The sequence below is a fragment of the Amblyomma americanum genome, chromosome 11 (assembly GCF_052857255.1).
Source record: "Amblyomma americanum isolate KBUSLIRL-KWMA chromosome 11, ASM5285725v1, whole genome shotgun sequence".
Lineage (NCBI taxonomy): Eukaryota > Metazoa > Arthropoda > Arachnida > Ixodida > Ixodidae > Amblyomma > Amblyomma americanum.
Genome location: NC_135507.1, coordinates 99,708,085 through 99,780,173, shown reverse-complemented (window position 1 = coordinate 99,780,173; position 72,089 = coordinate 99,708,085). Strand labels below are relative to the sequence as shown.

Genomic DNA, 72,089 nt, shown 5'->3' with positions numbered 1-72,089 from the left:
CCATACCTGCCGTGTCCGATGCCCCAAGAAAGCCGTCCTCGTCGTCATTATCACCCCCTGGTGCCGGATTCACGGTGGCTCGAGACAAACAGTCAGCATCATGATGTTTACGGCCGGATTTGTAGATGATGGTGACGTCGTATTCCTGTAGCCGCAGGCTCCACCGAGCAAGGCGGCCTGCGGGGTCCTTGAGATTGGCGAGCCAGCACAGGGAATGGTGGTCGGTAACGACGCGAAAAAAGTGACCGTACAGGTAGGGCCGTAATTTGGTGATCGCCAAGATGACAGCGAGACACTCTTTTTCAGTTGTCGAGTAATTGCCCTCCGCCTTCGAAAGAGCTCGGCTGGCATAGGCAATAACCCACTCGGCGCCGTCCTGGATTTACACACGCACTGCCCCTAGTCCTTTGTTGCTGGCGTCCGTGTAAAATTCAGCGTCGGCATCTTGATCGAAATGGCCTAGTATAGGAGGTACTGAAAGGGCGTGCTTTAATTGGCGGAATGCTGATTGCTGCTCCTCGGTCCACTCAAAGGCGACGCTATCCTTTGTAAGACAGTAAAGTGGCGCTGCGATCTTGGCGAAGTTGCGAACGAAACGTCTGAAGTACGCGCAGAGGCCGAGAAAGCTGCGGCCAGTTTTCTTGTCGGATGGTGGAGGTAAAGATTCTACGGCAGCCGCTTTCTCTGGATATGGTTTCACACCCATTTGGCTGACGACATGGCCTATAGAACTTCAACTCACTGTATGCGAAGCGGCCCTTCGAAGGCTTGAGCGTGTGTCCGGCGGTTAGGAGAGCTTGAAGAACCGCTTCAAGGCGCACAAGATGGTCCGCGAACGTGCTGGAGAAGATTACAACGTCATCCAGATACACGAGACCGGTCTGCCACTTCAGTCCGGCGAGCACAGTATCCATGACTCGTTGAAATGTCGCGGGCGCTGTAAACAGGCCAAACGGCATGACCTTAAACTCGTAGAGCCGATCCGGTGTTATAAATGCGGTCTTCTCGCGGTCGCACTCATCCACTTCAATCTGCCAGTATCCGCTCTTCAAGTCGATGGACGAAAAATAGCGGGCATGACGGAGACGGTCGAGAGTGTCGTCGATGCGAGGTAGTGGATACACGTCCTTCTTGGTCATCTTAATGAGTCGCCTGTAGTCGTCGCAAAATCGAAGGGTCCCGTCTTTTTTCTTGACCAGTACTAGAGGGGCGGCCCACGGATTGTTGGATGGCTGGATGACCTCGTCGTTAATCATTTCGCGCACTTGCTCGTGTATGGTTCCCCTCTCATTCAAGGAAACGCGGTATGGCGGTTGGTGAATCGGGGGCGTCGCGGTATCGACAATAATTCTATGCTTGGCGACGGGCGTCCGGCGAACTCGGGATGTCGTCGCGAAACAGTTGTGTTATCGATGCAAAAGCGAGAGCAGTTCGCGTCTGTGGGAAGGCTCAAGCTTGGGATCGATGTCCAGGGGCAACGCTGTAATGTCACATGACCCGGCCTGGGCCTCCTCCTCAGGCAGCGCAGCAGCTTCGCGAACGTCGCTAAGTTCGTCCAGTTGGGCTATAACTACCCCTTTCGTCAGGTGCTGCGGCTCATCCCTGAAGTTGGTCACTAAAATGTTGGCACGCCCACGTTGAACATTGGCTATCCCTCGCGCTACCCCAATGCCCCGCGAAAGTAGCATCTGGACACTTCCTTCCAGAACGCCTTCGCCACATGCGGTGGTATCGGCTCGGGCCAGCAGGAAAACGGTCGACAACGGCGGCAAGTGAACATGGTCGGCATCAACTTTCATGGCAGCGCGGGGGGGAGGGGTGCTCGAGGAGGTATGGGTGACGAAAAACGTGCGCGGAGGGTCAACTTGTTCCGCCCTACGTCGATTACAGCGCCATACGGAGAAAGTCCATGCCAAGAATAACGTCTTTGGAGCAATTCTCCAGGATCATGAATGTGGCTGGGCACGTCTCACCTTGAATCTCAACGCGGGCAGTGCACTTGCCAACAGGGCTTACGAGGTGACCTCCCGCGGTACGTATGGGCGGGCCGTCCCACTGGGTGGTAACCTTGCTAAGACGCCGAGAAAAGTTGCCGCTGAGGACCGAGTAATCTGTACCCGTGTCGACAAGCGCCGTTACTTCACGACCGTCGATTAAAACGTTTAAACTGCTAGAGGCCACAGAACAGTCTTCGCTTCCAAGGGTGCCATTAGTAGAGCGGGGACATTCCAACGTAGGCGGAGGTTCTTTACTGCGTGCAACACCGGCAACGCCACCTCCAGGCGTCGCCGTACTTAGTTTTCCCGACGTGGCGAAAGGCTCTCACGGCGAGATCCGCGAGAAGGGGGTGATGATCGGCGAAGGGGGGCCCCCGGGAGGTACGAGATGAAGCTGACACTGGCGATTGAGAGCGTCGAAGGTAGTCCTGTATATCGCGGGGATGTTCACCGTGGCGGGGGCGCGGATCAGCCCAGTTGAAACCTCGAAGGCCGAGTTCGCGGTACGGGCAGTAGCGGTATAAGTGGTCAGGTTCACCGCAGTGGAAACATAGCGGTCTCCGGTCTGCAGTCCTCCAGATGTCGGTTTTCCTGCGGCCCAGTGGTTCCAGGTCCAGGCGTGCATCAGACGGGGGCACGAACTCGTGGCGTCGAGAGCCGGAATCGGCAGCGGCCTGGTACTGACGATGTACATACGGGAGGTGGACGACGGACGGCGGCGGCGTAGTTCAGAGATTGTTGGTCGGCTGCAGCTACAATGGGTACGTCTTCGGACGCCAGCGCGTGCCGCAGTTCGTCCCGAACAGCCGTCGCGATGGAGACAGATGCAGGCTAGTCAGGAGCTGGGAACAGCCTTTTCAGCTCCTCTCGGACGACGTCGCGGATAACTTTGCGAACATCGGCCAGGCCACCACCGCTCAGGCCGGACGAAGCAAGACTTGAGACAACAGGAAGGGCGCTTAGTCGCCGAAAGTGACTGGTTCTTGTCGCCAATGCGTGCTCGATGTCGGTAGCTTCAGCGACGAATTCGGCTACTGTGGTAGGAGGATTGCGGACGAGGCCTCCAAAGATGTCATTCCGGATACCCCTCATCAAGACCCGCACCTTCTTCTCTTCAGTAGCCCGAGGGTCAGCGCGGGCACTCAGACGCAGTACGCCTTTGACGAAACTTCTCACGCTCTCGGTGGGAGCCTGGATACGAGCGTGGAGCAGATCTTCAGCATGCTGTTGCCGATGCTGGTTTGCAAATGTGCGTACCAGTTCGCTCTTGCATATCTCCCATGATGTTAGCGACGCCTCGTGGTTCTCGAACCAGTATTTCGCTGTGGCATCTAAGGAGAAATACAGGTTCTGCAGATATTGGTGGGGTGTCCACCCATTGTGTCGAGCTACCCGTCCATAGTGCTGGACCCAGTCTTCAACATCATCAAGTCCATCGCCACGGAACGGAGTGACAGATCTTGGGGTGACAGGCACGTAGATGATCCTCGGCGCAATCGCGGGGTCGGTTTGTTGTAACTGGGACGGCATGGTGGCGTCGGTTGTCCTAGATGTCCTCGATCCCGCGGGCAAGAGTCCCAATTCCGGCGCTTGGCCTTGCTGCCGTCGGCTAGCGCGAGTCTCTGTTTCTCCCGAGGGCTCCAGAAAAACCCGACGGCCGGGACTTAGTACCGGGCTCGAATTGCGAGGCGGGGTGTGTGGCATGAGATGCGCACCCAGCAGCTCGACCAAATGTCGCGGCTTGCTTGACGTAGAGGCCGGCGGCGAGCACAGCTGGCGATAGCCGGAGCACAAGAACACACGAACCAGAACACTGGTCCGCCAGCAGCAGCGTCGTCTTCGGCACGCATCAATCGCACTTCAACTTTCTCTTCGCTACAATATATATATATATATATATATATATATATACACGTCGTGAATTAAATCCTGTTATGTTTCTTCAATTTTTGGTGATTTTATATTACATTTACCAAATCAGCTGCCAGAAATCACTTTTAGTATATATATATATATATATATATATATATATATATATATATATATATATATATATATATATATATATATATATATATATATATATATATATATATATCGAAGTATACGCTTCATTTAAGGAAACATTTTTATTTGACTCGACGTTTCGATCGGAGGACCGATCTTCAAGAGTGACCATACAGTGCATGGGCGCGTGTTCTTATAGCATGGGACTTGACACACAGAAGGCTTAAAAAGAAAAGAAATAAAGAAAAGTAAAGAAAAGAAAAAGAGAGAGGGGGCGGCCGGGAGAACGGAACACAACTGACACCGATGGCATATTAGGGAAGCAAAGGTGGCGCGTCGCGTACCTGTGAACTCACTGCACACGCACACACACACACACGCACACACGAAGCGAAAGAGGGAGGCCGAGCTGGCTGCGCACGCGGCTACTGCGAGAAGAAAAAAGAAAAAAGAAAAAGAGAGAGAGAAGCAAAAGCAGAGAAAAGGGGGAAAGCAAAGAAGAAACGTGGTGAGGCTTAACAAAAGAAGGGATGGGTTTCGGTATGCCTCTGTCCGCGTATGTGCGGCCCCGAGCGGCTCCGAAAGATGGCCCGGATGACGCGGAACAGGTTGAGACAGCCCAAAGTGGCTCCACATGGTGACACGCGAGCCGCTAAAACCAGATGAGCTTCCCATAGGAGGACCAGATGGAAAGGCTTGTTGACAGGAATGCAAAAAAACAAGAGATATAGCACAGAGAAATTTCAAAAAATAAGAAATATATAAAAATATATAATGACAAAAAAAGAAGAAAGAGAAGGGGACATATGGCCCTCGTGGGACCAAAGAATGAGTTGAACGGCAGATGGAAACAAGCCGAAACTGACATGCAACAGGGGTATGACCTCAGACGACTCGGTCAGTGGTGGTACTTTGTCTATTAGGGTTGAAATTTTCTTTGGTTTCTCCCATCGAAAGAGACGATAGAGTGCCATGGTTTTCGTTGATGCCCTTTTGCATTGTGTTAAATTTGAAAATAAAGTATGATTCGCGTTGTTCGCGCTCCCGGGTGTTTTTAAAGTTACTCTGCAATATCGTTACTTTAAGTTTGTCAAACTCGTGGCCTTTTTCGCGGAGGTGTCTCGATAGTGGGAGGCCAGGGAGAGAATGAGTATGTGAGCGGTGGTTATTAAATCTTAATCGGAAGGAATTGTCTGTTTGGCCAATGTACTGCATCTGACATTCGCCACACTCGAGCATGTAAACAACATTACTAGAATCGCAGTTTAAGTCCTCTCAGATAACATGTTTGAAATCTGAATGGGTACTTTTAGTCAGTGCTGTGGTTTGCATGCGTTTGCAAACTTGGCATCTGCTCTTTCCGCAAGGTGTGCAACCAACCGGCCTCGGTTTATTAACCGTTGAGTGCACAAGGTGATTTTGTAAATTTTTTGGCCTTCTGTATGTTACCCGGGGGACCAATGGAAAAAATTTTGAGAGCCGCTCACTTGGTTCTATGATATTGAAGTGTTTTTGAAGGATTTTGTTAATGTTCGGTAGGTTGTCTGTGAATGTCAGTGCTAGATTAGAACGATGCGGTGTTGGCTGGGATTCCGCAGGGATGTGATTACGGTTAGTAACTTCCGCCCTTTGAATGGTATCGTCAATGATTGAAGGCGGGTAGCGCTGTTTCTTTAGAATTTCGCCCATGTGTTAAGCATTTTTTTGAAAATATTCTGCTCGAGAGCAAATGCGTTTGAATCGGATAGCCTGTGAGTACGGAATTGAAGTTTTGCAATGGCGTGGGTGGCAACTGTTGAAATTAAGATACTGTTGTCTGTCTGTGGGTTTTTTATAAACGCTAGTGATTAATGCACCCCTCTCAACACGAACAAGCACATCAAGGAAGTTAATGCTATTTGTTGAGTACGTGTGTGTGAAAGAGATATTTGGATGTATGTTGCTGAATGAGGTGATAAACTGAATTAGTTTTTCCTCTGCCTCTGCCCAAATTATGAATATGTCATCAAGAAAACGTTTGTAAAAAGCTGGTTTGGTTGGATATGAGGAAAGGAAGTCTGATTAAATTTTGTTCATAAATATGTTGGCGTAATTTGGTGCCATTTTTGTGCCCATAGCCGTACCACTCGTTTGAAGATAATATGAGTTATTGAATTCGAAAGTGATAAGTTTAAGAACCAAATTTGCAAGCGTTTCGATGGCACTTGGGCTGGGAGAGTCTAGGATTCTGTGTTCTTTATAGGCTCCGACCATGGCCTGTATTCCGTCGTCATGGGGGATATTAGTGTAAAGTGACACCACGTCCATGGTAACTAGGAAAGCGCCATGAGGGAAGGTGACATAGGATAATTCTCTCAGGAAGTGGCTAGTATCTCGTATGTAAGATGGATGTTTCAGAGGTATATGTTTGATGAGGGAGCGATGTAATCGGAGATCGGTTCTGTCAGTGTGCCGACACCAGAAACAATAGGTCACCCCGGATGGTTCTCTTTGTGTATTTTCGGAAGCATATTGTGACGACCCCCCATAATGCGCATGTCCACACGGGACGGAGAGGCAAAGAGACACCGTATGGCTCAGTTTAAACACACAGATATATTCAATAATTATACATGATTATTGATTATACATCAGAGGCTGGGGCGTCCGAGCTTACGTGCCGACGACTTCATGGGGACGATGGAGGGGCTCCGGGGTTGAGCTCGAACGGTTGCTGGCAGAAGCTGCACGCCGTCGGGCTTCGGCGCTAAAGGCCCCCTTGGCGAACGATGTCGTCCTGAGCGTTCTCTTCCGTACTCCTTGTCGATTTTTATATCCTCTTATCCCCACATTCCCTAGGTTGAGGACGCCCACGCCGGAGTGGGAGGGGCCTAGGGCTTTCACTTGGGCGCACAAACACACCACCGCACTTATGGTCTCGCCCCCGTCACGTGTTGAGTCCGAGGGAAAGACGGTTGTCGTCGAGGTAGCGTCGGCTGTGGTAGATGGTCTCTGGCCCGCTGACGGTTCCCGCGGGTCACCGACCTCCGTTCTCCATCAAATGACACTCGCCACTCAAGGCCGGAACGCGAGGTCATTAAAAGGACGGGAAAGAGGTCCCTTCTCCTGGGATGTGCTCGGGAGGGCTGATTGATGATGCCCGCCGTCTTGCCACGGGGCCAGGCCCGCAGAAACGAGGCGCTTTGTCCCTGGCACGGCCACGGCAATTGGGGAAGATAACGCCCGTCTCCCCGCGGCGGCGGCGGCGTTCGACACGTGCCGACACTATGGAAAGAGGGTCCGGTTGTGCTTAAACCCCTTCGTTTTGGTCGTTCCCTCTCAACGAGTATGGCTAGGTAATTGATGATGCCCGCCGTCTTGTCACGGGGCCAGGCCCGCCGAAACGAGGCCCTTCGTAGCACACACAAGGAACGTCACACTCGCTCACCCTCCAGAAGAATGTTCTCCGAACATTTGAGTCCATGCAGCTCCCCTTCGCTTTCTGAATCGCCTCGCACAGTGCGTCCGACAAAACACTTTTCGCTGCACTCAACACCACTGCACAACACCATATGCCTCAGCTGTCATAACTGGCGTCTCCAGGGGCAGCACTGATCTTCTTTTACAGATAAACATGAAACTCAGCACCCAAGCCTCTCCTTTCTAGTCCAAACTGGACAAAATAAATTTACCACAGTTACAAAGGAGCTCCCACTTCTAGCACGATCACGGCACAGACAAAAATATAGATAACGAAAGGAAGTACGGCAGGTTCTGCATGCGCTCCGCATGCTCTCCTGTGAAGGTGTTACTTAATGACAGAAAGGTTTAACTACCAACTCCGATATCTTAACACATAAGCACATAGCAATGTTATTAACTGCGGCATTACACAATTCTAACCAGTTCACAACTCCGCTCTGTTTACGCCATTAGTCCGACTTAGCTTTCCGAATTCGCAGCGGATATCGGCCTTCATGAGTCATACAAGTCTGTGACCCTTTGCTTTGAGACTCGCGAGGGCTCGTGGCAGGAGCCTCTCCTGGCGTTATCTGCGCGGCAAACTCGCGCGCTTCTTCTTCTTCTAGCAATGCATGAAGTAAATCCGGTGGCATTTCGGCCGTCACCTCTGGCGCCTGCCGAACAAATGCAGGAGAGGGCGTTTCTTGCGAACTATCTGGGCGCTCCGCTTCACTTCTGTCCCCATAAAAATCCGCGCTTTCCCTTTCCTCATTTCGTGAATACTGAACCGGTGCCGACTTGAGGCGATTTGCGTGTATCCTTATCAAGCGCCGGTTACGTCTCGGACTCTGAAGTTTACCGGAGAAAGCTTCTCGACAACCTCGCACGGTCCTCTCCACTTCGTCTGGAACTTACGAGCTAGCCCAATCTGCCTTTGGCAGTTTTCAATGTACACGCTGTCCCCCACATCAAACGGCGCGTCTCTAGCACTGCGATCGTGCACCTCCTTCCTGCGCTTCGCCGCTTTCTTTAAGGCCTCCTTTGCGATGTCCCTGGCCACTTGCAAGCGCGATTCTAGCTCAACCTTATAGTCGTCCAGTGAAGCGTATGGGACACGACGGGGGCCCTCTGGCACTTCACTAGGCTGGTCCGGGTCTCGGCCGTAGAGAAGAAAGAATGGCGATTCGCCAGTGCTCTCGTGTGCTGCGGAATTGTAGGCAAACATTGCATACGGGAGCCACAAGTCCCAGTCCCGCTGGTCGCGCGAAACAAAATGCGACAGGAACCCGGCCACGGTTTGGTTCAGTCGCTCCACTGCGCCGTTGCAAGCCGGATGGTACGGTGTTGTCTGCTTCTTAGCGATCTTAAGCAGCTCGAAAACTCTCCTCATTAGCTGCGACACGAAGTTCGTTCCCCGATCTGTCAAGAGTTGCCTCGGGGGTCCATGTCGGAGCACGATCTGTTCGACAAATGCTCTTGCAACCGTGTCTGCCTTCTGATCTGGGAGTGCTACCGCTTCCGCGTATTTTGAAAGGTGATCGACAAATACTAAAACCTCATCAACCCGCACTCGTACCCGACCCCTCAATGCCCGGCATGCCCGGCCAGAGGCACGGCCGAACACCTTTTGTGGCGCTGCCCTGCTTTTGACGTGGTGCGGGAGCGAGCACTTCAGTCCCTGGGCGGGCACAGACCTGGCACCTTGCAGGAATGGGTCGATCCACCATCACACATCGGATCATCGGACGCACTCCGGCTCTGGCGGGCTTTTCTCCTATACTTCAAGGAAGAAGAAGGGCCTGGTCGTTTCTTCGCAGAGCCGACCACAGGACCACCCCACTTGGAAGAAGTGGAGACCGGCCCTCCTCCCCCTCCCCCACCTCCACCCCCATGAAGCCCCTCATTTCTGCCGCAAGGCTAGGCCTAGTTTATGCAGAAATAAAAACGTATCAAAAATGTACCTGTCTCCGGAAGTGGTCGTGGGCAATGGGCCCATTATGTCCATACCTGTCCGCTCGAAGGGAGCCGAAACCTCGGGGAACGGCTGAATTGGAGCTGGTCTTCGTCCCTTGGGTGTTTTTCTTTCGAGACAGGAATGACACTTCGCACAGTAGTCTCTAACATCCTGTCGCATGCCACTCCAAAAGTACAAACGCTCCACACGCCTGCGTGTCTTCGCTACGCCAAAATGACCGGCGCATGGCGCATCGTGAAACGCGCGAAGAACCCTTTCTGTCGACGACCGAGGTATGACGACTCTCTCTCAAGCGGTTTTCTCTGGTCTCCCTTTCCTGGTTGGCCTCGTGCGCCGACACAGGGTGCCGTCTTTGCCAATGAAATAACCTAGCTGTTCGAGGTGAGACGGTGCGCCCTCTAAGCTTTCGATTATTCGCTTCAGGTCAGCATCTTCTATCATCTATGGCTCATCTATGGCTGCCACGGCAGCTGTGCGGCTGAGTGCATCAGCATTCAGATGTGTCTTTCCTGACTTATGCTCCACTTCAAAGTAGTATTCCTGCAGGTGTAGATTCCATCTAGCGAGTCGCGAGCTAGGGTCCCTGACACTCATCACCCATTTCAGAGGATGGCAGTCTGTGACTCGCTTGAATTTGCGGCCGTAAAGGTAGCATCTGAAGTGCTTTACTGCCCAGACAACGGCGAGGCACTTCCTTTCCGTAGCTCCGTACTTTTGCTCTGTGGGGCTCAGCTGTCGGCTAGCAAAAGCAACGGGATGTTCTTTGCCCTCGATAACCTGAGATAGCACGGCACCAACTGCGAACTTTGACGCATCTGTGGCCATAACGAAGGGCAAATTAAAATCCGGGTGGCGCAACAGCGGTGCACTCATTAGCTTCCTTTTCAGGGCCCCAAAGGCATCCTCCGCGTTTTCGTCCCAGCGAAAGGCGACATTTTTGGCTGTTAAGGCGGTGAGCGGCTTAGCGAGCTTGGCGAACTCCTCCACGTGCCTTCGGTAGTAACCGATCAGGCCGAGAAACTGCCGGACCTGGCGGACGCTAGTCGAGGAGGGAATATCCGAGACACACCTTAGTTTCTCAGGGTCCGGTCGCACGCCGTCAGCTGAAACAACGTGCCCGAGGTATTTCACCTCGTTTTTGAGGAATTGGCACTTAGAGGGCTTCAGCTTGAGACCCGCTCCTCTTAGTCGCACCAAAACCTGCTCAATATCGCGCAAATGGTTCTCAAAACTGTCACTGTATATGATAATGTCATCCATATACACGAAGCACAGCCTCCCCAGAAGACCTGCCAGGATAACATCAGCGGTTCTCTGCCAGACAGCAGGGCTGTTGGCCAGACCCATCGGCATTCTTTTCCATTCATAGTGCCCTGAGGGCGTGTTGAATGCCGTTTTCTCGGCATCTGCAGGATCCATTGCTATCTGCCAGAATCCCGCCGCCATGTCCGCTACCGTGAAGTACCTGGCAGAGCCCAGCTGAGAAAGCGTCTCCTGTATATTGGGGATGGGGTATGGATCGAGGCGAGTTACGGCATTTAGTTTGCGGTAGTCCACTACCAATCGATACGAGCCATCTGGCTTTTCCACCAATAGTGCTGGTGCTCCCCAGGGTGACTTTGAGTGTTCGACAATGCCGCGATCAATCAGGTCCTGCACCTGCCGCTCCATCTCCTCACGTTGGGAGTAAGGAATCCTGTACGCACGCTGGTAAACGGGTGATGAAATGCCGGTTTCTATCCTGTGCTTTATAACCCCACAGCAGCCCAAATCCAGGTTGGACGCGGCGAATACCTCCGAGTAGTCGTTCAGCAAACCAGCCAGAGCCTCCCTTTCCCTGGATTTTACGTGAGAAAGATCGAACGACGCCTTTGGAGCAGCCGAAGGACTAGCATGCTCTACAGTTGCGAGTACCGTATCGGTGGGCTCACGTTTCTCTATCGCAGAGGTGAAGAAAGCCAATGTTTTGTTCTTGGGAAGGCTCAGTGGCTGCTGGCTACAGTTAACCACCCGTAGGGGCACTCTGTGGGCGTCATTAACTGTCACGAGGCACGCGGCTGCCTTCAGGCCATCGCTGAGAGAGTCGACCGGCTCAAGCACTCCCACGGCGCCGCTCTCTACATCTGAAGGCACACACGCGTACAAAATGTGCTCCGACCAAGGAAGGACGACCGCCTCATCGACCAGCCTGACGGCAACCCGCGAATATACCTTCTCCAATGATCCCACTGTTTGACGGATGTCAATATCGGTAATGCGAATCTCAGCCCCTCTCCTGTTCAAAAACGGAACATTTGAGCCGCCCGCATTAACCTCTTCCTCAGAGAATGAGACTACTACCTTCCCTTTTCTCAAAAAATTCTGCCCTAATATACCTGACACTCCGTTTGGCAGAGATACCGTGTCCGGGCATGCGTAGCAGGGGTGCTCCAATGCAATTCCGCCGAGAGAGAAGTGTAACCGGTAGAGTCCACTTATGCCAAGAGGATCGATCCCCCGTTATGCCTACAAATTTGGTTGCCATACCATCAGACGCTTCCAACACCTCGCGGTCCCCCTTCCTTCGAAGCGTGTTAAAACTGCCCTCCTTAAGCAATATCACCTTTGACCCCGTATCTATCAACAATTCCATGCAGCAACCATTTAGCTTGCAACGCACAACAGGGCATGCCTCGTCGGCCACGCAAACCACCACCACCTCATCATCCACTGCTCCCTCCCCACGCTCCTCAGGATGGGGAGGACTATCTAGTTTTTTGTCTCGGTATCTGGAGCCCCGCTGTAGGCTTGCTTAGGGCGTGTCTCGCCTGCTGCTCTTTGTGGCTCCCCACGGCGCACGCTTTGGCAGAACCTGGCGATGTGTCCGCGACCCTGGCAAGCGAAGCATACGATTTCTTCAAAATCTCGCATACCGCGCCTGTAGATTTGTGGCGGTCTCCGGTTTCCAGCGAATGGGCGCTGTTGAACGCGCGCTTCAACCTGGCGTTCCACCTGCTGAGATAGAAGCTGTTCTAAGCGATCTAACCGCTCTGTCAAGAGAGCAACCTAAGGGTTGAGCACCGCTCTCTCTATGACGCGTACTCTCGCTGCGGCTGTCGTTAACGCCTCATTTCGTTCCTCATCCAATGCGGCCGCCACGGCTTGGTCGAAATTGCTCGGCTTGCGCGAGAGCACGAACCGGCGCACGGGGTCTTGCAGACCAGCCGCGAACAAAGCGGTCATTTCCTCTTTAAGTAGATCCTCCGCGTATTTCTTCTTTAGCTGGTCTCCTTCCTCCTCCCTGCTTAACGTACCGCGTGCTAGGCGCTGAAGCCGCGACGCAAACGTTCGCACGTCCTCTCCTACCATCTGTCCGGCGTCACGGAACCTCTGTACCCGGACGTGACGTGGTTCAGTGTCGAAATGCTCAAATGCGAGCTTCTTAAATTCCGCAAATGATTTTGTGGATTTTACTTTTTCGTCTCGCCATGCAAAATCATGAGCAGCTCCTACCATCTTACACCTCGCCATTCCCAGCATTTGAGCATCGGACCATCCCCCCATTTTCCCAATCTCTTCTAGCATGGAAAAGAAATCTCAGATTGGAACCCCTGTCTTATCTCCCGTAAACGTCGGAATGACGCTTCCTAATGCCAGCATGCTTGCTCCGAGCGACGGCTGTGGAGTGGGAGCTCCCTCAGACACAGACACTTTTTTTTTGCTCAAGCCCTCCGGTGCCTCAAGCCTCTCAAATGGGGGTAAAAGTCCCACAATCAGTCCCGTGATTCCCTTTTGACTACAATTTTGAAGTCATGAATGTCGCAGCATTCAGAGGACATTTGCTTTTGAGACCCCACTTCTCACACCAGTGTGACGACCCCTCATAATGCGCAAGTCCACACGGGACGGAGAGGCAAAGAGACACCGTATGGCTCAGTTTAAACAAACAGATATATTCAATAATTATACATGATTATTGATTATACATCAGAGGCTGGGGCGTCCGAGCTTACGTGCCGACGACTTCATGGGGACGATGGAGGGGCTCCGGAGTTGAGCTCGAACGGTTGCTGGCAGAAGGTGCACGCCGTCGGGCTTCGGCGCTGAAGGCCCCCTTTGCGAACGATGTCGTCCTGAGCGTTCTCTTCCGTACTCCTTGTCGATTTTTATATCCTCTTATCCCCATATTCCCTAGGGTGAGGACGCCCACGCCGGAGTGGGAGTGGCCTAGGGCTTTCACTTGGGCGCACAAACACACCACCGCACTTATGGTCTCGCACCCTCACGTGTTGAGTCCGAGAGAAAGACGGTTGTCGTCGAGGTAGCGTCGGCTGTGGTAGACGGTCTCTGGCCCGCTGACGGTTCCCGCGGGTCACCGACCTCCGTTCTCCATCAAATGACACTCGCCACTCAAGGCCGGAACGCGAGGTCATTAAAAGGCCGGGAAAGTGGTCCCTTGACCTGGGATGTGCTCGGGAGGGTTGATTGATGACGCCCGCCGTCTTGCCACGGGGCCAGGCCCGCCGAAACGAGGCCCTTTGTCCCTGGCACGGCCACGGCAATTGGGGAAGATAACGCCCGTCTCCCCGCGGAGGCGGCGGCGGCGTTCGACACGTGCCGACACTATGGAAAGGGGGTCCGGTTGTGCTTAAACCCCTTCGTTTTGGTCGTTCACTTTCAACGAGTATGGCTCGGTAATTGATGATGCCCGCCGTCTTGTCACGGGGCCAGGCCCGCCGAAACGAGGCCCTTCGTAGCACACACAAGGAACGTCACAATATAAAAGCGCCCCGTGGAGGCATTTTTTTGGCGTCAGCGCCTTACTTATTCGCCATGGTAATTCACCTTTATCGGTTAGTTTATTCAGAGTTTTTGCTATGATCCTATGGTGTTCAGAGGTGGGGTCTGATGACAGTTTCTTATAGAATTTTGAGTCGTTGAGTTGGCTGTTGGCTTCCTGAATATAATCATCTTTGTCCAAAATAACTATACCTCAACCATTGTCGGCGGGCTTAATGACGATGTCGGTTCGTTTCCCGAGTGAGTCCAAAGCGTTACGTTGTTTTTTTGTGAGGTTGGGTGGGCTAGATTTTCGTGTCCGGAAGGCCTGCAATATGTCCTTCTGTACCGCTTTAATATATAGGTCTAGATATTTCTCTCTGCCAATTTTGGGTGTCCACTGTTCCAGAGATTTCGGGCACCAAGCATTATTTTGGCTTGGTTTGTCGAAAAAGTATTCCCGTAGTCTTATTGTTCGGGAAAAGTCATCCAGATCCTTGAGTAATTGGTATTCATTATACTGCCCATTATTCGGGCAGAATTTTAGGCCGCGTGATAAAAGGGACTTTTCATCGGGAGTGAGTTGTGAGCTTGATAGGTTGATTATATTTTCCGGAAGGTGTGGCTCTCCAGGTGTTCGGTCTGATGTGGTTGTAGGTTCGTTTATCGTTTCGTTGTTATTGTCGGGTGGGGATATGTGCGTTGCCACTTACAATACCATAGTGGGCTCCATACCTGCCTCAACAACAATGCCATCACGAGAGATTTTTTAAGTTTCTTCGTCCAAATTTGCTTAATTTTGCTCAACTGAAAGACCTCAAGCTCATCTGTCTCGGATGCTGAGAGTATCATGCTGTGACGCGCCCGCCTCTCCTCGAGTATTATTGATGCTAACATCTGTCTAAAGTGCTCAATTGTTATTTTCAGGAGGTTTAAAGAAGCCTTAAGTAGTTCTTTGCTCCATGCTACTCGATGGGATTCTGAAAGATTACTCATGGATGGCGATAGGGATACGAGAAGTCCCTTCGGTACAGTTTCTGATTTAAGATATATTTGAAGAGATTTTATGTGGAGCTCGTGCCTGATTAGCTTGTCAGAAATTTTTCTTAATATTAAAAAATTCCTAGAGCGTGTGACATTAGCAGAAGGAGAAATGGGGGTCGCGTGAGCCTGGTCGGCCTGTCAGTTTTCTTTTAACATCAGCCGTTGGGCTGAGCCACAGCGTTGTCTGAGGTCATACCTTTGTTTCGGCGTGGCGACCTCGTGACCGAAGTTCTGCAGGGTGACAGAAGCTTGTTGGGAGCCCGGAGTTGGTTCTGTTGCTGTTGATATGGGAATCCTCCGTGATTCTGGGCTTGTCGGAGTGGCAACCGGTGACGTATCGCCCACCACAGCGGGTGTCGGGTGGTTTGGTGCTGAGTATGGGTTCCTGGAGGTAGTGTCTGGTGCCGGAACTCTTGATGGTTCGGTGGCGCTTGCAGACATGGTGCAGTGCGGTGATCTTTGTGATGGCGTGGGTAGAAGTGCTTGGTAAGTGGTCGTATTTTCGCTCGTGCGTCCGGCATCACTTGAAATTCTTGACGTGTTTTTCGGGTGACACTTCTGACGGCGGTTCTGCAACCCAGCTGTCCGTTTATTTTTAATTATCTGTTCAGCTTCCGCAATGGTCGGGAAATCCGCTGTTGTGGGTGCCCCGGCTTCTTCATTGGTTTTGCTTGTGACCTCAAAATAGCTGGCAGCTATTCGGGTGCTGTGCTCCATGGTGGGTCGGTGAATATTCTCTGATGGTAGGTGATCTTGCCATGGGGCCAAGTATTGCCGGCGAGCACTGAGGATAACGATGAAGACATTCCAGGCGAGCAACGAAACTCCCCCAAAACTTTGGTGCACGCCATCAGCAGCTAGGACCCTGGTAGCGGAGAATGCGTCCAGCGAGTGAAAGATGTAGAACACATTTCGGTGCTGAGCACACAATTCAATAAGTCTATTGTTGAACCCGGTGGCGCGCTGATTGAATTTGTCCACCATTCGCCAATTTCTGGAACCATGTCTGCGATTAGGGACCCGCGGCAGGACTAATGTGGCGTATATCACCTCGATATCGGGCCGTGCTGTGCGGATGCTGAGAGAATTATCCGTGCTGAGAGAATTATCCGATGTCACCTTCCCTCATGGCGCATTTCTAGTTACCATGGACGTGGTGTCACTTTACACTAATATCCCCCATGACGACGGAATACAGGCCATGGTCGGAGCCTATAAAGAACACAGAATCCTAGACTCTCCCAGTCCAAGTGCCATCGAAACGCTTGCAAATTTGGCCCTTAAACTTAACACTTTCGAATTCAATAACTCATATTATCTTCAAACGAGTGGTACGGCTATGGGCACAAAAATGGCACCAAATTACGCCAACATATTTATGAACAAAACTGAATCAGACTTCCTTTCCTCATATCCGACCAAACCGGCTTTTTACAAACGTTTTCTTGATGACATATTTATAATTTGGGCAGAGGCAGGGGAAAAACTAATTCAGTTTATCACCTCATTCAGCAACATACATCCAAATATCTCTTTCACACACACGTACTCAACTAATAGCATTAACTTCCTTGATGTGCTTGATCGTGTTGACAGGGGTGCATTAACCACTAGCGTTTATAAAAAACCCACAGACAGACAACAGTATCTTCATTTCAACAGTTGCCACCCCCGTCATTGCAAAACTTCAATTCCGTACTCACAGGCTATCCGATTCAAACTCATTTGCTCTCGAGCAGAAGATTTTCAAAAAAAAATGCTAAACACATGGGCGAAATTCTAAAGAAACAGCGCTACCCGCCTTCAATCATCGACGATGCCATTAAAAGGGCGGAAGTTACTAACCGTAATCACATCCCTGCGGAATCCCCGACAACACCGCATCGCTCTAATCTAGTACTGACATTCACAGACAACCTACCGAATATTAACAAAATCCTTCAAAAACACTTCAATATCATAGAACAAAGTGAGCGGCTCTCAAAAATTTTTCCATTGGTCCCCCAGGTAACATACAGAAGGCCAAAAAATTTACAAAATCACCTTGTGCACTCAACGGTTAATAAACCGAGGCTGGTGGGTTGCACACCATGCGGAAAGAGCAGATGCCAAGTTTGCAAACACATGCAAACCACAGCACTGACTAAAAATACCCATTCAGATTTCAAACATGTTATCCGAGAGGACTTAAACTGCTATTCCAGTAATGTTGTTTACATGCTCGAGTGTGACGAATGTCAGATGCAGTACATTGGCCAAACAGACAATTCCTTCCAATTAAAATTTAATAACCACCGCTCACATACTCATTCTCTCCCTGGCCTCCCACTATCGAGACACCTCCGCGAAAAAGGCCACGAGTTTGACAAACTTAAAGTAACGATATTGCAGAGTAACTTTGAAAAAACCCGGGAGCGCGAACAACGCGAATCATACTTTATTTTCAAATTTAACAAAGTGCAAAAGGGCATCAACGAAAACCATGGCACCCTATCGTCTCTTTCGATGGCAGAAACCAAAGAAAATTTCAACCCTAATAGACAAAGTACCACCACTGACCGAGTCGTCTGAGGTCATACCCCTGTTGCATGTCAGTTTCGGCTCGTTTCCATCTGCCGTTCAACTCATTCTTTGGTCCCGCGAGGGCCATATGTCCCCTTCTCTTTCTTCTTTTTTTGTCATTATATATTTTTATATATTTCTTATTTTTTGAAATTTCTCTGTGCTATATCTTTTGTTTTTTTGCATTCCTGTCAACAAGCCTTTCCATCTGGTCCTCCTATGGGAAGCTCATCTGGTTTTAGCGGCTCGCGTGTCACCATGTGCAGCCACTTTGGGCGGTCTCAACTTGTTCCGCCTCGTCCGGGCCATCTTTCGGAGCCGCTCGGGGCCGCACATACGCGGACAGAGGCATACCGAAACCCACAATTGGCGGACGCATCCCTTCTTTTGTTAAGCGCCACCACGTTCCTCCTTTGCTTTCCCCTTTTTCTCTGCTTTTGCTTCTCTCTCTGTTTTTCTTTTTTTTCTTTTTTCTTGTCGCAGTAGCCGCGTGCGCACCCAGCTCGGCCTCCCTCTTTCGCTTCGTGTGTGTGTGCGTGCGTGTGCAGTGAGTTCACGGGTACGCGACGCGCCACCTTTGCTTCCCTAATATGCCATCGGTGTCAGTTGTGTTCCGTTCTCCCGGCCGCCCCTCCCCCCTTTTTTCTTTTCTTTACTTTTCTTTATTTCTTTTCTTTTTAAGCCTTCTGTGTGTCAAGTCCCATGCTATAAGAACACGCGCCCATGCACTGTATGGTCACTCTTGAAAAAGATCGGTCCTCCGATCGAAACGTCGAGTCAAATAAAAATGTTTCCTTAAATGAAGCGTATACTTCGATGTATATTATTTTAAGCAGCCAAGTACCTCATGCTTTCACAGCTATATATATATATATATATATATATATATATATATATATATATATATATATATATATATATATATATGTTACGAACGTAGGTTGCGTTGGCTCCGCAGAATAAATTTTTAATCGAAGTGGGCACTTCTACAAAGACGCTTTTATTTACCAACGTTTCGACAGCGGTGCGGTCTTCTTCAGGACTGTAGTGGTCTCGCGTCAGATGGACGTTTTAAGTTTGTGAGCTCGAGAGGAAGGAGAAAGGAGTGTAACACGCAAATAGCAACAACAGATCAAAAAGTTGAAAAAAAATAAAAAATAAAGATGGGGTTGCGGGGAGCAGACAGGGACAATATTTGGGGAGGAAGCAAAAAATAGAAATAAAAGAAAAAAAGGAGGAAACTAGTATAGTAAGGAAGGGTGGGGTACAAAAGGAGATGGCGAAACGAGAGAAAGAGAGAGGAAGACGGTTCGGGGGACATGGGCAGCACGGCAACCACAGGCGTACGAAAGGAAAACGTGCAAACAAAACACACAAACAAAATGCACAAACACAAAGGGCGCCGCTGCAGATGCGTGGCCAAAGAGGAGCCGCTGCGCAAATGACACTGGCAGTGACGAACAGTCCAAACCAGGTGCCTTTTTGGGGTCTCACTAATTCACGGTGAGCCGAGGGCTAGAACGTTAAGGAAGGAGTGGGCCCACTCATATATATATATATATATATATATATATATATATATATATATATATATATATATATATATATATATATATTCTAGAAGGCAGTCTAGTGTGCGATGTCAGTACACAGAACCCACTACAAAGCCTGTTATACGTAGTGGCGCAGGCAGGAGCATATTGGTTTACGTTTTTTTTATGGCAGCTTCACCATACTTTTTGTCCTCCACTACAGCGTCCCTAATAACCTGAGTCACTTTGGGACGTTAAACTCCCATATATATATCGGGTGTCCCAGATAACTTGAGCGAAGGGTTGAAAAATAAATTATCAGAGACAGGCGAGTGAAACCAGTTGCATATTGACGACAGCCATCTTGCGCACCACATGCAATTTTTGTTTCGTAATTAATAGTTTAAGTTTAGTTATCTAGAATAGTAACTATGAATGTAGACAACAAAATACATTGGAAGTGATGTCAAGCACCTTCAGAAACTCCCATTCCATCAACTACGATAAGGAAACCCTAACGTGTGTCCTTTTTCCCAGCTCCAAAGCCCGCAAAACAAAATAAACCATGTGACTAACGCACTTGCGCGCCGAAATCCTGCTGTCTCAAGCGTGGATTGAGCAAACGAAATTACCTGCAGTCTAAACTCGACGGCCTCGCGCCAGCGGCAGGCCGATATGTTGGCGGTGGTTTCTCGCCTGCGTCAGCCAGTGGCGCACATGACGGTGCGAGTTGCCACCGCCAACATACCGGCCTGCCGCTTGTGCGAGGCCGTCGAGTCAAGGCTGCAGATAATTTCGTTTGCTCAAACCACGCTTGAGAGCAGCACAATCGTGGCGCGCAAGTGCGTCTCACGTGGTTTATTTTGTATTTCGCGGGCTTTCTTTGGAGCTGGGAAAAAGACACGAGGGTGTCCTTATCGCAAATGATGGAATGAGGGTCTCTGATGGTGCTCGACAACTCTTCACATGCAATTTGTCTAAAACCAATAACTATTTAAATATATAATTGAACTTAATCGAAATATTTAAGAAACAAAAATTGCCTGTGGTGTGCAAGATGGCTGCCACCAATATGCACCTGGTTTTACTCCCCTGTCTCTTATTTAACTCTTGGCTCAAGTTAGCTGGGACACCCGGTGTGTGTGCGCGCGCGCGTGTGTGAGGGTAAATAAAAAAAGTTTAAAATTATCACTCTTCGCACAGTGCAGCCATCCCAAATAGTGATGAACCAGCCTGCCCAATCTGCATCTATGTTTCAGCAAATTGAAACATTCATTGCCAAGACGAAGACGGCGAATGTGCAGACGATGCGCACGAATTATCTGAAGTGCTCTGGATCCATAAAGAAGGAAATGCTTGTATTCACATCCCAACAATAAGCAAAGCAACGCATTGTTTCGTTTTCTTTTAGTTCTTTGACCCATCGTTCTTTGCAACTTGTGCCCTCCATCTAACAATGAATGAATTCATGATTTGTACATATTTGTTTCTAGTTCATCTCTGCATTCTAGTGTCATATCCTTCAGCCATGAATAGAAAAACACTATAGAGCGACCAGTTATTTGGTGTATGTCCATGCTATTTCCGCATTGCGCATGCGCTGCCATCATGTGTAAAGGCAGTTGCTTTGCGCATTGCTCGCACTTCTATGAGCCCTCACCCCTATGGGTGTGGAGATGTTGCTCCAGGTGGACCTTTTGAGCAAACTTGCACCTGCAGTAGTCACACTTGTACGGATGCTCACCTGTGTAGGTACGAAGGTGGTGCACCAGGGTGCTCTTGAGAGCGGTCACACTTGTATGGACGCTTATTCGTGTGGGTACGAAGGTGTTCCATGTGGACATTTTGAGCAAATTTGCTCCCGGAGTAGTCCAGGTTGACTTTTTGAGTAAATTTGCACTTGCAGTATTCACACTTGTACGGACACTCACCCGCGTGGTTACAAAGGTGGTGCACCAGGGTGCTCTCAAGATCAAAGCTGCACCCACAGTGGTCACACTTGTATGGACGCCCACCACTATGGGTACGAAAATGTTGCTCCAGGTGGACCTTTTGACCAAATTTGTTCCCACAGTACTCACACTTGTATGGATGCTCACCCGCGTGGGCACGAAGCTGATGCACCAGGGTGCTCGAGTGCAAACCTCCTCTCACAGTGGTCACACGTGTATGGACGCTCACCCCAATGGGCACGAAAATGTTGCTCCAGGATGACCTTTTGAAAAAATTTGATCCCACAGTAGTCACGCTTGTATGGACGCCCACCCGTGTGGGTACGGACGTGTTGCTCCATGTGGACATTTTGAGCAAATTTGCTCCCGCAGTAGTCAAACTTGTATGGACGCTCACCCATGTGGCTACGAAGATGGTGCACCAGGGTTCTTTTGAGAGCAAAGCAGCTCTCACAGTGGTCACACTTGTATGGCTTCTCACCCCTATGGGTATGAAAATGTTGCTCCAGGTGTGCCTTTTGAGCAAATTTGCTCCCACAGTTGTCACACTTGTAAGGACGCTCACCCCTGTGGGTAAGAAAATGTTGCTCCAGGTGGACCTTTTGTGCAAATTTGCTCCCCGAGTAGTCACACTTGCATGGACACACTCCAGTGTGGGTACGAAGGTGGTGCACCAGGGTGCTCTTGAGCAAAGCTACAGACAGCTGACAGCTTCATCTTTCAGTGGGAACTACATCCTTACACATTGTATGGATGAAAAAATTTTATTAACTGATTACAAATCCTGGAAACCATTACAGCACACAATTACAGCTGATAAAACGCCCCCAAGCAGCAATTAAATGATTTGTGGCCTAATCAACTTCATGGAAAAAGCAGATGTACTAGTACAGAAGCACAAATTTGAGAGCGAATGGAATAGTCTAGATGGGCAGTTAATTTGAAAACAAAGAGAGACGCCAACCAGTAGACTGCATTTTGCTGTGAATGAGGACCCCGTTCTGGGAGCCGAAACTTCAAGCAAGAGCTTTTTCTGGTTGGCAGCTCTGTTTTCAAAAGTATTAATGCTCACAACACAGCTAAATCTAATACTGGAGTATATATTTCTTCAACCTCACTGGTTATTAAAAAATGCAACTACACAAGCTATTTATAAATTCACGTAATTTTTATGTCAATGGCGCCCTGAGAAATGCAGTCAGCAGGTTCACTTGACTGTCCATAAGCAGAGTGTATTATACAGAGGCTTGCTATAAAAATGCTGAAATACCCTGAAATCGCCGCAGTCAAACGGAATGAGGACTACTGTCGAGACAGTGAGCTCATTGCTTGCCTTCAAATCTATAAAGTATGTTTGTTAAGACAGACAATGCAATTTGTAATAAAAATATGCCGCATGCAACGACAGAGAATTATTCGACAACACATAATGCACAGGAATCTAGTGCAGTAAATGCTTCATTTTTAAAAACTTGAACCGAGAGAAAACTCTAAGCACCTGCATACAAAAGCAAACAATGATTATCATCAGGTGGCTAAGCTTTGCTTCTCAGCTCTTGAGTCCCAATAATACAGCCGCAACACAAGCATAGAAAGAATAATGAAACAGCATGCTCCTCTGGTGTCATTACACTCGCAGAACTCAGAATAGCTCTCATGTAAGTCAATTTATTTGCTAAGGCAAAACACTGCAACCACAATTCACACATGATTACATGCACTGAAACTAATAAAATGACATGATCACATCTGCACATTCCACCATTTCAGTCTCATTCATGACATTACCAGCTTGGTATGTTCAGGTTTCTTATGGAGGAGTGAAAGACACCGAAGGATTGCTCTGTGCAGTAGTACTTTGAAGGCATGTAAATTTGCATTTTTTTCCCAAGGCAAATTAAAAAGTGTGGCAAGTTAGCAAGCAGTGTGTTTAACATGTAGTGTTGGGAAAAGCTACCAAAACTTTGACGAACTGTGGTTTTTAAAGTGTGCTGTTCTCATGGCATTTTGAAACTGTTTTTCTTTAAATATTCTGCAGAACTGACACTGATAAGGCCTTTCACTCTTATGGGCTTGCAAGTGCTTAGCAAGGGTTGTACTGTGTCTAAAGGCCATAGGGCAGAAATAGCACTGGAATGGTTTCTCAAACATGTGGGTGCGAAGGTGTTTCACCACTGTCCTTTTGAGCAAAGCTGCCGTCGCCGTGGTCACATTTCTATGGATGCTCACCCGCGTAGGTATGAAGGTGTTGATCCAGGTGGGACTTTCGAGAAAAGCTGCTGTCACAGTGGTCACACTTGTATGGTCGCTCACCCATGTGGATGCGAAGGTGTCGGTTCAGCTGGCCCTTTCGAGAAAAGCTGCTATCACAGTGGTCACACTTGTATGGTCGTCCACCCGTGTGGGCACGAAGGTGTTGATTCAGCTGGCCCTTTTGAGAAAAGCTGCCGTCACAGTGGTCACACTTGTACGGACGCCCACCAGTGTGGGTGCGAAGGTGGTACACCAGGGTGACCTTTTGACCAAAGCTGCAGTTACAGTGGTCACACTTGTATGGTCGCTCACCCGTGTGGGTACGAAGGTGTTGATTCAGGTGGGACTTTCGAGAAAAGCTGCTGTCACAGTAGTCACACTTGTATGGTTGCTCACCCGTGTGGATGCGAAGTTGTCGGTTCAGCTGACCTTTTTGAGAAAAGCTGCAGTCACAGTGGTCACACTTGTATGGTCGCTCACTCGTGTGGGTGCGAAGATGGTGCACCAGGGCGACCCTTTGAGCAAAGCTGCTGTCACAGTGGTCACACTTGTATGGTCGCTCACCCGTGTGGGCACAAAGGTGTCGGTTCAGCTGGACCTTTTCAGAAAAGCTGCTGTCACAGTGGTCACAGTAGTATGGACGCTCACCCGTGTGGGCACGAAAGTGGTGCAGCAGGGTGACCTTTTGAGCAAAGCTGCTCCCGCAATGGTTACACTTATAGGGATGGTGATCCGTTTCAGTGAGAAGGTGCTGCTCTAGGTGGTTTTTATTCGTGAAACTCTGATTGCAATGGGGGGACTGGTGCAGCTGCTGGCTCATGTTATCCCCAGACAGCACCCCGAGCTTGAGATCAGCTGTGAACAGGCCTGCACCAAGGCGGGGTGTTTTCAGAAAAATACGAGACCATGCGTGTTATAACTAATTTGGTGGTGGCAATATTACACATTTAACGTAAAAAGTTTATTTCAAGTTCGATGGGTTGAGCATCAAAACAAAGAGATGAGTTCTTAAACGAAATTTCCTAGTATTTATAAATTTCAATGGAGCTGGATGGAGAATGTTTTAACTTTCAAACAATTACTCAGAGCAGTGAGCATACTCTAGCCAGCTTAAGAGTCAGAGCAACTTAGACAAATGCTCTTATAATGCCTGGCTTCATGGAGATCTTCCATGCCTTGCCAAGGGTTTTTCATGAATAACGTAATGTCTGTAAGCTTTCATTAGTGACTCAGTACACTGGCGAAATGAGTGTATTCCATCTGTCTAATAAAGCAAAGCAAAAAATTACTCAGGCGAAACTCTAATAAATCTAGCACAATAAGGCCTGGTGGTCTGACGAAAAAAATGCAGAATGAAAATGATCACACTGAAAACCACAAGGAAAAAGCCAATTCTGTCAGCAGTCACCAGTACATAGCACTTAGGATAAGCATGAATCATTAATAGCAAATCACAATGAACCAGACTAGATAGATATTACCCAACAGCAAATAGGATCAGAACTAGAATTTCCTGTGGACATCAGATAAACCAGAAGTGAGTAAAATCGCCCCACATCATCTGACAGCACACCAAAAGGTATTACTAATGCTGTGCAGAAATGTAGAGAAAAAAATAAGCCATGAAACAATGAGACATGGAAGCTCCAAAGGGTGACAGATCCACAATAGAAACTGAAAAGCAAAACTGGCAAACTACAGCACAAAAAGCAAGACAGAGTATGATGCACAAAAGGCACAGCCACACAAACACATGCACTTTTTCTGCTGCAGTTTATTTTTTGCTTTGCACGCTTTAGCTTGTGTCTGCAACTTGTGTTGCGGTCTGCTGGATCACAATGTTTCCTTAGAAATCATGCATAATTCCACTTATAGAACGTTTCACGATATCCATTGTTCACGTTGGAATGATGGTTGGTTTATAAGATTTAAATCCGACAGCAACTCAGGCTACCAGGGATGTCATAGGGGAAGGCTCCAGGTAATTTTGACCTCCTGGGTTTCAACATGTACTGACATCACACATTACATGGCCCCTTAGCATTTTTCCTCCATCAAAATGCGACCACAGCAGCTAGGATTGCACCTCTGTCTTTCGAGTCAGCAGCCGAGCACCATATAACCACTGAGACACCATGGCTGGTTGCTGCAACGATGAAGTAGTGTTCCAGGCTTTAACAAGGCAGGGTCTGATCGTCCCATTTTGTTCAACGACACCAGTTTGAGATCACTGGCTATGCTATTTTACATTATGAACATCAAGCAGTTCAGCCTTCAATATGCTGGAAGCATTGGTTTCAGAAGATGGTCCTTTGGGCAGCTTGTGTACTCATTGGTTGCCAATATTCGTTTCGATGCCTGCAAAATGAAACGGAGCAAAAAAGTTGATAAGAATAAGAACTGCAAGGCTGCAAACCACAATATTCTGTTAAAGAAGTATAAACACATAGTTTTGAGGGCACATTTTCTTCTCTACAATTATGTAGAAGAGACTACTATGTATAAATCACATATTTGCCTAAGGCCAATAACTAATTTATAGTCAAGTTGTTCCGTCATGCTTCTTCAGTTTCAACAGCTGAACGATGACTGACGTCAACGTGTGCATGTCACGTGAGGCATGACAGAACTGCAATATAATCATTGTTGATGCATTTGTTGTCATTCCATCACTCGAGGCAGCCTGGGTTTAGCGTTATAGTGAAGTGAAATGAGGAAGCAGCAGTTTTATCGCAGTTCTTTTGCGCCACACATGGCTCATAAGCAATAAAAAAGCAATAACAAGACCAATCTTCGAATAAAGTAATGACTCAAGCTATTTTAACTATTATCCACTATCTCCAACAAGCATCCCCTCAAAGCTGCTTGAGCGTAGAAAATGAAGCTTTATGGCACACTTTGAGGCAATTAATTTCTATCCTCAACAGCAGTTTTAGACAGCTACTCAACAGCATGGGCTACAAAACACAGAAGACATGATCAAATGAAGGCAACTGCATAATTATTTATTACAGTTTTCCGGCCTTAAAGCAAAACATCAATTGTTTAAAGGCCACAGAAAAGGGTGTTCGAGCTTGGCTTTAAAATGTTTGCACTATGTAGAGTACAGGTCACCGAGCATTCATGCTGCGTACGGGATGTCAAAAGCGAGGGGGAAATTTACAATACTTGGCTTTAAAATGTTTGCACTATGCAGAGTACAGGCCACCGACCGTTCATGCCGCGTACGGGACGTCAAAAGCAAGGGGGAAATTCACAATAATTTTTTAAATTCCCGCTTTCGCACCTCGCCGTGTTGGCCTTTTGCACGAGAACCTGGCAGATGACGTCACGTCTTGCAAATGACGTCAGCAGCCCGAGGTAATCATTGGTTCACAGCGCCAAATTCTTTCAGAAGTCACGTGCCACCGCGGCCACTCCGCACGCTCCACATCTGGTGGAGGTAGGGGAAGTGTCGAGTGAGTGGGGCCAGCGGAGGAGCGCCACAGATTTGGCGTGCAAGGAGAGGGTAGGGCGTGAAGATGCGGAAGTTCAAATTTTGTCTGCATATAACTCAGCTTAAACAAAACACATTAAAATAATTCTTGAAGGGGGATAATTATGAACCATCATCTTTTAACATCCCAGACATATGGCACCTTTATCGAGACCACCTTTCTGGGTCCCTTTAATTCAGATGCAAACTTCTTCGAAAGGCCTGTGCAATTTATGTGCACTGTAGTAGGGTACAACTTAGAAATGTTATCTTTAGGGTGCCGCATTACTCCACTGAACAATCCCACCATTAACAAAATTAGCTATCTGAAATTCTACTGTGTTGAACAATTAAGGGCATCAAGACTTTTGACCTCATTGTAAAGTCATGTGACCAGCTTTCTTAAGTAAACATTTTAACAGACTGCTTCTTCACATAAAAATTGTCCAGCGGTCATGAATGCGACCAGTTGCACTGCGGCCATAGTGCTATCCAAACATACCAGTCAAAATTCATCTCTTTCAAATGACCCATCCACTGTTACACAGGGTGCCACACTGTTTCTTTAGTGAGATTAGCCTTCTGAAGTAACAATAAACGCTTTGACAGATTGCTTTCTCTTAACAGAAAATATCTGAGCAGCAGTTAAGAATGTGGGCAGATTCATCTCAGACTTAGTCGTATACGACCATACTAATCAAAATTCATCTCTTTTAAACATCCAGATTGTTACACTGGGTGCCGTGCTGTCTTCTTTAGGGCGTGATTAGCCTTCTTAAGAAGAAACATTTCAATGACACACTACTCTCTTGTTCATGACTGAAGAAAAAAAAAGGAACGCCATCAACATGATCAAGGCTTCCGTACGGAAGCCGAAACGTCTTCGTTTTAAACAACAACCTTTTGGTTGGCGTTCATTTTTTTTTTCTTCAGTCATGAATCTTCTACCCGACCAGACGAGTTTTCGTCAGACTTTAGATTTCACTACTCTCTTGTCACTGAAAAATTCTGTACAGCAGTCATGAATGTAGGCAGAGTTTCTTGTCATTGAGAAATTCTGTGCAGCACTCATGAATGTAGGCAGTTTCATTGCCGACTTATTCATATTTATTTATTTATACATACTGCAGCCACAAAGGGGATATTGCAAGAGTGGGGATATAAGATACATGGTAAGCAGTTGTGTATATATGTTGACTCATGCATGTGTATATACATACAAGAACATACAAGATGCAACATAAAACGAAGAAAGCATAGGTGTTAATGGCATTCAATGGCAGCCAAAAATATCGAAGTGCAAGAAAATTTCACATGGCAGGCAGTTCCAGCTTTCGACGGTATGTGGGAAGAAGCTGTATTTACATGTATCAGTGCATGCGTAAAGTGGAAAAATATTTAAACTATGATGGCACCTAGTTGATAATGAAGTAGAAAAATTAACGGCTTCTCACTGCTATGAGGTGCAGAGAGTTAATGAACATGTATATATGCCTGAGGCACTCAGAGTACCTGCGCCTTGAAAGGGGGGTTGGAGATAGTGTGCCAAGATTATAGAGGGGTCAAAATGTTTTATCGTGGCAATGTTAGATAAAATGAATTGCATTCTTTTGGACAGATTCAATTTTCTTGCAGTGCAATTGTTGATATAAGTTCGAAACAACAGAGCTGTATATGATAGGCAGTCTGATTAGTTTTGTAAGCTAAAAGTTTTTGTATGGCATGGTACTGTGTGTAATGCACGCCGTAGATACCAGACTCTCTGAAGTGCTTAACTGCAAGCTAGATTGATGTGTTTGGACCAAGACATGTTAGAAGCAAAAAAATGTCTAAGGTATATATCCAGCCATATCAATCCCAATTAACCTCTTTCCAGTGTCCTGTCGTTTGCTACACAGGGTGCCGTGCTACCCTCTTTAATGCTAATACAGCAGATCGACTTGCCACTCGCTTATAGGAACCTTGCGACTGCCAGGTGCCTCCACAGTCCACGCTGTGTTCAGCGCCACCAGCAGCGAGTTTTCCAGTTTTGCATCCCAAGGAGAACGGTGCTGTTGAGATTCCGATAGCGTAGCCGGGCCGGAGAAGGGACGAGGAAGAACGGAAACTGCATTATAAAAAAGACAAGGAAAACTCTACAGTACTATTTACATAATATACAAGTAAGAGCGAATGAGAATGCCGACAATGTAAAATCAAGTGAGCAGATGTAGACGGTTCAGAAGCAGCAACATACTGCAAATCTCTAGGAGCTCTCATGAGCTACCTTAGCTACAATGTCCAAGGGAGGCTTTGGTTGTGCTTCCGTGTTAGCAGACACTAGCAACTAACAAATACTGCAGGCAACCTCACTTGCAAAGCCACATAACAAAGCTAGCAAATTTAAAGCTCGAAGTAATCTCGTAGTGCCAACGCAAGAAACTACGCCACACAGGGCCATTACTTACCTGTACTTCGGCTCGTCAACGGGCACACCCACAATTCGCAGCTAAACCCATGTACAAGTGCATGCTGCAAAGCAAGGCTCCAGCACAGTTCTTGGAAGAGGTAGTCTGTTCGTGAGCCGCACCCTGTGCGGTCCCAGACAGGCTTCAGCATCCACGACAAGGCAAATACCGAAGGTCTTAAGTGCGCGTTGACACCTGCGAGCTCCAGACGCCATGTGACAATTATTTGTTCTGCACCCCGGCCGCACGTCCCCAACACCTGGGCAGCATGAAAGAAATGCTTGTATGTATTCATATATATTCTGGTATTTTGACCGGCGGGCAGTGCATGCTACTCTGTGGCTCGCTGAGTTTCACTTGCCGTGCAAGAACTCCTGCAATGTCGCCACAACAGGGCAGGTGGCTTTCACTTTTTCTGAACCCGTCTAGTCAGTTTGGCCTTAGTGCAGTGCTTATTGCATCTGGAGAGACGCGGTAAGTCTCAGACGATTACACTGTTGACCGGACTTCGGCCTTACAATGTTTTGGGCCCGTACTTTGTCCTTTCTCTCGAAACTACCACATGGCTTCGCTATCCTTGCCCACAGCCTCCTGGACACTGCGCTGGCTGTTCTGTCCTGCGTGCCTCCCTTTCTCCCAGTGCCCTCACCCTTCACATCTGCTCTTTGACACAGCACCGAGCCACATTTCCCACTTGAATTCTAACTATTGGCTCATGCTTTCGATGAGTCACTAAACATCGTACCCCAAAATTGTCTCGACTACATGTTACTTTCTGCTGAACCTAACAACTTGCTCTCCTGAGGCTTGCTATCCAACCCCATGATGCAACTCCCTGTCCCGCAACTTGATCTGAACCATGCTCTTTTATCAACGTTGCGTTCTGGACCGAGGTTTCAGCAGTGCATTCAAGTGACTCGCTGCCACTCTTTTACAGCAAAGCATTGTTTCCTAAACTTGGCTACTATTGTTCGCCAGCCACATCGAAGGTGGGTCTCTTTTGTATCCTTTACTGCACTGACCTGCGAACTCACTACTCTCTTCTTGAAAGAAAGCATCAGCCTCACTTGTCAAAGCAGCCTCTGCTTCAGGGCTAGAGACGGGCACTTTGCCTTTGTTCGCGTTATCAGTGCTCGCTAACGAAGCAGGTCGCTCGGCTTTGTTTTTGATGGGGTAGCTGCTACTCTTTTTCTCAGCTTCTAAATCGACGAGTGCTGCCTCTGCAGCTGCCGAACTGGTGTTCCTTACTAGTCCTAAACCTGCCCTTTCGTTACACTCCTAAGCAACGGCTGTCCCTAGTTGACCAAGTGGGGTTCCTAGGCTGGTCGTATGACACTCAGATGGGAGCGCTGCCCGCTTCCATCACTTCATACTTTAAAGTGTGCTTCTCCACGAATGGCAAAATACCCGTAAAGAGCTCTTATCGCCGTCTCATAGTTGTTGACCTCTTCATCAGTCAGGTGCACTAATACACCGCTGACATCACCTGGGAGGATGGTCAGCAACATCTTAAACCAGCAGCCCTGGTCTACCTCCTCCTCAGTGCAAAGTTGCTTGAAATTAGCAAGGAAAGTTGTAAAACTCTCCTCTTCGAAAACTTCTCAAATGAGCTTTCGCTTTTTCCAATTTCAGCAACTGAACTTTAGGTATGAGCTCCTGCAGCTGTTCGTGCAGTTTTTCTAGCTCAGCGCATCTCTTGCAACAATTGGCTTGCCATTCTTTCTCGTTCCTCGCGGTTTTTGCCTTTCTTGCTCTTTCTCCTCGCGGAGCCTTCACTCCAGACTCATTTCCAAAGTGTTGTCTGCCTCCTCGACTGTCACCTCCTCCACCCGCATAATGCCAAAAATCGCTTCTCTTGTTTTAGTGGGGTATACTGCAATGCCCAGTCCTTACAAAATTTCGAGGAGGTCCTCTACCTTGAACATCTATCATGTTTGACACCTTGTGCCACTGATGCCTGCTGAACACAAGCCTTAGCTTGAAACGAGCAAAACACAAAATTGCCGAAATCTCATTTCCCAGGCTGTAATCAGAAATAATCAGGATACGTTCTGTTCAAATGTAGTCTGTCAGCCACTATCTTTTGCTGCCGGCAAGGATTGCACATATCAGCTGGTTGAACGCTCATCTACAGCAAATAGATGTACTGTACAAATTTAGCTGCATATCGTACCTGTATGTAATACAGCTTTACCTGTATCTGCATGTAAAACAGGCTAGCACTCGAATGAAAGGTGCTACAATCCTGCCTTGCAGGTCGGCAGCACATTTGCTTGCATGATGATCCGCCTGGAAAATTTTCTTTACTTCTTTAACTAGCCAAACACGGGGAGATACATGCATATGGTATTTCTCAGATGTTTTAAGCATTTGTGGCAGAATGCCTGAGCATCAAGCTGTACAACAGTTGACAACGACACAATCAGTGCACCTCGGCTGCTGTAACGTAAAATCTGTGTGGCCACATATATGCCCGCATAGATGCCTCGAGCAATGTGCTCATGAGCGCTTTTAATAAAGGACATGTTTCAATAAATCAAGCATTTCTCAAAGCATATCTGAATTTCCACGGTGCGGAACGCAGCCAATACCACACGTTGCCATATCAATGTTACAATTCGCTGAACACGTTCAGCACATCCAAATATGCATGTATTGGGAGCAGGAATCTGCAGCCCCTCTCGTGAAAGGCCTCGAACACCATCGCAATATCAGCTGGGCGCACAAAATTAACTGCAGAAATATTTTGTCTGTATATATGCGATCGTAATATGAAGCGAAAATTTGTGCTTCAGGGGCAGTGAGACGATTGAACTTGGATCACACACATGTATACAAAACAAATAAATGAACAGCGAGAACTACTACAAAAGGTGGCCGCTGCTGGCGGCACAGACGATATGAACCATGGTCTAGCCAAAAAAAGCGCCTGCATCGCGCAAAACATCGCACAAAGAGCCGTGGTCCTTCTAGTCTTTATAAAAATGGCCACAACCACTTCCCGCTATTATGCCACCTCTCCGTCGTCTGCTGGTTGCCAGAGCACTGCCAGCACAAAATCGTCCTGGCAAGTCTGGCTGCCCGGTGGCAGCCTGAAATCGCTCATCCAGCCAGTAGATACACTGCCACAATAATAAAAAACAGAAAAACAAACACGTTCTGGGCAGCCACCGGAAGTGCGAAGGGCAGTCGAGAAAATCCAGTGCCTGGCTCCGCATTCTTGCAACCCACAGTCAGCCAGCAGGCAGCCAGAAACGGATAATCGAAGAGGCCCAATGTGGTAACGCCCACGGCAGGAGGTGGTGCTGATACTCTCCCACAGCTCGGTCGATGGAAAGGGGAACACTGTCGCGTCGACGTCACCAATCCATTCCGGTCGGTGCCTCTGTGGGGAAGGAATGGCACGTCGATTCCCAGGAGATGAATGAACCTCTTTGTACTACCCCGCCTGCTGTCCGAAACATGGGACCTCTGTCGAGGTCACAGCCATGTTTCAATTAAAATCCCCAGCACAACCTTTCAACAGCATCACTATGTCCGGCGACCCGAGTGCGGACAAGCCACTTGACGCTACCTCTGTCGCCGCCGGTGCCGTGATCACCCTGGTCGAGGGAGTTTGCGCCTTAATCCACTTAATCTGGAGTGCATCCGGATCATAACAGCACCCTATAGGAATACATGCCAAAAAAATTTTTCTAACCAGTTTTATGATTTCACAGTGCACTGAAGATGCCCCTTCGTAAAGAAAAGCTGAATATACCTTAGAACAGATTCTTAAAGTCTGAAACATCATTTCAAAGGAGATGTATATTTAAAGCACCGCAATACGGGGTGGGGCACGTGTCACCTTCGGCTTGGAGCACCAGGTGCGAGTGAGACACGTGTAACAAAACTTCTGAACAATTTTTTCAGTTTCATAGTCTACTCATAGTGGCAGCCATTCATTTACAGTTGGCGAGTGCTTTGAAGATGACTGACAAAGTTTGAAATGTCATTCTGAAGGCAAATATAGCGAGCGCTATATTTTCTCACTGATGCAGTCGTTCAACTGGACAGCCTAGACAGCTCTACATGAAAAGTTCTCAAACGACATAAGCGAACGAAAACAAACCGGGTACCATAGCAGTCAATGGACTCACAGGCTTCTTTCGATGTGGAAACGCGAATAAAGGCGTTAAGCTTTTTTAATCCGGCGATGTTCATGATGAGAGGGAACTTACGACTGAAAACGAGAGCGAATTAGTGTCGCCGCCTGCCACAGGCTGACTAGAAAGAAGCCGCAGCAACAGTATTTTTAGACCACCCCTTCTGTGCAAATAAAAAAATAATATGCACTCCTCGACACTAAGCCCATAGGTATCTAATTGACTTTCTATGCCACGCGACGCAAGTTTATATGTCTACGTGTTTCCATTGTCACCGTGTACACGCAGTTGCCTGACAAAGCTGTCAATAGCTGCAGCTCTTTAGGGTTAATCCGTACTTGTACTTTGCAAAGATGAAAAGAAAATTTTACCGATTTATACACAAATCTCAAATTACAACACACAGTTACAACTGAGAAAACACAATACAATACAGTTAAACACTGGTTAACCCGCAACATGAAAAAAGCAGCTAAAGTATTGGAGCTCAAAGCACACTGAATTTCTAAATGCACAGGAGAAAATGTTTTCTTCAAATTCTGTTTTTGAAACCTTTACCATCACAAAACGTTTTAAATTACAATAATTTTTATGTCCATGGTCACCTGACAAATTTAATTGCCAAAGCAAATTCACTGAGTTTCGATAAGCCCAACATGTGTGCGGGCTTACAGCAATAATAATAATAACAATAATAATAATAACTTGTTTTGGGGGAAAGGAAATGGCGCAGTATCTGTCTCATATATCGTCGGACACCTGAACTGCGCCGTAAGGGAAGGGAAAAAGCAGGGAGTGAAAGAAAAAAGGAAAAAAGAGGTGCCGTAGTGGAAGGCTCCGAAATAATTTCGACCACCTGGGGATCTTTAACGTGCACTGACGTCGCACAGCACACAGGCGCCTTAGCATTTTGCCTCCATCAAAACGCAGCCACCATGGTTGGGTTCTGCGTTTTGATGGAGGCAAAACGCTAAGGCGCCCGTGTGCTGTGTGATGTCAGTGCACAATAATAGCAGTAGCACCTCCATGAAGAAAATAGAGTGAGGTCAATTGCCTTCTGCACATCACACACCCCATTACTATGGCATTAAGTACATTAACTAACCACATGCAGTACTCTGCAATTAAGGCCCTGAATTCCCCAAAATGATGACAATAAGACCTTCAAATGAAAATCCTACGAGCATGCTGGCATTTGGATATTCAGCATTACACCATGTACGGAACTGAGTTGCTACACTGTAAAGTTTGTGTGAACTAGGAAGAATTCATAGGCATATCATGCCTTGCTCGTGCTGACGTGAGCGGAGATTCAAAGTGGACGTCATAGGTGGCCTAATTGCCTCCAGCTGTGTAAGAGGTGTGGGCCTTTCCCTGAAAATTAGAAAAACAAGAACATGGTCTGCAAGCCACCAAGCTGACTTAGGAAGCAGGTATGAAAATCTTGCAAGTGAATAAAAAGGATGTCAAAATATGGAAGTGAAACCTTGCACTGTGTGCAAGGGCTGCTGCTGCTGCTGGCTCATGAACCTGCATTTTCAGTACAGAACGGGTCACAGAATGTGGACATGAAATGAAATTATCGAAACAGAACTTACTCTGTTTGGATATTTGTGCCACATGGGCCCAACATGAAGAATGGCTCTGGCAACCAACTTGCATTCCTGTTCATGAGTAGACAACATTAAATAAACTTGGCTGGTATGCCAAGTCATTATGCATTGTCAACATGCATTGTCATCTTACATATATGGCTCTGGCCTTGTATAAGCACCTGTAAATGCAGCTTGACTCTACTTGCATAGAAGCTTGTTAATCTCTACTAAGCCATACAAAAGATAAAAATACATACCTGTTTTGCATCGATTGCCCTTCCATTTCATAGTAACCAGGAACATGGCCTGCAGTCCTGATCAATTGAACATGCATTGAAAAAGTTATTACAAAAAGACGTGAGCCGTAGTCCTTCAGATATACACTCAAGCTCCAGAAGCATCCAATGGCTGGGGAACATTGTTCAACAATATGAACTTAAAATTTTAAAAGCAACCAAAAAATAGCTCACCTTAACAGATTCACTGCATCATGGATCACCAGCAGTTCAAGTCATTTACCTGTGCTTATTGTGAAGGCTAAGGAGGAGAACCTCAGTATAACATCTGTCGCATGCATTCTTCGTGGAACCCAGTAAGCACAACTACACAGTGTAAAAAGCATGACATGACCTACCAGTGACCCACGATGCAGTGAATGTATTAAGCTGACCACTTCTGAATTTCCTGGTGCTGTTTTCCCAAAATATAGTCCTAGCAAAATTTTTAGGCTGCAAATAAAGGCCAGTGAGCTCACATTGAAGTCTTTGCATGGTGTGTAGTGGTGTGGAAGGTCCCAGAGATACTGCTGTAAATAAAGTAATTACTCAATGAAGACATAGACACCTTACCAATACCTGTCATATGTTGATGGTCCATGAAATGTGCTGCTGGATCCTGGAACTAGGTTTTGGAAGCTAGCAACAGGTTCTGGGGCTGTGGTAGGCATAGCAGCGGCACTGGGCACTTGTGTGATGCAGGGAGTATGCGCAGGAAGGGGCATAGCAGAGGCACTTGGCGCAGGAGTAACAATAGCAGTGGTGCTGCTAGGTGCAGGCGTAGCCTGGTGTCTGGATAAAGGTAATGTGAAGTTCAATAAGCATGGGGATTCACTTTTGCACATGGTACCCATTATACTGATTTGAAAGACAGCTGTAGCTTTACCTTGTCCTGCACAAGAAATGCACTCTACAGAAAAGATATAAAATGACTACAAACCTTTCATGCACAAATGAAGGTGGTGTTCCAAGAGGCGAACCATGCTCACAATTTTCTTCATCAAGGCTTGATGCAGGCTGTGGCCTGCAAACAAAAGTGGTCAGAAGCATATGGCACAGTGAACTGGTCAGTGCTTATGTTTAACTAAAGGTGCGAGAAAGTGCACCTCAAGGGCCTCAGGGTGTGGTAAACAATGTTACAATCTAAATGTCCTCAAAGTGGCAAGCTAGGGAATACGGTTGCAAGGCTCCACATTATTAAAACAGCAGTGTTACACAAGCAATGTGAATGCGCGTACATAGCAAATAAGCTGTTTGCACCTCTAACAATCACATCTTTGAATGGTTCAGTTTACAGCAATTTATTACAGCAAACTGCTAGAAAACAAGTTATTTGTAGAGTAAATGCCTCAAAATTTACCTACAAGATGCCGTAGCAGAAGTCACTACATTATTGCACTATCACAACACTTCATGCCAAGCAGAAAACTCATATTGATGAGTCAGTACTACTGGTGTTAATGCAGGAACGGCGCTAGAATATCTGCTGTAGGGTAGCGCAGGAGGAGATGGAGTAAAATTTTTGGCTGTTACAATGCCTGCATGGCACTGTTCCTCACAAAAGACTAAGAGCTTCAAACAGTAACCTGCCAGCTACAAAAGAATGGACAATCGATACATTTAAGGTGTTTGCCCGCAGAAAAAATTCCCTCCAAGACTGAAGTGGCAGATTTTATTCAGGTGGTGCCTAGCACCCCTAGCCTCCACATAGTGCCATGCATACCGTTTAGTGGAGCTTGACAGGGTCCTACACCGCCGTCATCGTTTTCCACGGCCTCACTCACCATCAGTAGTACACATATAATTTGTTTCTTTGCTAGACGTGCCTTCTTTCGAGCACGCAGATAAGAGCCTGTCAACAACAAAAAAAGCCAAAGCCACAGCTTATCTGAAAGGTACGCTTACTGCAGACAACTTAATTTTCGAGAATCACACACACCTCCAAAATAAAATGAGCCCCACATATAATTTGAGTCATACAAGCACTAAGGGGACTATCATGTCAGCTGTGCCCAAAATTCGGATATTGCGGCTTTACTCGAATTTGTGAAATACTGAGCTCACAAAAGAAATGCTTACAATATACCCTACTACAAATACTTTAAGGTGCTACGATACATGCAGATTTAATTATTAATGTAAAAGTTATCCAACGGTCTTTGCTCTCAAAACAAATTTTGGGCCATATGTGGATGCAAATAATCATGTGCCTTCACCATCTTCGTGATATTTTTACATAAACTTACTTGCAGCACTGACGACAACTATTTGATGCCACTTGAATGATGTATGTGGCTGCTCAGAGTGTGCTATCGCTTTCTTCAGATGAGTAGCAGAGTAGCTCGATGGACAGAGAAACACCCCAACATGAACCCACGATGAAGGCATTTCCTCCACTTCATTTGTGTTGCTGAAGCGTACTATAGTAAAAGCTGCAAACAAAAAATGGGCTATAGTCTTGTTTGCTTTAACATGCTAATAACCTAATGACCTGCACTGGCACAGGTTCAACTTATTTTACTAAACCCAGGCCTACTTGTGGAACGGGCCAGGAGCAGGCCTCTATGCATGCATGGACATACATGGCTTTTTTAAAAGCAAGACCCCATAATTCTGAAATTCTGGCAACACCAAGTGGCAGGCACCAACCATTAGAAAGAGAGAATATGATAAAAGACATCTGCAGCTCGAGATCAACCACCCAGTCCTTTACTTTTGCGCAAAGATAAAGCAGAACACCTTGCAAATAGTATAGATTTAAGGCATTCAAGTGCATGACAGTCCACTGATGCTGTAAATGGGAAGCTGTGCCAGAAGACAAAGATATGGCAGTGTTAGCACATACAAGGAACTGGCACAAGGTGTAATTGTATAATATCCTTGAACAGCACAATTTGTTACAAATCATGAGCAGGGAGTGGAAGGGTGCACAGGTGGGAGAAGCATGACCAACTTGTTTGGTGACAAGGGCTGCAAGTCTGTTGTTAATGAGACATTCTGAGCAAGCGGGAGCATGTTTGTCTCATAATTCCTCAAGCAAAAGGTTTTTGACCAGAGGGTGATCTACGGGCCCCGAACTTCACTTCTTGGATAACGCATGTTCATTGCCATTACAATCTGACACAATCATGAAAATTGCTATCAACAAATTCAAAAAAAATTTGCAGACAATTTGAATTTTTCCTCTGAGACAATGCAGTACATAAATTTCTCAATACAACACTTACACTACAGCAGTAGACATGTATTCAATGTATACTTATTAAAGTAATAACATAGTTAACAGTACTTCGTAAAATTAGAGAAAACCTGCTGCAGTTTCAGAAACCTTATACATACGATGCTTTTGTGCAGGATCAGTGGACATTTCCATGTTCCGTCAGGTGCACCGGGGCATTCATGAAATGGCTCGTGTTGCTGCATATCAAGAAATATAAACAGAGACCACCATAATTTTCATGTGTGCCCATTTTTGTGCTTCTTAATATTAACTTAGCATTAGAAAGCAAGTTAATTAGCATAAAGGGACCCAGAAAGGAGCCTCAATAAAGGTGCGATGGTTGGTTTCGTTTATGGCATGGTGTATGGGGGTTTTACGTCCCAAAGCGACTAAGGCTATGAGAGACACCGTAGTGAAGGGTTCCGGGAATTTCGACCACCTGGGGTTCTTTAACGTGCACCGAGATCGCAGAGTACAAAGGCCTCTAGACTTTCACCTCCATCGATCGAAATTCGACTGCTGCAGCCGGAATCGAACCCGCATCTTTCGGGCCTGCAGCCGAGCGTCATAACCACTCAGCCACCTCGGCGGCCATAAAGGTGCGACGCCTGCAATGTTAAAAGACGACGGTTCATAACTATTCCGCAGCAAGAATTATTTGTGGAAGCTGAGTTATATGCAGACAAAATTTGAGCTTCCGCGTCTTCGCGCTTTTCCCTCTCCTCTCGCACGCCAAAACGGCGGCGCTCCTCAGCCGGCCCCACTCACTCGGCCCCTCCCCTACCTTCTCCAGCTGCGGCGCGCGCGGAGCAGCCGCGCGTGACGTTTGAAAGAATTTGGCGCTGTGAATCAATGATAACTAAAGCCCCTTGATAATTTGAAAGTAGCGACACTCTCCTCCGCGCCGCGCTTTCCTCCTCGATTCTCCTCGCGCAGCGCCTGTGAGCTCTTCGCACGACACGCTTTTTCTCCTTGGCGCCCGCCGGCCGACCACAGCAGTGAGCGAAGCGCGTGTTTTTGGGCCAGCTCTGCGCTCCAGGAGTGCACAAAATCTTTGAAAAATTGCAGGAAAAACATTTAGAATGCCGAAAGTAATGTTCATGAAGAGAATGGTTTCTTAGAACTGTGTGAATGGGGAATACTGACGTAAACAAAGCCTTCAGGAGAGCTCGGTACTGCAGACATTTAAGCCACATGATAAGGTGTTTTAGTTAGTGCTCCTGATTTAGTACTGCCTCTAACTTTGTCTGTGTTTGTTTCTTTAGAGCGTGAACTCTGCCGCCGCAGTAAAACTTCGGAAAACGACCCGGGCTGGTGCTCTGAACTTCAAGATCAGAGAAGGTCAAAGCGGGACTTAGTCTGTTTTGCTACTGTCAAGCTATGAGTCTAGCCATAGTATATGTCACGTGGTAAACCGTGAATTTGGATCACTGGTTAATTATATACTTATTATGACTAATTTAGTGGAAGCCAAATTAATTTATATTTAGTAAATTGCAATTAAAACCCAAATTTGCACTGCAGCATTGTCATATACAGTTGGAAAACTTAGGCCAACTGTAATGGCACCGTGCTAGTCAGCGATCCACATTAATCTGCGTTAATTAGTTAATTTGCTACAAAACCAAACAATGAGCTAGACGATGAAGTCGTATACCTTGCGACAGGAACAGCGCAGCACGAGACAAAGAAGGGACAGGAGAGACGACGCTTTGTCTCGTGCTGCGCTGTTCCTGCCACAAAATCATGCACCAACCAGCCCAACTTTCCACCTTGCTAAAGTCATATACCGTTGAAAAGCTTAGGATGAATGCAAATGCTCTGAATTAGTTTACGATACCTATTAATTAGCGTTATTGAGCTATATGCAATCAAAACCACCCTTTGCATTGTAGTATCGAGTCATATACCTTTCGAAAGCTTAGGTTCAGTGCAAATGAGGTGTACTAGTTATCGGCTAGAATTAATTAGTGCTGAATATTTAACTGCAGTTAAATCCTAAATCTGCACTATAGATGGAAAACTAAGGGCAAGCATAAACGCGTTATGCTAGCTGGCCAAACTTAAAGAAAAAACTCACAAAAACAGAGCTAACATTCTAAATAGGCTTAACACGAACAGCTTCGAAATGTTTTTCTTTGCTTTTGCATTTAATTGTGCACTTACAATGCGATCAAGAAGCGCGGACAACCATTCATCGAACACTATTAGGCACTGGTGCCAAGGAAACGTAAGAATATACTCGGTATACCTATGAGAGAACGCATTGTTATCTTCAGGCAAGATGAATGCCTCTCGATAATGTAATATTATACTTGACACTGAAATTTCGTTCCAGTATGTAGTAGGGGATCTAAAGCTGGTATTTTGATTAGGCGTCACCTAAAATGTATCATTAAAGAAAATGGGAGCATGGTCAGCAGGATGATTTATTTTTGCCCACGCAAAAGAACCTTGATTGACAAGATACACGTAACAGACGGCAGTATCGCATAATATTCAGCATCCACGCTAGTGTACATATATGTGATATGCAGTATTGATGACAGTTGAGAAAAACATGCTCAAGGAAATACAACAGTGGTGTATGTCATAGCCCAAATCAATATCACTTTGTACATCTATGCAGCAGTTTCATGCAAGCGAAAGTTAATGGACAATGGGATCTTAGGTTAAAAGACTGTCTGTTAAAAATTGCCTATTTGTTGTTATAAAGACGACGCTACAGGTGCAAGGACTAGCACGTTTTGAGCCCAGTCGCTATTTTCAGAGAAGATGCAATGCGCGGATGCTTTTGAGATTCGTTCCGTTCTGGCCTCGCATGCAAAATAACCTAAAAACGAGCAGCAAACAAACCTCGAATGATGCCTTCCAACAAACGGTGTCAACCATTTTTTATGACGTCGTGGTTAATCCTTAAAATGAGTTGCCGGGCGAGTTGGTATTCCATGCTTACATTCACAGCGCAAAGACGAACACGGACACGAGGGGAGACACCACAAAGCACCGACCTCAACAACGTGAAAATCCCCCAACGAGAATATATATGGTATCATTAATACCGCATAACCATCATCAGGCCGCTTGCTGCTGTTGTACGCGCAACAGCACGCCATAGCGCTTGCACGTTGCAATAAAAGCACGGCGCTGTAATATTCGCTCGCCGAGCGAAGGAGAAAAACGAAGCGGAGGAAAAATTAAAACACAAGCAATACGCCGGACCGGCAAATTTCCAAGGGCAACGGTAGGGAGACCAATCGTCGCTCAGGAAATCGGGCGGAGAGCCGACCCTCCGGGAAGGGGCGAGAAGGGGCGAGGAGAAGGAGAGGAGGTCGCGCAGCGGCGGCAAAGTTCAATGGTTGGCGGTACTTTCATATTATCAAGGAGTTTTAATGATGTTGTTGTTGTTGAAAACTTTTATTGTCCAACAGAGAAAGACCACACCACCCGGGCCGCTCTGTCTCACCCCCCTAACCTCCAGCTGCTGACGTCATTTGCAAGACGTGACGTCGTATGCCCGGTTTTCGCGCGAAAGCCCAGCACCCGGCGTCGCCGCGAGGAGAAAACGGTAGTTTTTTAAAAATGTATTGTAAATTTCCCGCTCGCTTTGGAGGTCTCGTAGGCGGCGTGGACGCTCGGTGGCCTGTACTCTACATAGTGCAAGCATTTTAAAGCCAAGCTCAAACATCCCTTTCCGTGGCCTTTATGTGGGGTGACCCCCCTTTATGTGGGGTGACTGACAAGAATGTAGCACCATTGCTAAAAGTGACCGCTAGAGGCTCTGGAGCAGCATTTACTAATCTCTAAACATTCCAGGATTCACTATATCACAAGTGCTTAGCCGCTTAGAGCAACTTCTAGGGCCACAGACATTTAAAATTTGAATCAATTGAGTGCCACAACATTTAGGAGCGCCTATAGCTACTTTTGCCAGAGCATTCGCTTTAATTTTCAAATCACTGAGGTTGGCAATGCTTAAGAGCTTTTCAATTTCGAAGTGTCTAAAGGTACATCCGACGGACCCAGACGATTCTCATTAAAGGTACGGTGGACGTCGCTGTAGGCTCATGACTACAGTCATGCCCAAGGTATGCTCATCCTGCTGCTTGAGTTACTTTTGAAGAGCTTCAAACATAAAATTGACCGCCCGTTCTTACATCTCTGCACGTCCACAAATGACAATCATCGACGTCTTCACGACCGGTTGACCAGAGCTGTTTGTTGCATGCAAACTACTGCGGCAGGCGACGCGATGTACGCTCGGTTCCTTCGCAACTCGCACTCCATTAACAGTCTCGCAATCAGTCACCTCGATGTTCTTGTAATTTAAGCAAACTATCACAGGCATTTGCACCATCTACGATTGTGCACCAACTTCAGAAGCGCAGAGATATGCACAATAATGGGGATTGAGCTTCTAATCCACCCATGAGCACTCATTCCGTTGCAAAAACACAAAAATACGCCTTACGGACAGGCAATGAATACAACCAAGGTGCTGACAGGTATCCCAACCGCTAAAACGGCAGCAATATCTCGACAGCGGCCGCAAGGTAACCTGACAGCTACACCGCATGATCATTCAGATATATCTACAGAACGTACTGCTAAAAAATAAAACCGCAGCCAAACTCGGAAGGCAAATAACTGCGCCAAAAGTACGGGGCAAGAGAGAAGCGCTTGTATCGTGTGGCACTTCTCTCTTGTTCCGTCCTTTTCGCGCAGTTATTCATTGTTCCCATAATATCCTACCAACTAGCTCCTCACCGCACTCTGCAAACAGTGAATACAACCAAGGTGCTCTCAGGTACTCTAACCGCTAAAACGGCAGCACTGTCTCGACAGCGGCCGCGAGGTACTACCTTGACAGCTACACAGCATGATTGTTCAGAGAGATGTATCTACGGAACGTAATGCTACAAAATAAACGCGCGAATCCTTGGCCGTTTGCTGTCATTTACAAAACCGCAACCAAACTCTGAAGGCAAATCAACATGCAATTTAAAAGGGCCCCCACTTACCTAAAGCAAGACAACAGGTCGATACAATCGGCAGCCCGCACGTGAGCACGACCGCCTCACCACGACCGCTACGGCGAAACACTTGCTCATTTACTGCCAGTAACGCGCGCAACTACTTCCAATGCTTAGTTGACCCAGTCACTCCGGCCACGCGTTCAACTTTGCCGCACGAATGTGAGTGTCGCGCCATCTATGCTTATGTATTAAGACTGCTATTTCTTCTTTTTGTAATTTGTTTGAAAAGTTTTGTTCCAAAATACCTTTGACAGAAGACGCATAAAGCTTAATAGAAGTAAATAGAAGTAGCGACCCTCTCCTTCACTCTCGCGTTTTACTCCTCGACTATCCTAGCGAGCCGGCTGTGCGCGCTGCGCACGGCACGCTTCGCAGGCTGCGCACGGCTCGCTTCACAGGTCATCGCGCGCTCGCCCGGCCGATGTTTTCTCTGGCACACGTGAGCGCGCCTAGTATTGCGTAATCTTGGTTCCGGTTGCATCATCTTGGTGCGGGTAGTTGGTGAATCACCAGCGAAAGCGGCAGAGCGAAGCAACAAGGAGAGACGCGGGACAAGCGCTTGTCCGCTCCCATGTCTCTCCTTCGTCATTTGCTGTGCGCTGCTGCCTTACACTAAGATTGCACTTTTTTTCACCCTGTATTATTTAACGCAATAGCTTGAAAATGATGCGACATGCGTGACTCTACCACGAGCCATGTTTATCACCTCGTTCGAGCAATGAAAGCACTAAATGTGAGCGCTTGCGGCATGAACAGTCAAAGCGCACTCCGTCCTCCTCAATACGGCAGAGTTTTTATTAGCCTAAGATTTACGTTGCTCTTGCATATTCTTCAATATTTTTCGGCACACTGACGCTCCGTTAAAAGTAAATTTCACCTAGCACTGCATTTTCCAGAAAATCCTCTTTAAGACACTGTTCGTGCGCAATCGACAGAGATAAAGATTGTGGTAATTTAGGTAAAGGTGTTTTCTGAGAGAAGTTTCAGAAGCACGATATGGGCTGCGGAAATGCTGGAAAATTTTCTTTATTGCGCTTTTTGTATATATTAGCAAGTTTCAGATCTAAAACTCCTCTGAGTTATGCACACGCCGCGACTTTATTGCCTGGTGAATGCAAGTTTCAAGGCTACTTGAAAGGGAAGAATTTTATGTTCTAATTTTTTCGCTATATAGCACTCCAGAGCACTGTGGCAGATAGGTGAGAGACTGCCGTATACCCTACGAAAATCAACATTTCTATTTTGCGCCATGTCAGATGCACGCGTATTTAGTGACAAAAAATAGTAATTTTAAAGTCTGCGATGCAAATCATTTTCGCGGATGTCCGGCGCTATTGTTTTTCGGCATAGCACGTAATGTGCGACAACGGTTGCAAATTAATAAAGAGCACAGGGCAGGAGAGGTGTGGGAGAGATTTTTGTCCTGCAGTGGGCGTCGCCTGACTGAAAATGATGATGTTGATAGTGTGTAACACGTGTTAGTGTTTTGGTGTTCTAGTGCTCGGTCCCTGCAAAATTTTCGATCCAGCGAAGTCCACCAATATTCACTGACGCTTTAGATTATGTCTATGCAGTGTGTAGCAGCACCGATTTATATTGGATGAATGCACAAACACCGGCCGTGTGTAAGCATTAAAAATGCGTAGCTTCAGACCTGCATTTTCGAAGATACGTATCTTTGCGTCTGCGTTGTTGTGATGTGCCCAGCAAACAACGTACCACCCCATGTGCGCCCAGAAAGGGTGGAATGACCCAGTCCCAGTACAACATTTATCGAACATTTCCAGGCCGTAGAGGCAGCTTGGACCCAGAAACACCTTAGCAAAAGGGTAGTGTGCCCACTAATTGTCTAGAAACGTTTTTTCGTGGGTGTTAAGGTGAAAGAGAAATCGGCATTTTAGTTCAAGAAAAGTAATAATAATATAATAATAATTGGTTTTTTGGGGAAAGGAAATGGCACAGTATTTGTCTTATATATCGTTGGACACCTGAACCGCGCCGTAAGGGAAGGGATAAAGGAGGGAGCGAAAGAAAAAAATGAAGAAATAGGTGCGGTAGTGGAGGGCTCCGGAATAATTTCGACCACCTGGGGATCTTTAACGTGCACTGACATCGCACAGCACACGGGCGAATTAGCGTTTTTCCTCCATAAAAACGCAGCCGCCGCGGTCGGGTGAAAAGTAACTGGGGAGAACGTTTTTAGGACCAATGGTTTTCAACAAAAAATACAAATTTGCTCCTCGTTTCCTATCCTTTCTCCCTCACTCCAAAAGCTGCGGGAAGAGAGGGTTTCGCCCTTGCACTCGCCGTTTTGAGAGATCCAACAGTTTCGTTCGAACGGCCGAAGGAAGCGCAGTTAACCCCGCATCTCTCTCTCTAATGCGATACAGCGCGAATAAAGACGGGGACGAAGCGAGACAAGACTTGTCTCGCTTCGTCCCCGTCTTTATTCGCGCTGTATCGCATTATGGAAAAATACCAACTAGCCCGATCTGCCACTCTTGCAAGTTATATCTCTCTCTCGTGGGCCGTCGGCTCCATGCTGCAGAAAGGCAGGCGACGGCGGTCTGCCTTTTCATCGTGCCGCCGGAAGCGGCGGTCACCAACGTGCCCGTCTTCTGTACTGTTTCCAACTTCAACACGGTGCGGCGGTCCCTGCAGGTATCTCCAACTGTCAGCAGTCCCAGTAATGGGCCTCCCGTCTCCCGCCAGGCTTCCTCGCTGGACGGAATCCATCTTGCGCACACGTATTCGCGCAGCGCCTAGCCGCTCGCGCGCAAGCCCCAGCGTGTGGCAGCTCTTGCTCTCATCACTGGGCTGTCGTGAACTTCGTAGCTACGGATTCATGGCAGCTTTCCTGCGCACTTCGGCGTGCCCAAATAGTACCTTTTGGAACTGATGCAGCGGCGCGCGGCGCATCGCAAGTCCTTTGCGAAGCTTCTCGGCCCTACGCCATAACGGCGCTCTTCCAGGCCTTGTTCGCGGCAACGAATTTCAAGGCAAAGGGCGACTCCTACCACGCACTCTGCATTCCTCAGCGCCTCCGGCGACTGTGGCGTGTTGTTGGTGGCAGTGTGTCCGTCCACTGCGGTCATAGGCGTGAAAGATCTTCGGAGTCCCACCACACTCTTGCTGCGAATGCCCATGGATTAACCTGCTCTACCTACATTGCCGTCCTGTCGCAGCGGTATAGTTTGTGTTGTGTTCGCGTCGCTGACTCCCAACCCACCCCCACCGGATTACTTGTGCCTTGATCAGCTTGATCTCGCCTCCCACGCCGTATTGTGCAGCACGCGCGGTCTGCTGTACTATGGGTGTGGCGCGCAAGGGCTCCTACCTCAAGACGTCCCCTTTTTCCATCAGGCTCCAAGCAGTCTTATTCCACACTTAGTCACCAGAAAATAAAACGGGGGTGTAACGAGGATGTAACGCGTATGTTTGAGCGTTCACTGTGCCGTGAGAAGGCGCAAGACAGAAGGCTGCGCTGAAATCATATATATAGTACGTTGCTGCAGCTGTTGCAGCATTTGATTTAATCCCCGGGTTTCCGCTGGCAACGTCGTCAAGGTATCTTGATTTATGCTCACTTTTTTGTTTTTGTCTAGCGGAATTATTTTTTCCTGTTTTGATAACACGTCGCTGAAGCATACTCCGAGGCTCGTGAGAGAGGCAAAGCGAGAGGGAGGATTCAACCTGCAGAAAAACCGTGACCTGAAACCGCGTACCTGTAACAAACGCCCATCTCGTCTTTTCTTTTGGCATCCAGGTTGCTCTTTACATGCGTTTGCGTGTGCATATATGCTCTTGTATACCTTTAGAATGTTTGCTTAAGGTGCATCAACTTTCAGCCTGTATTATGTTTTTATTGCTTGCTTTTTTTCAGATTTCTCAGAGCAAGAGAAAATTTGGCCATTATTATATTCTGGTGCCGTAGTGCTACGTTTGGACATTGTGTGTTAAATGGTGGATACATATATGCGTCTCCTGTTTCTATTCATTTAAATGCAAAGGGCACATATAATAAACTGAAATTGCATCTGTATTGCGCTGCTATTTCCTGTTATATTGGCGGGATCGGGCGACTATTAGAATTCATATTTCCTTTGTGTATAAAATTCTAGCACATTTCATGCTCTTGTGGCGGGAGCAGCGCCGCAGGAAACAAAAAATAGATGCGGGAATCGACGCTGGCTAACAAGTTTTTAATGCACGTTCGTCGAATATATACATCTCGCTCTTGCAAGGAGGAAAGAGCAGAAGCATGAAAAACGCTTAAGATGTACACGTGGTAAAAGATTAAGACAACGCACGCAGATAATCAATTTCGCTGTCACTAAACGCTATCGAAGGTATGCTGACGCATACGTCGCTCTTTTGTCAGATGTTGAAGGCTTCTTCAATCATCGATCCCTGATCCGTTGATCAAAACATGACGTGTGACCATTGTGTTGCTAAGCTGCAGGTCACATTCATATGCTCTCTGCAATGTGTTGCTAATTATCTGCTGATGACGTCCTTTAAAGGGGCCTCGAAACACATTTTCAGTGCATTGTTTTGGCTGTTGGTTGCATAGAAGGAGTTATAGTGATGCTATTAGCATCGGTCGTACCACACCTCGTGTACTCCGGTTTTTAATATTTTAATTAGCTCGCAAAAACAAATTCATGGCGCTGACGGTGTAGCCACAGAGTGGCTGGTTTTAGCATAGGATACGACATCACTGAGGGCGAGCTTTATGGTTGGACAAACAGTAAATATACTGCAAATTAGATTAATAACTAGAGATAAGTTTTGTCAAGTTTTTGTGCTTTATATTAAATTAACAAAACCAACTTGTTTGCCCTAGATAAAAGCACTGTAAAGCAAGTAAAACAAAAATACACCACCAGAGGCTCTGGCTACTTTTTGCATCGACGGACTTTGCGCCTCCCTGTAAACATCCTACGACCTAGCACTCAACACTTATGGGAACTCTTTATGTATCTGAGAGCGGCTTTGCAGAGTTGATGCGATCGAGCCATTGCACTCTATAAGCGTTCGTTTCGGTCCCAAGGACTAATGCGTTCAGATCACTTTTAGCAGACAGTGCGCATCGTCAGCTTGTGGAGGATCACAGGACGACGGCACCAGATGGCGCCAGGTTCCCGTCAACAGCGTGCGCTCCTTGCTCGCCGTGACCAACCAGCGCGCTAGGGGCGATGGTTGGCGGTAAGCAGTAGCGGTACGCGCTGTGCTAAATGTGTCTGATATCTTGCGCAGGCTGTCTCACCGTCGCAGTATCTCGCGCTCTAGATGGGATCCATAAGTAAGGGAACGTCACTGATCAGTGTTCCCTTCTGCGCCGTCGTGGTGACGATGAAGCATCGCTGGGTCAGCTGGGCGTTCACATGGTTGTTGCAACCATGCAAACGGCGCCGCCAGCCTTGGCATGAACGAGTTACAGAGAACAGGCAACCATGGAGTGTAAACTTCCGCCACGTGCTCAGATAGGCTGTTTTGATTGGTCGCACAGTGTGTCGTCTTTGGGAGAGTGAAATGGGAATGGGAAGCTGTGCGAAAATAGAGTTGAGGGCAGCATTTTGTTTGCTTGTATTTTGGAATTTCTTCATTGAATAACTCCCGTTCCTATACATCGACTCTCGTAATTCTTTTTGAGTCAGCATCTGTGCGACATAAAGAATCCATCTGAAGTGTAACCGGCATCCGTTCAAGGGGTGTTTCGCAGCCCCTGTAAGGATCTTTTGTGCTCTCGAAGCCGTTCATTCAAACAGCGCCATGTTTGACCAATGTAGGTGCGCCCGCATGACAGAGGCATTTCATAAACCCCGCTTTTCACACTTTTCACATGTTTTTTTCGGTGCTTTTTCTTGCATTGATTTTTTCTTTGCTGGCTGTTGACTGGCGCACAGGCTTCTTAACTTGTTGGGTGCTGACATGAGTACTTTTACAGCAGCTCTTGCGCCTACCTTTTTGAGACTGTGGGAAATGCCATTAATGTATATAGGGAATGACCGCGTACGGCTTCCTTTCTTCTGATGTGGTTGTGATACAATTTCTGCCTCTAAGTGCTTGCAGAGTCCCTTCTGTGACACTGGTCAGCAGTCTCGTCGGGTAAACTGTTGCTTTCAGCCGACTGTTCTGGGCGTCAAAACTGCCTTGAAATTCATGATGACAGGATCTCGTCAAAATTCCAGCATTGGCAAAAAACTAAATATCTGAGCACCCGTTCGTCGCACAGCATTCTAGGTGGTGTTATACGATTTATCCTTCCATATAGCTTACGTGTTCTGGAGTTTGCGAACGGGATTCGAACCGACAACATATGCAGCTTCAATTGTATGCCTTCCCAGACTTTACCTCTTACCTTAAGGCGTGGTTGATGTGTCCACTAAGATGTCCGAGAGAGAATGCGCCGTTTCCTTATCTGAAGAACGTATCCTCTAATTAAAATTTTGACCCCACCATTCATCGTACACCGTTGGAGACGGTGTCACATGATTTCTCGTTGCATATAGTTTGTGTGTTTTTGTCAGGTTGTAAGCTAGCTCGCAATATAGGTATTCGAACCGAGTGTTGAAACGTTTCACTTGGGCGTTAATGGATTCGGCGTTTGTTGAATGACCGTTCTGAGCATGGTCTTTTTTTCATTTCTCAGTGCGCAACCCGTGTTGCAGTTGAAGGCTGACAATGACGCACTAATGCTTTCCCCTTCACAGCACGTAAGTAGCCTTAAGTGCGCTCTGAATTTTTATTTTTTTCAGATTACGGGGCCTCATTATGCTAGACTAGCCTCCGCGGTGACTGAATAGTTACGGAGCTCAGCTGCTGGCCCGAAAGATGCGGGTTGGATAGCAGCCGCAGCGGTCGAATTTCGATGGAGGCGAAATTCTAGAGGCGCATGTACTGTGCGATGTCAGTGCACGTTAAGAGGGTTCACCAGTGACAGTGCCCTTAGGAAATACATGGGAAATATCGGAAGCTGTAGCGTGTCTAAAAATGGCTCGATTTTCATGAGGTCTGTGGCAGCGCTTTCTTCTTTAATGAATGAAGGAAATGTTGCAGAGAGATATTATTTTTAAAGTTTCATTTGTTTACAAATCAGAGCTAAATATCCAGAAAAATTGCACATTTAGATATGTCGATCTTTCATGTGATCTCGTGAAAAAACTGCCAAATATCAAAATTTCGTCCCAAACATTTCCTCTCTTTTTCTTTCTTGATTATCAAGCCGCAATTTTCATTCATATCGAGCGTAGCATTTGCGTTTCGCAGCCCCTGAAATTTTTGTCTGTATTTTCTGCGGGGATTTGAAATTCGGGCTAAATTTAACTAGCGCCACGTGGCTCCATCTGGCGTCAGAATATTTTGTCGCTAATACAATCTACCACCAACCTCTTGGTTGTCTGTGTTCGTGCGCGCAGGTTTTTACTCAGAACTTGGACGGAGCTGAGCTCTTTCTTTCCTTTTTTCTTGCTTGGGCTGTATTTGTAAAGGCTTTCTGCGTTTCTTTTTTGCTCGAGCTCTTGGTGCGGAAAGGAAGTGCAATGCAAGGCCACACCCAAAAGTGCCCCTCCCCCCCTTTTTTCCCTCACGGCAGCCGCACAATAATGGCATTGTTAGTGCCAAAACACAGGATGGGGGCTCCCTATTCAGGACAGTGTTGGAGAACAGCATTGTTCCTTGCCCAGTGCAAGGGCACAGTGACCCAGGTGTCGATACAAGTCAAGAATAAAGCTGTAAATACTGCTCATAGGACGGCCTCGAGTAGATAGCGGCGCTTATTACATGAACCCACACGCCTGGTTGCTTGAAAACCGGTACTGGTACGCACGCCGAGCCGGGAGTCGACGGGTCGGGTCCAGTCAATATTTCCGCAAGGGGCAGGTGACTCCCCTCGACCCTGAACTGATGTGCTTGTAAACGCTGTTGGGTCGAAAAGTAGGGTTATTGAGAGGGAAGGGGATAAATGCGAACTTGCTTTCCACATGCGCCGTCGCACCTCCGATACAGCGATGGCGTGCCCCAGTCTTGGAGGCTGCTACTGCTTGCTCGACGCTTGGAGTCGCTACAGCTGAACCGGTCTCGAATCGCTAAAATCGAGTTCATGTAAACACGCAGTGGTTGAGTTGGATTGACCATGCTCGACCCGACGCTATCGGGTTCATGTAAGCAGGGCTAATGGCGCAGACTGATTGTCATGACGTAGCGATTAACCTCCTTTCACTGAGGCACTTGCCAATCACCTGCAATTTCACGTTATACTCGCGGACAACTATCTGTGGCGCCGTGCAACAGCCCACATCAAGGGGAGACAGGACCGTCTACTTCATTTTCCTGCTCAGCCCCTGCTCTACTGCAACTGCGACGTCATGAGAACCGGTCGAAGCCAACGTTAGGCTTTGGCTCCAAGCTAGTGAAACCTGAATGTGTCGGATGGGCATCGAAACAGCGGTTCTCTAACGAATCTTTGGTCGAGCGTCGCTCTTTTTTCCCGATTCTCCTCACGACCAGGCATAGCTCTACCAGAATGTTCGCGTTATCAATGCAGGTGCTGTCCACTGTACGCGGGTAAGGATGGGTGCGCCTTATCTGCAGAAAGGAGCCCACGAATTTCCGAGCCCCCTACTCCAGAATAGACATCTCTGTGGTGTAAATAACGTGATGTCAAACGTTTATGGCCTGGAAAAATCATCCAGTTTTGCTTCTGATCCGGTTTCGCATGTGTCAAGCGTTCCCCAACCGTCTTTGTTCTCATAGTTAGATACGCCTCGGTATGCGCCACACCTAGTCGCACCTCCTGCACTACGCTACCAAAAGTCGCACATTTCAATCAGAAAAACACTCGGAAGGGGTGCTATATAAATACGTATATAAAATATATAATACATAAAAGTATATAATAAAATATATAAAAGAACAAAGAAAAGCAGAGCTCATAATGAGACTTTTTACGGAAACCATAGTAGGTGTGCAATTTTCGCTTTAAAATACATGCCGTCATGGCAATCCCCGTGCGCTGCCGTTTTTGTGTTCAGAAAGAGCACACGCGGTTGGCGTGGCTGCAGTGGCCATCTTCTATTAACTTGTAATTTTTATTATGTTTAACAATAAACCACTACTAACAACTTTGTCCAGAAGTTGGTAGTCGCTTGTGCAATGACGAAATTCGCGTTCAAAGTCATCACGAGCAGCAACAGGACGATCTCAGTTATTTTACAAACGAAACACCTCACCCTTTTACCCAACTTTGATTTGCTCCGTGGTGAAATTATAAGCAGTGAAGGAGACATGAAACGAAGTATTTCAGCAGTAATTTAGTTACTGAAGTGACTATCGCCCATAAATAAACTGAAGAATTCGGCGACGCCGACAGCAGCAAACGTGCTCGGTGGTCATCGAACAGGTACCTTCAAGAAAAGGCGCTAAAAACAACTACAGCAACCCAGAATAATGTCGAAATAGATGCGCCTGGCTGCATTCCTTCAAGGTAACGCTGATCGCATCTCGCATATCAAAGTGATATTCCCCCTCGCTAATGGTTTTGAACTCGAACAAACAAGCAGTACAACAGTTTCGAGGCATTGATTTTGTCAAAGAAGCATCGGCCGGATGCTTAATAAAGATAAGGTCAACAGCAGCAAAGACAATGCAAAATAAACACTGGCAGCGTAAACAATGAGAGCGCAAAAAGCTTTTCGCCGAGGCCGCGTCGTCGAATCGGCGTTCACACTCGTACACGGTCACCAGGCTTGTATTGCGTGTGGCGATGGAGGAATACGCGGAATACGGAATAACCGGCCAAAGTGTGGAAGGGGAGGTGTTCCCAAGGTGTGTCAAAAGTTGACTCACACTCCTCTGTTCTGGCTAGGCTAAACCAACACTGCTTCTAACTACAGGCTGTATACCCCACCATATCATTGTAAATGTATTTTCGCAGAAAAGATGCGAAGCAGCTCAGGGCGACCCAAACCGGAAAACGTACTTTTGCTTGTGGCAGCTGAGTTGTGGGTTACTGGAAAAAGGTACATTCTGTGACCACCACCCCTTGAGACGGGTTATTCATTTGTGCTTCCCTCTCCCTGCTTTGGCAAGATATACACAGAAAGTTCTCGGCCCTACTTTTTGTTCGCGGAAGAACTAATACTTTCGTATCGTCGTCGAGGAGATGTCGCGGTAGAATTTGCATACCTGGAGGGGTAATAGAAGTTCCCTCCTTTTTGTGGTATTTAAGTGCTGCCATCTAAAGACAGAAAAAGTTCAAATCTTAGTTGCCTCGTAGATGGCGAGCCCTCTTAAAGAACCCCAGGTGGTCGAAATTTCCTGAGCTCTTCAGTACGGCGTCTCTCATAGCCTGAGTCGCTTTGGGACGGTAAACCCCCGTAAACCAAACCGTAAACCATCATTATGCTAGAATGAGTAGAAAAGATTTGTCTTTGTATTTGTTTTATATTATTTTTCTGCCGTATCATTCACAGCTGCTGTGTATGTTTTAGTTGTTTATTCATTACAAATTCAGTTTGGTAATATATCACCCTGCACCTATTTTTTATTCAGGAACCTTTCTTTTTTTCCGGCGTTGTATGACGAAAACAGCTTCCGAATTATTTTGGCATAATAGCTGAAGATGTTGCTTTGTTGTCACCATAAACTTAACAAAGCAGCTCTCAGATGTGCACACTGTGAAATGATACCCGAAATGATGCAGTATGCTTAATGTGCTAATTGCTGTAGGGCGTGATAGCTTAGCTCAGATGTATGTATTGTGCATTTGGATACATTTAGTGGAAGGGAAGCAGTCCTTCAGGGGCTTTTCTGCAGCAGTTTGCTCAAGTTTTTTTTTAACATGCAGGTTAATTAACGTTCAAGCTTTAATGGGCAAAAAGAATGCACTCATCAGCAGTGTACTGTGTCAGTAACAGACAATCTGTTACTCATGAAAAATTCTTGGCCAGACTTGCAAGATCCCACCCATGGAGTCAGGGATCGTACAAGCATTTTGTCTAAGCAGCTATGGCACTTATATGGCAGCAGAGTATGCTCGTCGCTCTCAGTAATTCTTCGAAAGCTTTAACATCACCTCTCCAACTCCATGCAAATTTATAAATACTAGGAATTTTTGTTTTAAAACTGTTTTTTTTTTCTGTCTTTGAGGATCACCCTGTTAACCTTGAAATAAACTGGTTAGCCTAATTATTGTGTGAGATTGTCTTCTTCTTTTACGAGTTACTGGCAACACCACAAAATGAGCTGTAACGTGTGCTCATGCATTTCACTTAAAATACCCTGCATTTCTTGGTGCAGGCCTGGTTACAGCTGATCCCAAGCTCGGACGGCCGCCTGTGGAAAGTACGAGTAAGCAGCTGTACCAGCCATCTCAACGCAGACGGAGCTTCATTAAGAAAATCGCCACAGAGCCGCACCTTCTTGCCCCGCCGCGGTGGCTCAGTGGTTAGGGCGCTCGACTACTGATCCGGAGTTCCCAGGCTCGAACCCGACCGCGGCGGCTGCGTTTTTATGGAGGAAAAACGCTAAGGCGCCCGTGTGCTGTGCGATGTCAGTGCACGTTAAAGATCCCCAGGTGGTCGAAATTATTCCGGAGCCCTCCACTACGGCACCTCTTCTTCCTTTCTTCTTTCACTCGCTCCTTCATCCCTTCCTTTGCGGCGCGGTTCAGGTGTCCAACGATATATGAGACAGATACTGCGCCATTTCCTTTCCCAAAACCCAATTATTATTATTATTATTAGCCGCACCTTCTCGCCCAAACGGGTGACCATCACTTCCTTTGTGATCGTTTTGGAAAGTGCTTTGCGCAAAAATATGACTTCATGAGACACATTCGTACCCACACTGGTGAGCGTTCATACAAGTGCAACCATTGCGGGAGCAGCTTTGCTGTAAAGCCCTCCTTAGTATGTCATCTTCGCAGCCACATGGGTGAGCGTCCGAACAAATGCCGGTTTTGCCCCACAGCTTTTGCACGGAACACAACCCTTGCAAGGCATGTGCAAGCCCACAAGAAAGAAAAACTATATCAATGCCAGTTCTGTACAAAGGCGTTCAAAGAAAAGCACCTTTTAGAACGCCATGAGCTCAATACACACTGTGGGAAAACTGCACTTCTGTAAAGGTTTGTTGCCTTTTAGTGAAATTGGATATAGGAGGCATTGCTAGTTAACAGTATAATAGCCTGGTTGGCCAAAAAGTGTGCACATTTACATGGCTTGAAAGCAAACTCGCACTGGGCAATTTTTCATGTCCTTTCTCTCATCCATAAGAAGTGTGATCATACTGAGTTGCCGCTGTAATTGACTGGCATGGTATGGGCATGTGAAATCTTTTATTGGAACATGGTATTTTGCAACAAGATTAAAGTTTGGGCACGGCCGGTCTCGAGGGGGGCGCGCGCTTTTCTTCTTACGGCCTTCGCAATGGGGTCTGTTTCGGCCTCCCGCCGCACCTCGGTGGGGTCGCCACTGCCCCACCGCTCCGTCGCTGCGACCGCCGTTCACTCCGAAGGAGAACGCTCGCTCGCTCCCAGTTCGGGCCGCGTCAGTGGTAACCGTGAAGCTTTTACATTTTGACCCTTACGCTTTACGCAAAGACCGCCTAGTCAGCCCCTTTTTCATGGGCGAAATCTGAAACAACGGATTAGCGTTTGCGCGCTCACTCCTTGAGCCCGATTGTGTATGGTCGAACGTATGCTTCGAGCACAGAGGTCAACACGTTCCACCCTTATATTTGGCTAAAGAGCAAGGCTTTCAGCTTCTATAGTTCGTCTTCCGGCAGGTTATTTAGGAGTGTGTAGAATGATATGCGGCATGTAATACTTGGATGGGGAGTTTCAAAAAGTAAAGGATTCTGCAGAGCAAATATAGCTACTGAAATTTCAAGCGCAGCTGCTTTAAGTTTGCACAACAGCGGCATTAGCAAGAATTCATGGTGCTCCCTAGGAAAACGCGTCATGTCATTCGCGAAAGGAACGGTTATAGACGGAACCCAACCCTGGCTGCTGGAGCAGAGCAGGTTGCAAGCACGCGACGTCCAAGATTTCTTCTTGGAAAGGCATTTTCAAGTTTGGCAGCGTCTCACGACCGCCCATCCCACCACATGACAATGCGAAAATTAAGTCCCTTGTTTACAGTAACTGCAAGCATGAAGTAACTGCCAGCAAAGCAAAATTAGGGACTGCGCTCGGTCTTAATCAAATCGGCCTTTACGAGCGAGCAACTTTATCTGAGAGGCGATGACTACCAGCTTTGCATTATTCTCCTGCATATTTAGCCTCGTCCTCGCTTTCGATAAACCTCCCGTGAGCATGAACTTTCCACACGTCATTCAGGAAACAAAGTAGCACCACAAAAAGAAGTTTTCCGCAACTTAACGGAGCTCCACTAAACCTCATAGCAATGTGCGTTATACAGCTGGCTTAGCTTACAATGTAAGGAACAGAAAATGAACATGTGCAATGCTTGCATGTTGGTAAAATCTCCTGAATTTAAGAGAATAGAGGGCATTTGGCATTCAAGTCCATAATCTGGTGTTTTTTAGAATGATATTTAGACCAAATATTTTAGGGAGCCTCAGGACACGCCTCAGGTTGAATATACGTGGAGAACAAAAAATGGCGCTCTTTATGGTAGCTGAAGTCACTCATTGGACATACATACTTTCTGAAATTGCAATACTCAGCACATATCAATATCTGTGGCAGCATACGTAGCTTGTACTGGTTGGTTCTGTATGTTCTATTAATGTTAGTCAGGCCAGAATGACGACAAGGAAGCTTGCGTCCAACTAGAAAATTGTTTATTGGGGCTAACTCGTGTCCTAAATCAGAAAACATGCAGTTAAGCGGCGCAGCGATTAAATGAGCGGTCAACGAAGGTCAGAATGATGGTCGCTCTCGGCCTTGCAAAATTTAAAGGTGACCAGGAACTTGAAACAATAGACGCCTAATGCGCTTACGACAATTTTGAACATGAAGAGAGTCTTGCACGCGGCGACAGACATTCCAGAGAAATATGGTGGCCTCTTGATTGACAACAAAAGCAGAAAGGCCGCGGGCCATTGGCTTCGAGCAGAGAACAATTCATTACAATGCTTCTTGACTCTTGATCGCACATTAGTAATTAGCATTCTTTTGAGATATCAATGCAGGCCTCTCGTTTAAGGAAGTTGTGACGTATAAGAGGGTGAAAATAAGTTCATTCAGGACTTGCGAAAAGCGATATCGGCGTAATTAAGTACTATATGCACCTCCCAGCAATCTTTTTATTTATTTGACAGTTCAACGACTCAAGTATCATCTCAGGCCACCAGCTACGGCGCTATCGGATTTACGGCTCAAGCGTCGTAGAGAATTTTTTCCTCGATATAGTACATTTTTATGGGACGAGTACAAAACGTTCGTTCTCTGAGTTTTCATTATCTTCCTCTTAGCATTAACTTGTCATTTAATCACGGACCATGATATATAAGAGAGTAAGTGATCGCAGTATTTCCTTCTGGATTGAAAACCAGAAATGCTCGACATAGTTGTGAGGAATGGGAGAGGGATTCTTCATTTTAAATGTTTTCATCGAGCAAAGTTTGTGACGAAGAATCTGTGCACATGTGGACTTTGTTGCCTATACGCAGCTTAAGCATCTGGATTTTGTTTTCTTTGACTTCGGTGCTGCGCTCACCATGAAGCAGAGGACCACAGCACAAAACCAGTCAAAAGCCACCCGCCTCCGCAGATGCAGGCGGGGAGCGAGCGGTGGGGTCGTCGCGCCTCTAGCGGCGGCGGGCGGCGTAACTCCCGGAGAAAAGCTCGCTCGCATTGCTTCTGCGGCGAATGCGAAGGCCGTATGAAAGAGCGCGCGCGCCCCCCTCGAGGCCGGTCGTGGTTTAAGTGTATAATTTAGTAACAGCTCGTCAACTCGAACTGCAGGGGACCAGTAGAAATGTTTGAATTACTGAACTGCTTCGAAGAAGACTGACGCGCACCGCTTGTATCACAGCAAGTTTACTTGGCAAAAGAGTGGGCAATGGTCGCCTGCTTTTGAGATGAAAATAGTGCAACAGTGATTATTCTTAACATTTTCATCAACTCCTTTTTGCACACGCTTTGTTGGGGGCATTGAAGCCGGACTGCTCCAAAATGGGGAGCCCCTCTCTACTGAAGGCCCTCAATGAGAGAGGTGTGCAGGAAACCCTGCAGGATGCAGTTGAGGTTTCAGTGGAGCTTTTTTGTCAACCACTTGCGTGCCGGTCATTCCTAGGTGCAGCCTCCTTTCGGGGCCCCATTCGAACTAATTAACCAATGCGAGATCCGCAGCGTCCGAATTAGTGGGCATCCGATCATACAGACTTGCATAGGGACCATGCTAGCAACTCGAAGTGTTTGGAGTTCCAAATTAACGAGGGTTTAATTAGCGAGCTCTTACTCTTTGTATTACTGGCGTTACTTATTGGCCTTCCACCAGCAAAAACATAAGCAGGCGAAAGAAAAGTCGTGTTTTGCGGTGTGTTGTGTCCTTTTTTTGTGTGTTTTATACTACCATGAGTACATAATGCTTGCTAGGGCACTTAGGCAGGCTAAAATTTGCTCACAATTTATTGTTAGTTTCCTGCAATCACTGTTTCCACAAGTGTTCCTTTCACATGCACTAATAATCCTCACTTTTCTTCCCAGGAGTTTGAATGAAGCCTTACTGGTGAATGAAAGGTGCCACATTTATAACTCGTAAACGAAAACCTGCGCCACCGAATTGTGTTTCACAGGAAATGGGCAATAAGTTGTTGGTAGGTGTAAATTTTGTCCGCAAAGTGCAGTCAGCGATAGGTAAAGACCTGTCTTTCCAACATACTGAGTGTGATTTGTACCTGCATTTATTAGTTTGCACCAAACTGGTCAGTTTTCTTCAAAGGCCAGAACTGTGTATCTGTAAGCAGGCAGTTTGTGTGAAGGCGGTTTGGCCATTATTATGCCCTGCTTTTGCAAATGGCAGAAAGGTTATTCTAAGGGAGTGGGCATACATCAAAGAGCAAAACACTGAGATTTTGAAGATGCTTGAACAATAGAGCGACATCCCTGATTGTGAATTTCCAGTGACGTTTCCAGTGGTACATTATGAAGACTTGGAAGACTTCGATCAAAGGATCAAAAATAACAAAGACCTCCGGTGTGCATTGGTAAATAGTTGCAAGTCGGACTATTAAGGCAGTTGTACTAATAGAGCTTGTTTGCAGGTGAAACGGCTAACAAGTCTAGGTGGTGCAACAGTTGCCCATGCTGTGAGGTCACAGCTGCGCTACTTGCTTTCAGATTCGTTGGCTGCACCATTTAGTTACTGTGGACAAAAAGCCAAAGCGAGCTTTAATAGCCTTGAGCTATGCAGCACAATCAGAGGTACATTATGCTTTTCAGCACGTTCTGCAGTTCTGTCTGGGATGTTTTAGATGAACATGATGTAATTTAACCCCGAGTATATATGTTTGAACAGTAGTGCCAACATTAGTCATGTCACTTTCGGTACAGATGCAGTGAAAGCCAACGCCAGGACTAAAAGTGCTGCAGACGGTGAGATCAAAATTTCCATCATAGTCTGGTTGAAAAATGCAATTGCACGACGCACAAAATATAGTAATATTTATATTCACTGAAATTTCACACATTATGCCTTGCTATGACCTCAAAGTTCTGCAATACTCTGAAAAGAGCAGATGTTTTTTGTCAGTATAACCAAGCTGTATGCATAATTATCATCTGCCTGATTATGTCCACTGCAGGACGAAGGCTTCTCTCATGTATCTTCAATTAACCCTGCCCTGTGCCAGCCGTGCCCACCCTAATCCCCAAAAACTTCTTTACCTCATCCACTTGCCTAACTTTCTGCCAGCCCCTGCTCCACTTGCCTTCTCTTGGAATCCACTCCGTTACCCTTAAGGACTATCAGTTTTCTTGCCTTCGCAGTACATGCCCTGCCCAAGCCCGTTTGTTCCTCTTGATTTCGACTAGGATGTCTTGAACCCATGTTTGATCCCCGACTCACTCTACCCTCTTCCTGTCCCTTAAGGTTACACCTGTCATTTTTCTTTCCATAGCTCGCTGCGCAGTCCGTAACTTAGGCTAAGTCCTTTTCAATAACCTCCATGTTTCTGCCCCATAGGTGAGAACCGGTAAGATACAGTTCTTATGCTCTTTTCGTTTGAAGGATATTGGTACACTGCCTTTCATTGTCTCAGAGAACCTGCCAGATGCACTTCACCCCATTCTTACCCTTCAAGTTATTTCCCTCTAATTATTCATATCTGCGGTCACTACCTGCCATAAGTACTCATTCCCTTACCACTTCCAGCATCTCACTACTAATTGTAAACTGTTGTTCCCTTCAGGGACTGTGGAGCATAACCAAACTGTATGCATAATTATCATCTGCCTGATTATGTCCACTGCAGGACGAAGGCTTCTCTCATGTATCTTCAATTAACCCTGCCCTGTGCCAGCCGTGCCCACCCTAATTCCCAAAAACGTCTTTACCTCATCCACTTACCTAACTTTCTGCCAGCCCCTGCTCCACTTGCCTTCTCTTGGAATCCACTCCGTTACCCTTAAGGACTATCAGTTTTCTTGCCTTCGCATTACATGCCCTGCCCAAGCCCGTTTCTTCCTCTTGATTTCGACTAGGATGTCTTGAACCCATGTTTGATCCCCGACTCACTCTACCCTCTTCCTGTCTCTTAAGGTTACACCTGTCATTTTTCTTTCCATAGCTCGCTGCGCAGTCCGTAACTTAGGCTAAGTCCTTTTCAATAACCTCCATGTTTCTGCCCCATAGGTGAGAACCGGTAAGATACAGTTCTTATGCTCTTTTCGTTTGAAGGATATTGGTACACTGCCTTTCATTGTCTCAGAGAACCTGCCAGATGCACTTCACCCCATTCTTACCCTTCAAGTTATTTCCCTCTAATTATTCATATCTGCGGTCACTACCTGCCATAAATACTCATTTCCTTACTACTTCCAGCATCTCACTACTAATTGTAAACTGTTGTTCCCTTCAGGGACTGTGGAGCATTACTTTGGTTTTCTGCATATTAATTTTTAGACCAATTGTACTGCACTGCGTGTTTAACTCGTTGATCATGCAGAAAAAATCTTGATAGCACAGCAGTGGTGCCAGTCTAATGATCTTGCTGTTTTATTAAATAAGGTTAGTCAGTAACCTAGCTATTTCTTGATTCTATTTTTTGATTTCTTTATATTTACTGTGCAGTTGCAAAGGACATCGGTGATGCAATGGTCCTTGCCCCGAGGACTTCTCACCAAACAAACAGAGGCGCAAGAGTGAGCGTGTTTTTTTTTAAATTTTTTTGCCAGGTATCAGCTTGTATAAATGTTAGATGTTTTGTTGTACTGCTAGTATATGCAGCTGACCTGTGGCTTTTATGTTATTTTTATGAGCTTTTTGTCTGCTGTACCATGAGTGCATCAGCGTTTCCCATTTTATCTATTGCGCCAGTAATACAAATCAGTTTTCTTGTATATACCATTTAAATGTGCACTGCCTTTATGTTTCAGCCCAAAAAGCCTTTTTTTTGCAGAGCATCAAATGATGCTTGTATTAATTATTGGATGTTTTTGTCTCTACCAGTCAATTATGTAGCTGATGTGTTGTAGCTTGTACCTTTTTAATGCGCTCTTCCATTAGTTCTTTTTCCCATTCATCCAACTGCATGATGCAGTTTTCTTCTTTCAAACGTGCTCATGTTTCTGCCTGCTGCGGTGTTGCTGTTTATGTACTGCATCAGCAATCCACACTGGTTGCTTCTGTGGGACCATTTAGATGTACACTTCCTCTAATGCCATGCTATTTGCTAAGTCAGACCCTGTGTAACATTAATTTGGAATCGTTTCTTGCTACACTTTTTTTGGCTGCACTACGCCGCTTGGTGACATTGCTGTATATTTCTTTGACCTGCTTTTACGATGCAACTTTGAATGTTTGTAGCCGGTATGCTGCTGTACTTTTTTGATTTTTTGAATATAATAAAGATTTGTTTTGAAATTGTTGCTTTGTTTACATGGAGCATGAGCAGCGGACGCCATCAAGATTCAGTGTTAGCTTGATGTGGGATGGCATCGCAACCTTTAGCACTGAACTGAACAAAATTTGCTGATGCGTGTAAATTGACTCAATAAGTATTGTAGACGTCAGAAATGCAGACCAAAAGTACCTAAATGGCGGACAGTGCTGTCTTATACACGTCCTAAATACAACTTTTAAACTGCCTGCATTTCGATTGGTGGTGCCATGACGTTATAAATACAAATTCTAGACTTCCAGCATTCCGACTAGTAACGTCTTGTAAACGTCTTGAATGCGCATCCTCAACTATTTACGATTGGATTGGAAAGGTCGTGCAATATACCTTATTTCTAGACGAGTTTTTTCACAATGCCTAGAAGACTCATTTTGCAACGTCTTTTGACCCGGACATTAGACGAGCTATATGACTGATTTAAGATGTTAGCCAGCCGAAAATGCATTTTCCCTCACGTTTCCCAGCCATTTGTTTCGTTTCGGATAGTCGCGCTAAAGATATCTTCCATCTTCGTTTGTGCTACCAGGGAGCCACCGCTGTAGGGTTCGAACCCGGGAACTCATTCAAGGCAGGTTTTCAGATCATTCCTTTCAAGTTTTAAACCACCCGAATACCTTTTGGGGGTGGCCCCACCTGAATTGACTTGGTGGATAGGCCCCGCTAACCGTCGTTGGGCTGCTGATTCAGAATCTTGGGGTAGTGATCACAACCGAATTTTTAAAGCGAAAGCTTTCCTGGCCGCGAACTTGCGATTTCGCCGTGGCCGCACTCCGAGGAGGCACATGACGTCACAACGCGCGCCTCGCCGCGGATATTTCTCTCGCTCTCTCTTGCTCCTTAGTCACAACTGCGCATGTGCCATAGTAGCACCGAGCCACAGGTGCACCGCCGCTGCGCAGCGCCGCGGCTTTCCTCAAAACGCCACTTTTAAATTTCAGTTTTCTCTTTTTCTTTCCCTCCCTCCTTTATCCCTTCCTTTACGGCGCGGTTCGGGTGTCCACCGAAATATGTGAAACGGTTACTGTGCTTTGCGTCACACCGCGCAGCTCGCGCCGCCGCCGTTTGGTATGACGTCACACCACTTTCCTCGTCAATGCGCTCGCCTCCGCTCGCTTCGCCAGCTGCCTCACATACCTAATAACATGTAGGAGGATTGAAAAGGAGAGCTCACGTGCGCCACAACCACAGTTGTGTCGATTTTAATGCGAAAATAACATATATAGCTAGACAACCAGACTAACCTGGACTTGCAATCAAGATAACCATATGCAAGGCTAACCACGCTATGCCTTAGCTTTCGCTAAGTATATCCTGGCATAGCCGAGCTAAGCCACTGGCAATTTTTTTTTATCTCCCTCACTCCTTCGCGTCTAGAGAAAATACGCCGCAGCGTACGCAAGCCAGCGCCTGGCCATGACGAGCTGCAGTTATGCCGCCTTCTGCCAGACCCCATGAAGTGATGGCAGCGCCCTCGCCAATGGGAACTTGCGTTCCGTCATCCGCGCCCTAAGTGATACGCGTGGAACTCGACGGGCAGGTCACCACTCTCGCCCATCCCACCTTTAATATCGCGCTTGCTGCGCCTGACTTGCGTAGCGTCATCAATGATGAGCTGGCCGTTTTCACTTGTGCCGTGGCCTCGCCACCCCTCACACACCTTCTCGCCCGCCCACGTATGCCGACATTGCCTCGAGGCCACCCGCCCCGCAGTCCCTCCGTCTTGTCCAACGCCTGTCTGTGGTCACGTGGCTGCCGTGGCTCCGTGTCCCCCAGCAACACCTGGCGTACTTCCCGCCTTGTCTGTTTTACTAATGCGGGATCCGCGGTTATAATCCCCGCGTCTGTCGCCGGCGACAGCAAGATGAACGACGCGGTTATGCTTCCTTCGAACGTGCCCGTTTGCGCCTGATACTTCTACCACGCTGCTCTCCGAATTTTCCCGTCGCTCTCCCTCACCTCTATACTCCCAGGATGCAACGCGGCCCTCCCGTTCTACTCGCCGCCGTTCCCTTTCCCCTTTTCGCCGCTCAGCAACTCTTCGTCCCGCCTCGCAGCCGTTCGCCCCTAGCCCGGAAAACTAAACGACGCAGTTTTTGGAGGGAAAGCTGCTTGCCTTGCGAACTATAAAATTCCTCCCGACCGCCCGTCGAATAATTTACCAGTGTGTGTTGAAGGGGTGTCGACTCAAGCTCTCATCGACACGGGCGCCGTTTTCTCCGTCATTCACCTTGGCCTAGCTGTGCTCCCGCCTGCGCAAAGTCACGACTTCATACACCGGTTCGCCTCCTTGTGGAGCCAACGGCACGCTCATCCACCCCGCTGGCCAATGCACTGCGCGCGTTTTCATCGATAACCAGCGCTATCATATTGAATTTGTTCTCCTCACATCCTGCGTTCCAGCGTTGTCTGCCCATCCTGCGTGACCTTTTGTCCTGTTCTTACAGGTTAGTAAACAACAAAAATGTTTTAGAAGTGATGATAGGTTCATTATTGTTCTGCCGTGCCCCACAGTGTGTGTTGATCTTGTACTGGAATGTATCTCATTGTTGTTGATACTTGCTGGTGATGTTGAGCAAAATCCTGGGCCTGATACTGTCGAAAAAATGTTCAGTGAGCTCTTGAAAGGACAGAAAGCGCTCATTGAGGATATGAGGCAAGTTAAAGAAAACCAGAGTTTGCTTTCCCAGCAATTTGATAAAGTGAATGAGAAGATGCTAGAAATTGAGAGCAATTTATTGAATGTGCGCAAAAAAGAAGAAAAACTAGAAGCATTGGTGCATGACCTGGGAGTAACTATCCGTTCACAGCAACAGAAAATAGTCGAGATGGAAGACCGAGGCCGACGAAATAATCTTCTCGTATTCGGAATATCGGAAACTGATAGTGAAACTAGCGTCGAACTTAAGAAGAAAGTATTGGACGATGTGTTCCACGAACGCCTTGGTGTCAGAGTTAACACGGTAGAACGGATACACAGGCTCGGAAAGAGGGGTGTGGACAAGGTGCGCCCAGTGATCGTTCGTTTCTTCGACTACAATGAAAAAATGAATTTATTTAGGAACTGCAAGAAACTAAAGGGCAGCAATACTTCTTTATCACATGATTATTCCCAGGCGACTTTACATAAGCGTAAGAAACTGTGGGCAAGTGCACAGCATGAGAAGGACAATGGCGCAAAGATTCGGCTCGAGCATGACAGGCTTTTTATTGATAAAGAGGAATTTGTCTGGGATGACGACAACCACTGCCGCGTGAGGGTAGAACGCACGCTTGCTACTGTTAATAAAAACGAATGACAGTTTGGGACAAAAGAAAGAAATTTTACATTGATAAATTTGAATGCACGCAGTCTCCTGAATAAAACTACTGAGCTAGAACACATTATCATGCTTTACCAGCCAGATGTCATTGCAGTAACAGAAACATGGTTGCGTCCTGAAATAACTGATAGTGAGATAGTACCACCTACGTATCGAATGATACGTAAGGATCGTGACACGCGCGGTGGTGGTGTGGCGCTTATTTTTAAAGAAGGAATCGAATTTGTTCTTATGAAGGATTGCCCTAACACGGAGAGCATCTGGTGCCGGATAAAAGTTGGTGTTTCTTCTTGTGTTATTGCCGCAGTATATCGACCCCCCAGTGCCCCTATTACATTTCTTGAATCGTTACAAGAATACGTTTCAAATAATGTACCTAGAAACGCAAGTGTGATCATTGCCGGTGATTTCAATTTGCCTAGTATATCTTGGGAGTCACTTGATGCAGGCACAACTGATGCTAAACACTGTGAGGTCATGTTAGACATTGCTTTTAATAATGATCTCACGCAAATTGTCAAACGCACAACAAGGATTGGAGCAAGTACGGAATCAATACTGGACTTGGTTTTTGTAAACAGCAAAATAACTGAATATGATGTGTCCGTTAAGGAAGGGCTTTCTGACCATAACCTTGTTTTAGTTTCTTTCAAACGGCTTAGACCACCGGAAAAAACGAAAAGGCTAACTATTTCTGTTAACGATTTTTCGAATGCTGATGATGTCAGCATCATAGACTACTTGGAAATGACCTTGGATTCTTACCACGGGGAGGATGACGTCAACACTTTGTGGGAGAGGTTTAAAAATATAATCAGGTACTGCCTGCAAAAGTTTGTTCCGCAACGTCAAAAAACGATAAAGAAACGTAACCCTTGGATAAATCGTGAGATAATCCAGCTAAAGCGAAGGATAAAGCGGAGAAAACGCAACAGAGTAAGGAATCAAAATGAAATTTCGCACCTATCTTCGATACTTAAAGAGAAGTTATTGACAGCAAAAGATAGGTATTTTTCCGAAAAGCTCACCCAATTTATGAAAACCTCCCCACAGCGTTTTTGGCGTCACCTTTCACCCTCGAGGGAAAAAATGGAGTTTCTTACAGTGGATGGTTGTGTTGTTACTGATAAATCAGAAATCGCTAACAGATGTAATGCCTATTTTCATTCTGTATTTAGCCCTTCTAACTCTATGCCCCAGAATTCAATAAGCGGATTATGCTCCAAACCGTCTGACACACCCGCTATTACATTGTCCCATGAAGGAATATTTTCCCTCCTCCTTAATTTAGATACAAAAAAGTCTTCCGGTCCTGATTCTATTCCTAATGAGTTCCTAAGAAGATACGCGGAATGGATCGCAAAATATTTAATTATCATATTCAATGCATCACTGAAGCAACATTCCTTGCCAAATGACTGGCTGCAGGCTAGGATAGTTCCAGTACACAAATCTGGAAGCAAGCACGTTCCCGACAATTACAGACCTATTTCTATCACCTGCTCCTGTTGCAAGATGCTTGAGCACGTCGTGGCAAACTGCTTATCCAAATATCTTGAGGACACGAACAAACTAAATCCCAATCAACATGGTTTCAGGCGGAAGCTCTCTACTGTTACCCAACTTGTTGAAACACTGCATGATTTTTCAAAAGCCTTCAACAACAGAGACCAAGTGGATGCAGTTTGCCTAGACATGTCTAAAGCATTCGACCGTGTACCCCATGATGAACTTCTTAACAGGCTCATTGACTTAGGCATAAACACAGATATTGTGTACTGGATTAAAGCTTACCTTACTAATAGAACCCAGTATGTGGAGGTAGACGGTGCGAAATCTGACGTCCTGGGTGTACCCTCAGGTGTCCCTCAGGGGTCTGTGCTGGGGCCCATATTATTTTTATGCTATGTTAACAACATCGCAGTCTCACTTCCTCCTCAAATAACAGTCCGGCTATTTGCGGATGACTGTTTAATATACTCAATCATATCAAAGCCAGAAGACCAGCTCACATTAAATTTGGCGTTGAACTCCATTAATCAATGGTGCGCAGCTTCTAGAATGAAAATTAATTATACGAAAACATCATATATTACACTGACAAACAAAACCAAAAATATTTTTTCATTTGGTTATGAAATAGATGGGCGGAATATAACATGTGTCAACTCCTTTAAGTATTTAGGTGTCACTATATCATCTAATCTAAGTTGGAATTTACATATTGACAACATATGTTCAAAAGCTGAAACTAAGTTGTGGTACCTTAGAAGAAAACTGAAACTTGCATCCACAAAAGCAAAACTAACTGCCTATCTCGCGCTGGTACGTCCGACACTGGAATATGCAAGCGTCATATGGGATCCGTATCAGTCAAATCAAACGTATAAGATTGAAAAAGTTCAAAGAAGGGCCGCCAGGTTCATTCTGTCAAAATATAGATATACTGATTCCGTGACTGACATGCTGCAAGAATTACAACTTCCTTCACTGTCGAAACGAAGGAAGATCGCCAGGCTAAAATTTCTTTATCTTTTGCGCAATAATCACTTCAACTTAAACACAAGCTGCTATTTGCAACAGCGTTCGTGTCGCCCTGTAAGAAGCTCCCACAGTTACCAGATTACACCCATGATGGCCCGTATTAACTGTTTTAAATACTCCTTTTTCCCCAGAACAATAACAGAGTGGAATTCCCTGCCTCAGACCTTTCTGCAAATAGACAATCTCCCCCAATTTGAAAATTGCTTGTACCGTCACTTACCTGAATAGACATCCTTGTAATTTTGTTTTTCTTCTCATACGTTTTGTTTCCCTACTGCTATTTTATGGTTGTAAGCTAAAATATTTACCCGCTAGCGTTTGTGCTTTAGGTCTGTATCTGCAGTGCAGGACAGCTGTGTTGCGATGACTGTCGTTTTCAATTTGACTATTTTGAATTGTGCACTGTTCATACTTGTGGCTGTGTGACATAACTTACATATGTATCTGTTTTCACCCTGTAACGGCCTACGGCTGACAGTATCAATAAATAAATAAATAAATAAATAAAGTTGATGCCCACGCTGGATTAGGCGGTAGGTTGAGAGCAGTGAACCCAGGTGAACTCGCAATGAGCTTTAGCAAAACTCCAAACTTTTACCGTTCATCATGAAGCTAATTAGATATTTGGAATTCTCTAGATGAGTAGAACACGTTGGAGATCAATATTAACTAATTAAGTTAATATTTAGTTATGGTTAGCTTGAAATTTAATGGCTTGTAATCATTTACCGAAGACATTATAGTCTAACTAATGGCATATTCGAAACGGGCTAGATTATTAGAACATGTTAGACACCAATATCGCCTAATTAGGTTAATATTTAGTTATGGTTAGGTTTAACATCGAGGATGTCCCGTCGGCATTCGGCAGCTCACAAGGTGGTACGCGCCAGCTCGCCGTGAGGTGTGAAAAAGTAGTCTAATCGCGGGGTAGTACATCGCATGTACGATAGATTGCGCTACCAAACCGCTAACGCTCGTTATTTCAACGTCTTCCAGACGGTGGAGGCATATTTTTTTTTAGGAAAGGAAATGGCACAGTAACTGTGAGATATCTATCGGTGGACACCTGAACCGCGCCTTAAAAGGGCCATGACATGGTCGTTCTTCATATTGCAGTTTTCTGCCGCAGTAACTAATGCAAGAGCTTATTATTCAGTTTCCGAAATTTGGCTGCCCTGGACGCGCTGTATATTCCAAAACATACGATCGAAATTGGGACCGGGAGACTTCTCCCACCGGCAGCGACCGCCATATTGAAAGCTCTAGTGACGTCACTAGGGCATGCACGGAGGAACGTTGTCTGCTCTCGTAGCTGCAATATGCGCAGCGAGGTCTCATTCACCCCTGTACTTTCGCGGGCGATCGAAGTACTAGTCGTCCCCCATATTTGAATGTCTGGTACCGCAAAAGCGAGAATAGCAGTAATGTTTCATCGCTATAGGTAGAGTCCGGTCACACTATAGGCCGATGCGACGGCGATCGACGGTCGGTGGGCTGATCGGTACGCAAATGCCGTCGCTGACGCACTGGTCTGTCACGCTTGACCGACGATGGCGCCAGCACGATCAACGATCGCGTATCACAGTAATGTTAAAGAGTCCGCTTAGTGGGAACCAGAAGAGAGTGGTAGGGGACTAGTAGGTATGACATTCTATAAACTTAAGAATTTAAAACTTATTGGTCCTCATACTAGCCACGGCGACATACGCGTTGTGCGTGCACCAGCGAAGATGTGCTTTCATTCGGTGCCTCCGCATAGAACCGATCGGCGAGGCAAGTGACACGGGCAGAAAACGCCGCACGACGGTGCCGCTCGCCGCCGTCACCTGGGCTTGTGCGACCGAGCGAACGCTTTACGCTCGGCGAGGCGTCGACGGCCGGAAAAACTGCGCGTGTGTACCTTATCCGTATCTAAAAAAGTGAAACAAGCGACTACACATCTTATCTTCACACTTTGTTACTAATCAGTGAGGAACTTTTGCCATATCCTTGAATTTCGGTTGACGGTGAGCTGCCGGCCCCTTTCGTGACGAGGCCTAGCGAGTACGCAGGATTCGTGTGTGCAATTGCGGCGATGGCGGAGAGCGAATTCACAAGTTTTAGCTCCTGAAACTAGCTGTCGAGCGTAGTATTGGCTACAGTGCCCTCAAAGCGACGACTGCCTACATCGCAGGACGCGATGTAGAATAATGGGGAAGTGCCGATATATGTGACCCTGTCTGCATTGCATACATGTGCAGAAGGCAGCCGGCAGCAGCTGTCGGTGTCGACTGTGGGCAACAAATCTGGTTGTTTTCATTAATTCAAGTAATGTCCCAACGTACCTTTAGCTAAACCAATCTAAAATGAAATTTTGGTGACATAAGAGAAAGCAGATATAGCGGAAAGCACCGGTATCCTACGCGAAGCGTTTCCCGAGCAGGCGATATAGCATCATCGGCGCTTATTGCAGTGTTATCATGGTGTATAATTGAGTAAAAGAGCAATTTGTGAGCAAGAGTACGTAATATTTAAGGTAAAGATAACCCACCTGGCGTGTTATGCCACGCAAAGGAGCAGTACTGTTTGTGCACAGTCATGTAAACAACCCCTGCGCGGGGACGTTGTCGTAAACGTCGCTCTCCTGGGGCACATTGCGCACGCACAACAAAATGCTGTACTACTGTTTCAAAGCACTCATTTAGACGGCGGCGACTGTTCATCGGTGCGTACAGTGATAGCATTGGAGCCACGTAGGGTTTTGCAAGCGGCTTGGTTCCTGCAAAAAAGTTCTATGAGTCGAAGGCAATGTATGCTCGACTTACAAACGCGTACATGCAGCCCGGAAGTCGTCGCACTCGGCACTTTTCTCTGCTTCTTCGTGCCTCAAGGTTACTGTAATGCAGCTTTTGATAATTTGAATTTAATTACCGAGCGATGAATAGCGGACAAGAACTTCGTAGCTAGCTACTAAACACCGCGGCTTTCACGGCGCACATGAGCAAAAGCATGCACAGCACGTGCCGCTTTTCACATACGGGAGCACTTGACTGCTCAAAAAAGACCACACTCATAACATACAAACAGCATGCTTCTAAGCGTAAATAATGAAGTAGCTAGGGCTCCATCGATTTCTGTTTCCTCACCAATCGAAAAGTGGGCACCACGAGCAAGTCCGCTTTCCCAAGGATCACTCAGCTCGCGTACTAAGTTGAAGGTTTCCCAAAAGAGAACACGGAAAATGGAATTTATTTCGCTAGGCTAAAAGAAAAAAACCTTTTCGAGTGACCGCTGTCTACGGTATGCATGCAAGCACCTGAACAGCTTGCAGCAGACGACGCGTGGCGTGTATGCTCTCGTGACGTCAGCGATCAGAGGCTGTCAGACCAGCAAGCAGTTCGCAAAAGAAACGAAAAAAAATTCGCTTTAAAAGTATG

At 46.7% G+C, this 72,089-nt stretch overlaps 2 protein-coding genes and 1 long non-coding RNA gene across 3 annotated transcripts; all 3 read right to left on the bottom strand.

The window, feature by feature from the left end:
• Positions 1-22,848: 22,848 nt before the first annotated feature.
• LOC144109447 (uncharacterized) lies at positions 22,849-25,875 on the bottom strand. The gene has a single exon (XM_077642240.1). It carries the CDS (start codon positions 24,339-24,341, stop codon positions 23,484-23,486), a length of 858 nt encoding a protein of 285 aa, XP_077498366.1. The 5' UTR covers positions 24,342-25,875; the 3' UTR covers positions 22,849-23,483.
• Positions 25,876-31,934: 6,059 nt separating this feature from the next.
• Positions 31,935-36,246, bottom strand: LOC144110377 (uncharacterized). Its single transcript, XM_077643231.1, has 5 exons — positions 36,038-36,246; positions 35,938-35,988; positions 35,441-35,497; positions 35,187-35,252; positions 31,935-32,828 (listed from the first exon to the last, which is right to left on the bottom strand). Exons 1-5 carry the CDS (start codon positions 36,181-36,183, stop codon positions 32,546-32,548), a joined length of 603 nt encoding a protein of 200 aa, XP_077499357.1. The 5' UTR covers positions 36,184-36,246; the 3' UTR covers positions 31,935-32,545.
• A 152-nt stretch (positions 36,247-36,398) lies between these two features.
• Positions 36,399-43,814, bottom strand: LOC144110678 (uncharacterized). The gene is made up of 3 exons (XR_013309897.1): positions 43,700-43,814; positions 38,798-38,875; positions 36,399-36,482 (listed from the first exon to the last, which is right to left on the bottom strand). It is a non-coding gene; the product is annotated as an uncharacterized LOC144110678 (long non-coding RNA).
• Between the last annotated feature and the right edge of the window lie 28,275 nt (positions 43,815-72,089).

What these genes read in the sequence shown, in the direction of transcription:
- LOC144110377 (XM_077643231.1), bottom strand. Translation starts at nt 36,183, where the DNA reads ATGCCCCTTCCTGCGCATACTCCCTGCATCACACAAGTGCCCAGTGCC. An exon ending in CACCATGCAAAGACTTCAAT is followed by an intron (nt 35,498 to 35,937) that starts GTGAGCTCACTG and finishes TCAATTGATCAG; the next exon opens with GACTGCAGGCCATGTTCCTG. An exon ending in GGCACAAATATCCAAACAGA is followed by an intron (nt 32,829 to 35,186) that starts GTAAGTTCTGTT and finishes CCTTCCCCACAG; the next exon opens with AGGCACCGACCGGAATGGAT.
- LOC144109447 (XM_077642240.1), bottom strand. Translation starts at nt 24,341, where the DNA reads ATGAGCCAGCAGCTGCACCAGTCCCCCCATTGCAATCAGAGTTTCACG.